This window comes from Benincasa hispida, chromosome 12 (genome assembly GCF_027475165.1).
Source record: "Benincasa hispida cultivar pf3 chromosome 12, pf3_genome.v1.1, whole genome shotgun sequence".
Taxonomy (NCBI): Eukaryota; Viridiplantae; Streptophyta; class Magnoliopsida; order Cucurbitales; family Cucurbitaceae; genus Benincasa; species Benincasa hispida.
This window is the reverse complement of record NC_143489.1, coordinates 38,713,792-38,785,880: the sequence shown is the minus strand read 5'-3', so window position 1 is coordinate 38,785,880 and position 72,089 is coordinate 38,713,792. Positions and strand designations below refer to the sequence as shown.

Genomic DNA, 72,089 nt, shown 5'->3' with positions numbered 1-72,089 from the left:
TTTATATTAAATGCCATAAAATAGAGAAAAAGAACTATGGTTTATAGTTGAACCAGTTTAATAATATCATATATAATCAAACTCCCTCTTGTCAATTTGAACACTTCAAACTGACTTAAAAACTTATTCTCTACTTGAATCCACAAGGGGGCCTTATGGACCTATAGCTTGAAGCTCCAATGGTACGTGAATAGCTTACTAAACTCTTTAGCCATGAGATCCACCATCCGTTAACTGTCGAGCACTCCACTAAAGATCGACAGTTTCACTCTTCTCACCACAGATATATTTTCGTGTCCATCGGATATAACCAGTCAATAGTACAATCATCCTTCACAGAGCTAGTAAGTACAATTGGGCCAATTTATCGTTTTGCCCTTGTAGTTACATCCAACTCCTTAAGTACCACTAATCCCTCTAATGAACAATACATCATAGTCCTACTATGAGTGAACACCTCTTGGGCCAAGAGAAGGTGTGTGGCGCCACATCGTTTAAGCCCTAGAATCAGCCCTTAAGGGAACAATCTATCTACTTATCCTTACTTCGAGGAAGGAGTGAATTCTATCTTATGTAGTTGAGTTCCCAGCTCCCCAATCAGACAAATCCCCAAAGTGGTAGGCTTGAGTCGACAATCTAGCCACTCGCACCCATGCAAATCAAAGAACCGCTCTCAAAGGCAAGAGTTCCCAACTCACACAGAATTAAGGTCATGTTACCTATAGTTATCCTAGTGAAGTGAAGTCTCTACCATGAACGGCGTTATATAACGAGACTAAACACTTCGTGGTCTGGTCTTATACAAACACCTTTGTATAGGACACCCTCGGTCGCATGTCTCCACATGAATAATCAGGATCACACCATTTGTAGCACATCACAACACTTGTAACAATCTACAAAGCGGGTCGCATCCGTAGTGTCATCAGGATAAGGTTTCCTTCCTATATCCATATACTACAAACCATTTTGGTTATCACTTAAGGCATGATCCACCTGTGTGTCTCCACATACATGCTTAAGTTACAAAGACAACTAGGGATCTTAGTTTATTGGTTTGTGGTAAAGAAAATAAAACATCTCATGTTTCATAGACAACAATGAAGAAAATATCTTATATTATTACATCACAAACGTTTGTTCAATACAAGTATTTACAAACTACAGGACTCAACGAGAGTTTAGGGCATCAACCCAATCAATCTCCTACTTGTCCTAAGGCGAGTGGGGTGTACAAAATAACTAGTATAAAACAATAAACTAGGGCATTAAGGCCCAGTATAAAAATCTCCCACTTGCCCTAGTCCAGCCGTGGGCGGTCCGTAGACCTATGCTCTGAAGGTGACTCTAAAAAATTGTAGCTGTGAGAGCCTTCTTAAATAAGTCAGCAACGTTTTGCTCCGAGCGATCTTCGTGACTATCACATCCCCTCAATGCACTATCTCACGGATGAGATGATACTTCCGCTTTATATATTTGTCGCGCTTGTGACTCTTGGACTCCTTGGAGTTCGCCACAACACCATTATTATCACAGAGGGTGATGGGCCTAGACATGTCTGGAACGACGTCCAGATCAGTTAGAAACTTCCTTAGTCAAACGGTCTCCTTAGTAGCTTTACAAGCCGCTACATACTCGGCCTCGATCGTGGAGTCGGCGATGCACCTCTACTTAGTGCTTTGCCACACTACAGCTCCTCTGTTAGGAGTGAACACTGAGCTTGAAGTGGATTTTCGAGAATCTTTATCAGTTTGAAAGCTCGAGTCTATGTATCCAGTAAGGATCAAATTCTTAGATCTATACACGAGCATGTAGTTCTTCATTCTCCGAAGATACTTGAGGATGTTCTTGACTGTGGTTCAGTGATCCTATCTTGGATTAGACTGATATCTATTGGTAATCCCCATAGAATAGCAAATTTCTGGTCTAGTACACAACATTGCATACATCAAACTGCCAACAACAGATGCATAGAGGACCCGTCTCATTTCCTCAACCTCTTGAAGTGTCTTAGGACACATTTCCTTAGACAATGTAACTTCATGTCTGAAAGGCAGTATGCTTCTTTTGGAGTTCTACATCGAGTACTTGAGCAACATCTTGTCAATGTACAATGCCTGAGATAGCGCTAGCACTTTGTTCTTCCGATCCCGAAAACTTTGTTCTTCCGATCCCGAAAGATCTAAATACCAAGAACAAACTGAGCCTCTTCCAAATCATTCATTTGGAATTGGGTCGCTAGACAGTTCTTAACTGATGTCAGTAGACCTACATCATTCCCAATGAGTAGGATATCGTTTAGATACAATAATAGGAAAACTACTGAATTTTTTATGATTTTATTGTAGACACAAGGCTTATCAACGTTTTGGTCAAAGCCGTATGATTTGATCGCAGTATCAAACCGAATGTTCTAAGATCGAGATGCCTGTTTCAATCTATAAATGGATTGATTCAGTTTGCAAACCTTTTGCTCTTGACCTTGGGCAATGTATCCCTTGGGCTGCACCATATAAATGGTCTCCTCAAGATTACCATTTAGAAAGACAGTCTTGACGTCTATTTGTCATATCTCGTAGTCATAATATGAGGTAATGGACAAGAGGATGCAGATAGACTTTAATATGGCAACAGGTAGTCGACTCCCTCCACCTAGGTATAACCCTTTGTCATAAGTCTAGCCTTGAAGATATGCACCTTGAAGGTTTGCACCTTCCCATCAATAGCCTGTTTCCTCTTGTAGATCCATTTGCAACCTATAAGTTTTACCCCATCAGGTTGATATATAAGATCCCATACTGAGTTGAAGTACATCGACTCCATCTCGAGATCCATGGCTTTGACCCATTCATCCCGGTAAACATCCTTAATTTCCTTCTGATAAGACATCAAATCCTCAACCTCGCCATCGGCTACCATAGCCAGGATTTCCATGAAACCCATATAACGAATAGGTGGGTTCGCAACCCTTCTACTACGTCGAGGTTCCCTCAACTCTTGATGTGGAACTGACGTACCAGATAAACTTCCATCGACAACTCTTGCTGATGGAGCAGGCCCTTGAATAACTCTTGTTGAAGTTTCAATAGTTTCGTTGGAAAGTTCACGTAACACGATCTTACTACGTGGACTGTGCTCCCTCATATGATCCTCCTCCAAGTAGGTAGTGTTCATCGACACAAACACTCTGTTTTCCATAGGATCATAAAAGTAACCCTTTTGTGTACCTTTGGGGTAGCCTATAAAGAGGCACAACCTCGAACATGGTTCTAATTTCTTTGGATTAGCCTCAAGCGCATGTGCTGGGCAACCCCATATGCGAAAGTGACGGAAACTAGCTTTATGCCCGTTCCACAACTCTAAAGCTGTTCTCGCAACACTCTTGGAAGGAACACAATTGAGGATATACATTGCAGTTCCCCAAAATGAGTCCAATAAGGAAGCGTAACTCATCATCTACCGAACCATGTCCAACAAGGTTTTATTTCTCCTCTTCGCTACACCATTCTACTGAGATGTACCTGACGTCAAGAGTTGGGAAACGATTCCATGTTTTATCATATAGTCCTGGAACTCTGAATCAAAAAACTCTCCAGCCCGATCCGATCGAAGTGTCTTAATCCATCTATCCAATGCGTTTTCAACTTCAGCCTTGAACTCTCTGAACTTTTCAAAGGGTTCAGACTTCCGTTGCATCAAATAAATATAGCCATACTGAAAGTAATCATCAGTAAAAGTGATGAAATACTAATAGCCTCCCCTGGCTCGCACACTCATCGAACCACAAAGGTCTGAATGCACTAACTTTAGAAACTCTTTGGCTTGATAACCTTTTTCAGTAAAAGGTCTTTTAGTCAATCTTGCCTAAGGCAAGATGCGCACAACGGTAAAGAATTTTCCTCTAACTCATTTAGAAGTCCATTTTTCATCAACCTCTCAATCCTATTGAGATTGATGTGTTGTAATCCAAGGTGCCAAATTTGCGCATCTACCAAAATTTTGACTTCTAGTTCCGGCGAATGAATAGTCATTGAGTCCTCTTCTGGCAGGATTATTAACTGTATCGTTTTTGGAGAATTTCAATAAATTCCAAAATCAAACCTTTTGTTGTTTATTTTGAGTTGCGACAGTTTTAAACATCTCTATGTTATGGAGGGAACTTGTTGCTAACGGCCTTAGCACATACAAGTTGTTTTCTAGTTTTGCTAAACAAATCTTAACACCATCTTTATGAATAAACACTTTATTCAAATCAAAATGAAGAGTGTATTTACATTGAATCAAACACTTTACAGAAATTAAGTTCCTCTTTAACTCGGGAACTACATAAACATCATTCAAAATGATAATCTTCTTCTATAAAGTCAACTGGAGTCCTTCCGCTACCACAGTTGAGACGACGTGCTCGGTGCCTACTCGCATCGTCATCTCTCCAGCCTCAAGCTGCCACCAAGATCTAATCCCCTAAAAAGAAGAATAAACATGATCAGTGGCCCCATAGTCAATAATCCAGACAAAATCATCATTCTCCACTAAACAAGTTTCCAAAACTAGTAAATCATATTTACCTTGTTTTGCCTTGGCCTTAACCTTCTTCTTCTCCTTAATCCAACGAGGATAATTCCGCTTCCAGTGCCTATCCTGGTTGCAATGGAAACACTTTCCCTTGTCAATCGGCACTTGTCACCTACCCCGCTAGGCGACAAGCTGTGGGTTAGTAGATGTCTTCCCCTTCCCCTTACCACCCTTCTTCTTCTTCCACTTGGAAGTGTGAAAAGTAGAAGGTGCAAACTTCGTTCTTGAGGTCGAACCTTTATGGAACTTTTTTTATGATGAGGCAACATTTGCCTTACCAACCTTCTTTTTCTTACTTTTTAGCAAGGATTGGAATGTCTGCAACTCGTTGAGGAGAGTTGTAAGGGTATAGTCCACTTTGTTCAGTATCGCATTAGTAACAAAGTGTAGGAAGCTATCTGGCAACGAGTACAAAATTATGCTAACCTGGCTGCCTTCATCAATGCATGACCCATTCATCTCCGCCACTTTGAAGCGGACCATCATGTTTAGCACTGTTCACGAACAAAGGTGCCTTCCTCTATTTTGGAGTTGAAGATGCATTTCAGAGCTTCGTGCTTGAGCTATCCAGACAGTTGTCCACACATTCCTTGCAGGGACTCCATGATCTCAAGTGCTGAGACCATAAACTCATGCTTCTTGGCCAAAATGTCATTAAGACTAGCTAAAATATAAGCTCGAGCCTTCTCGTCAGCCCGTATCCAACGCTCATAAGCCTCCCAAACATTTCGAGTGGCGTTTTGAGGTATAATAGGAGGACACTCCTCCGTAAGGACGAACTATAAATCATTGATGATTAAAATCGTTGTGATCGTGTGTTTCCAACTAGCGTAGTTCTCGCCAGTCAATTTATCGGCACTTAAAAGTGCTAATGTGACTGTAGCCATACTTATGTTGCTAAAAAATGAACAAACTTAATGAGTATATGCAATACCACTTTTAATGCCAATTTTAGTTTTAGCAAAATAGTTTTCGTGTACACTAAGTGAAAAGACATCTATTTCGCAATGATGCCCAACGAGACAGAACAAACGTCACCGGTGGGGTGATCAGATGCTTCTTCACTGGGATAAGACACTCTCAACCATTAGGCAGAAACAACTCTTGCAACTGACCCTAACAGTCACCATTTTTTAGTTTAGAACTGTTAACTTTTAACAATTTTGTGTAAGTGTGACCTCTCATTTTTTGCCCTTGAGTCTCGCCTTAATGTGCCCATCGTAGGGAAAAAGCATATTAGGGTAAGATACTAAAATGACCTTATCCTATACAGGAGATCAAATAAAGAATCGTGTAAAACTGCCATTCTATAGGGAGACACTTCTAGGGTGCCTCGAGGCGATGCATAGAAACATTATCTAACCTAATGAGAGAGGTCATGGGATATGCTATCGCACGTCCCGCTCCCACTTACTATGAACATTCTCTCCATTCACCTTGATATTGACCTACCCAAACACCATCCTTTAGGGGGACACTACCAGGGTGTCACGAGGCCGATGATAGATCTTACGGTGTGAACATAAAGGGAGAAACGTGAAGAGGTTTAAATGAAGTATCATATACCCCGAGTACCTCCCACCGAATGTTCTACCTAGGGGTTCATTAACTTAGACCATCCGACTATTGATTTTATCTAAGTCAATTTAATTTCCTAAAAAATAACTCTTGTCTTTGAAATTAAACAAGTTCAAATAGTCCCATCAAACACTTTAACGGATTGTCCTCAAATTTGCATGCATGCATCAAATTTATCTAATTCACCTTTCCAGGTAGGTTCCCAGGTAGGGGTGTTCCGTTTCTGTAAGCTTAATTGTTGGGGTTGATGCCCTAAAGTCTCGTGTCCTGTAGTTTGTAAACAGTTTGTACGAACGTTTGTGTTGTTAATATATGATATTTACTTCACATCTTGTTTTTTACTCAGTTACTTGTTTTATTTTCTTTACAACAAACCAATAAACATAAAATCCCTGATTATCTGTATGTGACTCAAGCATGTATGTGGTGACATACAAGTGGATCATGTCTTGAGTGATAACTAAAATGGTCTGTAGTATATGGATATAGGAGGGAAACCTTATTCTGATAACGCTACGGATGTCGCTCGCTTTATGAAATGGTCACAAGTGTTGTGACTTATCACAGATGGTCTGATCCTGATCATTTGTGTTGGGGACATTCGAGCGGGGGCGTCCTATACTAAGAGTTTGTATAAGACCTGACCACGAAGTGTTAACGTCTCGTTATATAACACCGTTCATGACAGAGACTTCACTTCACTAGGATGACCATAGGTAACATGACCTTAATCTTGAGTGAGTTGGGACTCCTGCCATTGAGGGCAGTCCTTTGATTTGTATGAGTGCGAGTGGCCAGGTCGCCGATTCAAACCTACCATTTTGGGATTCGTCTGGTTTGGGAGCTGGGAACTCAGCTACACAAGATGGAATTCACTCCTTCCTCGAGGTAGGGGTAAGTAGATAGATAGCTCCCTTAAGGGTTGATTCCAGGACTTGAACGATGTGGCGCCACATACCTTCTCTTGGCCCGAGAGGTGTTCACATATAGTTGGACTATGTTGTATTGTTCATTAGATGAATCGGTGGTACTTAAGGAGTGAGATATAACTACAGAAGCAAAACGGTAATTTGGCCCAACTATACTTACAAGCATCTGTAAAGGATCATCGTACTCATGATTGGTTATATCCGAAGGACACAAAAATATATCTGTGGTAAGAAGAGTTCAGTTGTTGGTCTTTAGTGGAATGCCTAACAGTTAACGGATGGTGGATCACGTGGCTAAAGAGTTTAGTCAGCTATTCACGAACTGTTGGAGCTTCGAGCCACAGGTCCATTAGGTCCCATGGATAGCTTGAATAAAGTCGAGAACCAATGTTTGGGTTAATTTGAAATGTTCAAATTGACAAGAGGAAATTCGATTATATATGATATAATTGGACTGGTTAATTATATATGATATGATTGCTAAATGTATGAGATACATTATTTTGGAGGAAATTAGATATAAATATATTTATATCAAGTAGAGGAGAAAATACTATAGTAGATATGTGATATCAAACTATAGGATAAAAATATAATATGATTATATTTATTATTAATTAATTGGTTAATTATATGATAATTAATCCAAAAATTCACGTTCGGATGTGGGTTAGTGGGATCCGTCGGTTATTGTAACCGATGAATTAAAATGAAAAATGTTTTCATTTTTGAATCGTTCATTCGGCGTCTAAAAGAAAGAGCAGACGCGCATTGGTGAAAAGCTGATCGATCGCTTAAGAATTTTGAGAGCCTATACGATAGTCCTCTCCGCCTAAACGGTCATCCTCCTCGCCCTAAACGATTACACACTATTTCCTACATGATCGCATAGTTTCTCTAAACAATCGTATAGTGTGCCGTTTTTGTTAAACGATCGTATACCATTTCCTAAACGATCGTTCAGTAAAACCTATACGATCGTGTAGCTTCTCCTAAACGATAAGCATTCTGTTATGCGATAGCGCTTTTTTCTCTCCCACTTTCTTATCGCGTACACGATCTGGTATTCCTCCTTCCTCTACAAAATTCACCAAAGATCACACTTTGGGTTCTCACTCCGAGAATACCCGAGGCTCTTTTCTGATGGTGTCGTCCCCACGACGTTTGTGTTCGTAGTTGTTCGTGCTGCTGCAATCGACGCTTCCATTGGGCGTTGGTAGATCATGTGGAGGTTTTTCGTTGCTTAGAGTGCCAAAGTTTGAAGAACGTATTCAACTGGTATGACACTCTTTCCTTTGTTTTTTTTTTTTGTTGTTGTCCAGAGCATGCCGATAATTACTATTTGTTTGCATAACTGTATGTTTGAATGTATTATATGTATTTCGATCATGGTGAGATCGGAGCGATCCGAACACGCTCATGGAACTCTTCGGTAAGAGATCCTTCAAAGTACCCCAGTCTAGACAGAACCCGCTTAAGACAAAAGGTCTCTTATAGATAGATTTGCTACATATTTAATCTTTTATTAGTCAATTTAATCCTATTAAATTGATTAAAAGATTAAACCTTAGGTTGCTAATCTCATAGAACCGTGATCTTAAGTCTATCTCCACCAAGTTTTAAAACTCTTTTAAAACCATGATTCAAGCTTAAGTACGCATTCATGTCTTTCTTATTGATTTTAGTTCTAATTTCCATTATAACACTTATAAAAGAAACAATCAAAACCCATTCACATTGCCATGCACAACTAGGTATTTTTAACTCTTATCAATTTAACCTATGTGTCATGATTCATGCATTGTCCATTCATTACTATATATAACTCTTATATTATATGATGCATGAGCATGCTCTTATGTAATTTAATTCATGAAAACTACTATATCATAACACTTACAATGTAGAGATGATGCATGACCAATGCATAATCTAAGGTGGGAGTTAAACTATATGGCATACCATATGACATAGAATCAAACATACATCTCATGTACATTCACCAAAGACTAATGGATCGGGATGATTTAGCATAAAAAACTGGAAATTAAAAATCTATCTATTATATAAATCCATCGAGCAAACTGGTTCATAGGCAAACCGGGTTTTAAACCGTCCGGGCGAAGCATCCCCGATCGTTTAACCGGCCGAGTAACCACGATCGCTTAGCTACGATCGAGTACCATTTACAATGCGATGAAGCATAAGGCACTCAATCGTTTAGCGCACTAACATTAAATGCACAAGTCTAAACAATCGCTTAGACAACGAGGTTTCTATGAAGCACGATCTTCTAGACGACCATATAACAAACGCTTAAGTAACTTTTACTACACGATTGTGTAGTTAGTGACTAAGCGATAAAGCTTACTTAGCCACACGATCATTTAGTGCGCGTGCGTCCACCTTGCTGTCGAGTATCCCATATTCAATGATCGCTTACCCCATCGTTTACACGATCTGACCAATGCTTGGTTTTCTTCTTCCTCGAAGTACAGTGCAACTCTTTACCTTGAAGCTTCATCACAAGCAACTCACACTAACTTAAACACTTTGAATTACAAACTCTGATACTCCATTAATACAGATCCACAAACATATTTAACACTTAAATAAAATGTAGACATGCCTTACCCACTAAGAATGCAAATGTTATTCTATACATCAATGGATTGGAATATCAGAACCTGGTTTTGATACTAATTGAAGGAACTCTTATAAAAAAGAACCTATGAGCGGAAGCAAGATTGTTCCAAATTCATTGTGACATAATTACAAGCATTCATAAACATACAAACTAGTTATGCATTTCAGAACAAATTATGACATGCTTTCAATAAATTAAATACAAAGGAACGAGAGACTTACCTTTAAAGAACTCTTCTTTTATCTTTCTCTCGCTCTCATTTGGATCAGCACCTCTCGCTGTCGCTGCAATCGTCTACCCAAATCTCTCGCTGTCGCTTAGCAAACAAACAGTCTCGAACAAGCAGCCTCTCGGACACCACCATTCAGCGACCTTGGTCTTCTCGGAGTGAGAATCCAAAAGGTGTGGGCTCGTTGGATTTGGTAGAGGGAAGGTAGAAACAACGATCGTATTTAATGACCAAGCAAGTGAGAGAGGTTTGTGTCTATCGTATAGACTTGTGCGATCGTTTAGGACACAACGCGTGTACACGATCGTTTAGGAAACACTTGAGGCTGTCGTGTAGGCTATCGTAAGCTAAACGATAGGTTGTGTACAACCAATGAAGCAATAATGCGATCCTTTTCCAAAATGAAAATATTTTTCATCTTATCCGTCAGTTATGAAAAATGAATACAATCTCCCACTTTCACGCACGGTTATGGAGAAAACCACCAATAATTATCTCATAATTGTTTAATTATAAATAAATATAATAACTATATATCATATTATATTTGTAACCTATAGTTTAAATATCACCATCATATGCAACATTTAAACCATAGTCCTTTTCTCCTTTACTTGATATAAATTATATTTACATCATTTTCCTAAAATTAATGTATCTCATACATTATGTCAACTATATCACATATAATTGAACCAGTTTAATCATATCATATATAATCAAACTCCCTATTGTCAATTTGAACACTTCAAACTGACCTAAAAATTGATTCTCTACTTGAATCCATTGAGCTACCAAGGGGACCTTATGGACCTGTAGCTTGAAGCACCAATGGTACGTGAATAGATGATTAAACTCTCTAGCTATAAAATCCACCATCTGTTAACCGTCGGGCACTCTACTAAAGACCACAGATACACTCTTCTCACCACAGATATATTTTTGTGTCCATCGGATATAACCAGTCAACAGTACGATAGCCCTTCACATATGCTTGTAAGTACAGTTGAGCCAATTTATTGTTTTGCCCCTGTAGTTATATCTAACTCCTTAAGTACCACCGATCCCTCTAATGAACAATACATCATAGTCCTACTATGAGTTGACACCTCTCGGCTAAGAGAAGGTGTGTGACGCCACATCATAATCCTTCACAGATGCTCGTAAGTACAGTTGGGCCAATTTATCGTTTTGCTCTTGTAGTTACATCCAACTCCTTAATTACCACTAATCCCTCTAATGAATAATACATCATAGTCCTAATATGAGTGAACACCTCTTGGGCCAAGAGAAGGTGTGTGGCGCCACATCGTTCAAGCCTCAGAATCAGCCCTTAAGGGAGCAATTTATCTACTTATCCCTGTTTCGGGAAAGAAGTGAATTCCATTTTGTGTAGCTGAGTTCTCAGCTCCCCAATCAGATAAATCCGTAAAGTGGTAAGTTTGAGTCGGTAATCTGGCCACTCACACCCATGCAAATCATAGGACCGCCCTCAAAGGTAGGAGTTCCCAACTCACTCAGGATTAAGGTCATGTTACCTATGGTTATCCTAGTGAAGTGAAGTCTCTATCATGAACGACGTTATATAACGAAACTAAACACTTTGTGGTCTGATCTTATACAAACTCCTTTATATAGGACACCTCCGCTCGCATGTCTTCACATGAATGATCAGGATCATACCATCTATAGCACGTCACAACACTTGTAACAATCTATAAAGCGGGCCGCATCCATAGTGTCACCAGAATAATGTTTCCTTCATATATCTATATACTACAAACCATTTTGGTTATCACTTAAGGCACAATCCACCTGTATGTCTCCACATACATGTTTAAGTTACAACGACAACCAGGGATCTCAGTTTATTGGTTTGTGGTAAAGCAAATAAAACATCTCATGTTTCATAGACAACAGTGAGGAAAATATCTGATATTATTATATCACAAGTGTTTTTTCAATACAGGTGTTTACAAATTACAAGACCCAGTGAGAGTTTAGGGCACAACCCTAACAATAATAAGTGCATACTCAAGACATTCTCCCTAAGGGGATACAAGTAGTAGTCTTATCCCACATCCTTTTGCATTTGTTGATACGTCAATAAACAACATCGATAGGGTCTCCGAAGCGGTTGTTTGGAGAAAATTCACTTTTACTTTGGTTTTGGTTTCGATTTGTCCTGAGGTGATATTGTTCTGTCCAATATCCTTTGTTGTTAATTTTGCTATAAATATGCTATGACTTGACCTTTCATTGATGTTCTTGGTTTATAATGGATATCATGTTCACTTAATTTGATTGCCTATTTCATAGGTCGTCTTGACGCCTCCAACTTTTGTAGCACCTGCCTCAAAGGGAAACTGGTCAAGATGGTAATTTTGTGTGCCTGGAAGTAAGGTCGTAATCTTCTTGCTGAGATGACTAATGCGAAGGCGAGTTTCTCTACTCGGGGATATCTGGTTTCAGCCTCCACCATCGCTCTACTTGTATAATAAACTAGTCGTTGAAGTCCTTTTTCTTCTATCACTAGAGCTGAAATTACCGCAGTATCTGAGGTTGCTAGGTAAAACAGTAAGTCATCTCTTGGAACTGGTTTTGCAAGAAGGGGAACTGACCTCGAGTATGCATTTAAGTCCTTGAAAGCTTTCTCAGATTCCTCAATCCATTCAAATTGAGTCACCTTCCTTAGAGTCTTGAAAAAGGGCAAACACCTATGTATAGCTCTACTCACAAATCTATTAAGTGACGTTGTTCTTCCTTTGAGACTTTGGAGTTGTTTGAGGTTTGTTGGGGACGACATTTCTACAATAGCTTGGATTTTATTTGGATTGGCCTCTATTCCTCTTTGATGAACCATAGAACCTAAAAACTTTTCTGATGTTACTCCAAAGGCCATTTTTTTATATTCAACTTCATCTTGTATTTCCTCAGTATTTGAAAAGATTCGTTCAGGTCAACCTCATGCTGGCCTACCTTGGTACTTTTTACTTGCATGTCATCCACATATACTTCCATACTCTTTTCTATGAAAGGAACAAATATATAGTTTACCATTCTCTGGTACGTGGCCCTTGCATTTTTAAGGCCAAATGACATGAACTTATAATGGTACAAACCTTTATTAGCGATAAAAGAAGTTTTCTCTTGATCGTCTTCGTGCATTTTAATTTGATTTTAACCCGAGTAAGCATCCATGAAACTGAGCATTTCGTAACCTACTTAGCATCTACCAATTGATCTATTATTGGAAGACGAAAACTATCTTTGGGACAAGCTTTATTTAGATTGGTGAAATTAATACACATTTGTGATTTATTTGCCTTCTTAACTAACATTACATTAGAAAGCCACCCTGGATAGACAGTTTCTTTAATGAAACCTGCCTTAAGGATATTTTTTTACTTGGCCGGCTATCACTTCATCCCGTTTTTGATCCAAAACTCTTCATCTTTGTCTTATTGGCTTAAAATCTATGTCAACATTCAATGTGTGCACTATTACACTAGGATCTATTCCTGGCATATCTTCATGTGATGAGGCAAACACATTCGCATTTTCTCTAAGGAAGGTAAGCAACCTTGCCTTCTGCTCCATCTCCAGCTTGGTTCCAATGTTGACTATTGTTTCCTTGGACATAAGAGGGACAAACTCTAAGGTCTCTATGGGTTGCCCCCTCTGGTTGACCTCGTATCCTTATGGGTTCACTTTGGTTTGGTTTCGCCTAAACTTCCCCCAGCTTTGACCTGGCTTGGGCTTTCCTTCTTGGCCTCGCCCTGGCCTAATGTTTTCACCTGGCCTTGGCCTAGCCTGAATTCTTCATTTTTACCTCGGCCTAGCCCAAGCTTTTAATCTTGACCTTGACTTGGCCTAAGATTTTCACTTCGGCCCTAGTCTAGCCTAAGCTTTTTACCTTGGCCTTGACCTGGCCTAAATTTTTCACTTTGGCCTTAGCCTTGGCCTAGCCCAAGTTTTTCGCCTTAGTCTCGGCTTGGCCTCGATTTCTTGCTTCAACCTTGGCCTGGCCTAAGCTTTTCACCTCAACCTCGGCCTAACCCTGATTTTTTACTCCGGTCTTGTCTTGGCCTCCACCTAGTCTAAGTTTTCCTTGGTCTCAGCTTCTAATGATGAAATGAACCATGCAGTATTTGCTATCTCTTTCTGCTTTTTTTGTTGCCTCGACTAATTCATATTTTGACGTTGTCTTTTACGTGGTTCCTGACTTTAAATGTTAGATTGTCTCATATTCCCTTCCTAAGAACTGCCCTTTTTACTGAAAGTGCAAGTCTCCTTGGTTGAACCACTTGGATCTTCCTCGAGTAGGTCTTGCCTCATCGAATTTCCCAGAATTCAAGCTGAGTCTCGCTCCATTTGTCTTACTTTTTGTGATTTCTTGAATTTTGACTCCACCTCCTCCCTAGGGAAATGAGGCTGACCCAAGCATGAAGTGCCTGAGAGGTTTCTTTGCGCTTCTAAGAGTCCCCTGATTTGAGCTAGGTTTTGATCCGAGGCATTCACCTGCTCATCTAAATTTGTGAATCTTGCCTCCGTGTCTTTCTCAAGAGACTGAGTCGAGGTGGGCGGTAGAAAAGGCTATTATTCTCTTATTGACTCATCTCTTTCTTTGCTTAAATGGCATGTTCTTGAGACCTTCTTGCAGGTGTCACTCTTCTTCCCACAGACGACATCAACTGTTGATGGTAAAATTAGGCCAAGGGAACTTGGCCGACTTTCACGTGCCTTCAACGGTGAATTTATATTTAGAAGAAGAAATTACTCGTAAGACAATAGGGAAAAAAAAAGTAACATACTGTGTTGCACAAATGTGAGGGCAAATAGATTTTAGGGAGGAGATGAGCTTACTTTTTGTGGGTAGCCTTAGAGGTCTTCGAGCTCTATTTCCTTTTCCTACTTTGAAATCAGATACACGAGGCCTGGGATCAAGCCACTGCAGATGTTCCTATAAAGAAGGCCGACCCGTATCAGTCTTATTTTGAGTGATTCTGTGGTCTCAGCCTCGGCTACCGAGGCTCAGGTGAGCCTTGTGCTTTTAAGGCCCACGTCCGAGGTCGATGGGCCGAGCGGGCTCTTTTGTGCCTAAATTATTTTCTTTTTGTTTATTGAAACTCTCTTGGGCCTGTTCCTCAGCCAATCTCAGGTTCGATTTTATCTTGGCTTGATTTTATCTTTTGACCTTTTGCTGGTCTAAAATTACCTATAACATTAGTCCCTTACTTCCGTGTTGAGGCTCAATGGTTTGTCTTGCTTGTAGGGCAAGCTCTTGAGTTTTGGGTTAAGCGTATGACCATTTTGAGTGGCTTATTTTGATTGATTCTCGGGTGATCTTTAGATCATATTTTTATAGTGGACCCTAGATTTTCAGAGGATCAGTTTACTAACCTTTCTTTACATTTCTTAGAGCCAACCTTTATAGGCTAACCTATGGGATTGCATGAGTGTACACAATGTACATTTTTTTAATAACAATAATAAGTATAATAATAGTAGCTTTACTGGGGAGGATTATAAGTCATACCAATTTTTAAGAGGTGGAGTGTGCTATGCTTGTGGCTACCTCATGATGTTGTACATTTGTCAATCTCGGTTTGGTTGGAAACAAAGAGAAAGGAATTGAGGGTTATGTGGCATTAATCGAACGATCCAAGGAGTTTATAGTGATGCATGCCAAGCTCACGCCTTGGCAGGATTTTTTTAAAGCTTATTGACGGTAGATTCTCAGGTGCTTTCATTCCACGGATGGGGGAGGACTTTTCCTCCCTGATCGGCCAAAGTATAAGTCCCGGACATACTAATTTGATAACACGATATGGGTATTCTCATGTTGAATTGAATGCCCGACTGTCAAGTTCTTGGTACTTTGCATTGCTTTTTTTAGCACAATATCTCATCCTTTGAAACTTCAATTCTTGACTATTGTGTTACAATAACGTGCAATTCTATTTTTGCAACGATTGTTGCAATCGATGTTGAGAGTTGTGCTCTTAGTGGTCTAGGTCCCAATGGTTTGGAAAAGATTTGAGCACACTTTGCACGAAAATCCTCAGCTGGGTAAAAAATTGGTTATTATAGTCCTAGGTTATTATAACTAGGTTATAATAATTTGTGTTTGAAGTGTAAATTATTTTAACTTGAGTATAATAGTATGTATTTGAGGTATAAACCATTTTAGTTTGAAAGAAAAATAATAAACACGGTAGCAAAGAATAAGAAAATGATGAATGTAAATAGTAAAAATTGTAGCAAATGGGGGTTTTGAAATAGTACTGACGATAACTAATTGAGGAATACAAAATAGTATGTACTATAGTAAGAGATAGTTATTATAGTCTTAAGATAGTCCTTGTCTTAAACACACCCTGAAAGTTTTCAAGTTTTGTAAATTAGGGTCCAATTTTGACCCATTTATATAGAAACCCCTAAAAGTAAGAACTGGGCTTGACATAGTTCTCAGCATGGACATAATTGGGCCTGAACATGGGCTCGGGAGTTGGGTCCACATTAAAGAGATGAGAGCCCAGCCCAGCCCAGCCCATTTAATCGATCATCATCAGAATCACAACGACAATTTTATTTCTTTCTTCTGTATCGACTCAGGAGGCGAGAGTAAAGGAAAGCTGGAAGCTTTATTCTGAATCTGCCTGAAGAAACCCTAAAAGACGGAACGAGAAGAAGAAGAGGAACACAAAGTGAGAGATAGCTTCAATTTGTCCGATCGGATCGAAATCAGTCCACCAACACCACTGTATGTCCTTCGAGTTTCCCCCCTCTTTACTATTTTCAATGTTGTTGAAGACTTCGTATGTTTTGTGTCTGGTTATGTGTCCTTCCTCCGATAGATATGCATGGAAATAACGTCGTTTTGTTCATATTTCTTGGATGTTTTTTTTTGTTGTGATTTTTTCTTCTTTTTCTGCTTCTTTTGCCGTTTACCACGTTGGTCTCTTGAAACCTTATGTTCAATGCGTTGGTGTGGTTTGGGATTGAGTATGTGGCAACTGAGTTGTATTGTTGCTGCATGAACTATGGTTTCTAATGTCAAGGTCCACTTTTTTGTTAAGGGAATCGGAAGATTGATGTTTCTGAATTCTGGGAAGGATTATATTTATGAGGATTCCAATTTAGATACGAGGCCAAGGTTTATTCATGGGACTTGTTAAGTGTTGGTTCGTCATGGCATAACTATGTCTGTTTGGTGCGTATATTACAGGAAAGGTTTACAAACATTGTGCTCCTCAATCTTTTGATCGAACATCCAGAGCTTTGCAGGGTGTATTCGTGACTCGTTTTTCCTGCGATAATGGATCCTGGGCGCTATGGTCTTCAACAAGGATGGGATAATAACAGCGTAATTGTGGTTTCCTCCTTAATAATCACCTCTATGGATGATAATTCCAGAAATTATTAGGGCTATGTGAATGTCCATTTCTTTTCCGGCATCTCATCTTTAAAGAAAAAAATGAGAGAAAGACATGGGGCATTGAGGATGTGGACTGGATTTGCCTAACCTCGTAAGATCATTGACTATTTGTGCTGACATAGCTTATTCTCTTGAATCCACAGGCTTTGGAGGGTTATGGTAATGTTCATGAGCCAAACTTCCGGTGAGTACCAACCCTTGAACATCATTGCAAAGAACATTTTAACATTTTTGCAAAAAATTGTATGTTATAATATCTTAATTGCATGATATATGTCAAATGCTTTGTTAAATGATATTATTTATTTATTTATTTTTAATACTGCTATTCCTAGGATCCTGATCATATTAGGTTGTTTGTCAAAGTTCAGCTCGTATCATGTTATATATGTTTCTTCCATCCCATTTCTCTATCACTTTTGCAGAGTTGGCGGAGCATATGATGAGCGAAGGTTTTTAGATGAACGATACACAAGAGATAACAGTTACCCAAGAGATGCTTTTCACCCTGATAATAGGGAAGACTATCCACCACCAGCACCTTCAGCCTCTGGCATTTGGTCTCAATCAAGGAGGAGAAGTTATGAAGATGAATACCCTATTGACAGGGGATCAAGACGATATGAAAAACCATATAATGAGTCATACCATGATCTGGATGCTTTTAATGAACATGAATTTGATACATATCAGGATTTTGATAGGTTTCGTGATGATTATCGTAGTCTCAGTAATGTCCGTGATCATGGAATTGACAGGCTAGATCGGTTTGGGAGTCGTGAGCGTGATGATTATGCATATGATGATTATGACTACAAGTCTAACGTGGTGCATCAAAAGAGAGATGATAGTTATGAGAGGGATTATGACTATGGCCGGTATCGTTATGATTCTGATTATGATAGAGGTAGTAGAAGAGAGGGTACTTGGAGAAGGCGGGGGTCACGTGATCGTGAGCGTGACAAGAGAGGTTCAAGTTGGGATAGGGATCCAAGTCCACACAGAAGGCATGATAGGTCTAAGTCTCGTGGGCGTGATGATCGTTCTAGATCAAGGTCTCCTCGAGGTCGAAGCCATGGACGAAATTATCGAGAAGATAGTTATGAAGAAAATCGACATGAAAGGTCCGAGAGGCGAAGGGATCGGGAAGATAAAAGAGAGCGCGAACATTATTCTGTGGTATTTTTTTCTTAGTCACAGTTTGTTTTTCTACCCATTATTTCTGAGAGAATAAAACTGAGTGATATTTAACATATTGATGCAGGCTCCATCTGCCACTGTAGTTGTGAAGGGTCTTTCTCAAAAGACAACCGAAGAAGATCTCTACCAAATCCTTGTAATATAAGCTGGATAGTTTATTTGAAGTGCTTGTGTCTCACGTTCTAGATATGAACTTTATAAGATTTTTATTATGTGCTTCCATCATAGGCTGAATGGGGACCCCTTCGTCACGTGCGTGTGATCAAAGAGCGCAATTCTGGCATTTCACGGGGTTTTGCATTTATTGATTTTCCTTCAGTGGTACCTATAATTTTTCAGACTCCGTGTTGGTTAATTATATTATATTTTCTAGGTGGACATGTATGATTGTTCTTATTGATGAAATAGGGTGCAGCACAAACAATGATGGACAAGATTGGTGATGATGGTCTAGTTGTAGATGGCAGGAAGCTTTTCTTTGAGTACAGGTTCATCCTTTTTTCCTCATAATTAAGATATACTGCTCAATTTGATAAGACTAGCATTTCTCTAATTGTGCATAGGTTTCTTTTATGTTTTTATTTTGTACTTCCCTAAAGTTTGACAATAGCTGGGATAATGAGAATGTCTTTCTTGAATTTTGTTTAGTCCTAATAACTTTTTTGTGGAATATATGCTAGGGCAGGTCCTTGATTTTTTTTTCTTCTGCAAGCTTATTTTGCTTTTTCATCTATGATGTATTGCAGTAGTAAGCCAACAGGGGGTGCAGGAGGATCTTTTGCTGCAGAAAATACTACGAGATCAGGTCATTTTAGCAAGAACGTGACAATGCCATCAGATTGGATGTGCACAATCTGCGGCTGTGTAAATTTTGCACGACGAACATCTTGTTTCCAGGTTTTGCCAACGTTTTCTTCTATAATTTTCTACTTTTGAAATTGGAGATTGTAGTTGTATTTGTAGAGATCCTCTATGTTTCTGGTGCATGGATTGTGGACTTTGCTGGAAAGGAACAATTGGATCTTTAGAGGGGTTGGAATTTATGGAGATGCGCTTTGAGAGTTGGTTAGATTTAAGTCTTTTTATGGGCGTCCGTTAATTGAGCTTTTTGTAATTACCGATTTGATTCCATCCTTTTTGATTGGGCTACTTTCTTGGTAATTTTTTGTGCTCCTTTCGGTGGGCTTGTTTGTTGTATGCCTTGTACATTCTTTCATATTTTTCAAAGTAAGCTCGGTTTCTGACCAAAGAAAAAAAACTGTAATCATTTTTAAAAAAGTGGATACAACACCTCAAGAGAATGTGTAATGCCTCTTTATTACAATTCTTTTGTTTCACTAATTGTTTTTCCTTGGAAAATTTGGTCTCTTAAACCATAGTGCTCCCAGTATACAAGGCTTTGACTGTGTTGCTCTGTATTTTGGCTTTGAGTTTGGACCATAGCTTGGTTTAAAGACAGTTTAGGATTTACATTGGCCAAGTTGTTGATTGTATATTCTTGAGCTCTATAAATTACATTTGCGAAGTGTAGGCTATTCTTTTCTGAAAGTAAATGTTAAGTTTTCTTGTTGTCAATATAGTCAAATAATGGTAATTTAGTTTTTGGTGGTTCATACCTTATATTTCTTGGTTTTCTGCTTTCTTGTGTTTCTGACACGTTTAATTTGTCCTTGTGACTGTGAATAATAAGAATCCTTTTCTTGTAGTTGGCTAAATGAAAGGTTTTATATAGGGCAGTTGTGCGATAGGTATTTATTTATGTGAAGTGGTTGGCTAAAATTAGAAGCTTTAAATTTGTAACTATGGGTAATTGCGCATCACATTCATTGGAGGACATGGTTAATATTTAAAAACCATCTTTGTTTTATGCAGTGTAATGAACCTCGAACGGATGATGCTCCTCCGGCAGATATTAACATGTCTAATCAATCATCTTTAGGAAAGAAAGGACAAGAGGCAGGTTAGTGTATATTCTGGCATAAAGTCGTCTCTTTTATTCCCATGTGATGACGTTAACTGAATTCATTTTAACCAGGTCCAACTCATGTTTTGGTTGTTCGCGGATTGGATGAAAATGCGGATGAGGAAATGCTTCGCTATGAGTTCTCTAAACATGCTCCAATTAAGGTGCATTAATTTAAAATTTTGATTTTTTTTAATATTATTATTATTTTTAATAAATAATCACCTAACTGGGGTTGTACAAATTTTCAACTCAAACAACTGAATTGGACCCGGAATTTCTCTTGATCCAATCCAATCAATAAACACACTTAACATCACTGTATATTATTGACTGTAATCATGCAATAAAATTGCATTTGGAATAATGTAATGAAACCTTTGAGAAGATGACCTTTCATTGTCTTTTCCATCCTTAATCATCCTAAACATCTCTTAATCTGATCCTACCTACGATCACCTAACTTTGCTGACATTATGTTTTTATTATCTAGAGTAATGCAATAAAATTTTATTAGGAACCGTGTTAACCCATGGAAAGTAGCATTTCATTGTCTCTTGAGCTTTCTATCCTTTATCACGTTTTTGTTGGAGAGTTCAATTCTTGTAGGATCTGACTTTTACAATCTCCCATGTTCTCATTCAAAGGGGCAGTTCCCTCTTGTATTTATTACAAGTAGTTATCCTTTATCTTGATGGTAGGAAGGGAACCATATACTGTGGTTTCCTGGATAGACAAAAGTCTTTTCTTGCAAGTCTATCTAGTGTTTGTGTATCTTTATTTGGTCTTGTCTTCTTCCTTCTTCTCCCTCTCTCACATGCCTTTTCCCTCTCTCTCTCTCTCTCTCTCTCTTGTTAAGCTTAGAGATTCCCTCAGAGATTTTCTCAAAAAGAGAGGATAAAAAACACTTCTCTTGACTCATGGGAAGGATTAACAGCTTGGGATTTTCTCAGAGTTTCACATTCATTCTTGGCTTGAACTCAAACTGGCATCTTATGTAGGTGTGGCGAAGATATAAGTATCTTTTGTGGTTATGCTCTTTTGCTTCAAAGGGGTTCATGTAGTAGATTTTGTCATCTCCTTTTGAATCTGAGCATATGAATGTATTCATTTTGGATCCTCTTTTTTGGAGAGAAGTTTTGTGTTTTGGCAAGTATGCTTTCCCGTTGGGTTGTGGTCTATTTGGTTGGAAAGCAGTAGAACATTCTTGGGTTACAACTTAGGAGTGTGAAGGTTGATGCATTTTATAGCTTGCTTTGGGCAAGTGGAAAAGTTTTCTGATATCCTCTCAGTAAGGGGAGCTCTTCTCCCTCTCTTTTGTATATTTATTACAGTTTATCAACATAATGTCTCTTTCAAAATTAAACTGTTATATTTACTAACGTTTTTTTGTTTGGCCCTTTTATGCAAGCTGCTTTATGTACTTCCATTTTTGTTAATGATGAGTTTGCTTTTCATAATTATAAGAACATTAATTCGATACTCTTTCGGGTTTCGAGCATGTGGTACTTTTTTTGAGAGTCCACACGTTCTGTTTTAGATGTGCTTCCTTATTCTTACTTGTGAGTGAATGGGCATCATTCGTAATTTTTTTGGAGAGGAAAAGTAGGGCTCTGTGCTTCTGCACTAAATTGGTTTGTTGCTAGGGTATTTCTCATTTTGGTCTGTTGGTAATAGTAGTCCCTTTGGCTTTGGGCCTCAGTAATTTGTGCAAGTTTTATGAGGTCTTGAGAACATATATACTTTCCATTCTAACTATTTTGTTTGGAAAAAATATTTGCAGGATCTTCGTTTGGTCCGAGACAAATTCACTCATGTTTCTAGAGGTTTTGCATTTGTTCATTTCCATTCGGTAAGTTTGCCTTTCCTCATTGGATATGTGGTGCGAATTTTCCTTTTTTGGTTTTCTATGAAATGGATGGCACCAGCTGATGATCCAACTTCTTTTGTATGCTTTTGTGACAAATACGCATCATTCTGGTCAAAGTTATATTTGCAATTGCATGTTTATTTATTTAAATGAAGAATCAATCATTCACACAAAAAGAACATATTGGGCCACAAAATGGCAAACCAACAGAAGGAGCCATACCTAAACCAGAACTAACTATGCAAGGTTTCCATTCGATCGATTTATTTCTGCAAATGGTGTTTTTGCTGTCTACTGTACTTGAAAACTGGGGAGTATTTATTAAGTACGAAATTATTAATGTCATAACCAACTAAGTAGTGCTTTACAGTGTGTTTTTATCACCTGTTTTCTGATTATATAGCCATAGGATAAGTGGAAGTGGGCCTCTGTACTTAGTTTAGTGGAGTCTCTCTCTCTCTCTCACACACACACCACGTGTATGTGTGTTATCATTATTTTTGCTTTCTTAACGTTAGAAAAAAACATTTTAGCATTCATAAGACAGACAGAAGAGCTGTATTTCCTGTAGGTGGAGGATGCTACCAAAGCTCTTGATGCCACAAATGGCACAACCCTCGAAAAGAATGGCCAAATCTTGCGAGTAGCATATGCTAAGAGCATTCTTGGTCCAGGATCAGGACCGTCTGGATCTTCGCAGTCGAGCAGCCTTGCAGCTGCTGCAATTGAAGCTGCAACATTTGCTCAGCAGGTACTTTGAATTTTATTTTCCTCGAATTCACTTGCACTTGCAGGAACAATGTACTGTAATTTTCTCTGCTTCTTTTATACCTTCTTTTAGGTGTAACTTCTGTTGAACTGAACCTTATCTATCTTTTTTCTGAAAACGAGGGATTAATAATTACACATGCATTTAAGTAGGTATACACCCAAAAAAAAAAAAGGTAGGTACACACCCATGCAGATATGCATAATTCAGAACTAAATATTGTTTATATTGGTCTTGATGCTATAAACAGATGGCACTGCTCTAAATTTGGATCTAAATATTTTTTATATTGTATTAATGGCTGTCGGGCTGATGGGGGGGGGGGGATGCTGAAGGTATATCTTTTCTTTCTTCTATTTTAGATGATGTCTGACATCTTTATTTCTAATTGATTTCTTCTGTAAGCATCCTACTCTATCCTAACAACTTTGTACTTCCTGCGGGTATTTTGTGCATAACTAGTCTCTTGTGTTTTCTAGTATGATGCTGTGGGATGGGCACCAAAGGAATACAACCCAGACGACAGACAATCCAATGGTGGCCAGGAACAAGGAGGTAAGGGGGTGGAAATTCAAAGTCATGGTTCTGCTCCACAATCCGGCTTTGTGTGGGATGAAGCATCAGGTTACTATTATGATGCTGCTTCTGGGTTCTACTACGATGGAAATACAGGTATCTCTGGGTGAATCTTTTCCATATGCCAAGGCAACCAGTTGGAGTCTTTTGTCTTAAATATTTTTGCTTTTATTTACTTGCTTACTAATTTTTGTCTTTAATCTTCTTGGCCTTTGGGTGAAACTTAAACATCCCCTTGGATCTATCGTTTTTATTGGTTGATGAAAGTCTTGTTGGGAAAAAAATCCTTGTTTCCCATAAAAAGAGACACTGGGATGGTAGGACTTCAATTTGTTAGGATCAAGTTCAGTCTAGAATGCTTGTGTGATGAGTGAATTTGGCCTGATGTTTTCAAGCTTTTGGGTTTGAAAAGAGAGGTTGTGGATTTTAAGTTTGACTCTGCCCCTAGTAGGAAATTTCTTGGAAACAAGGATCAAGTTCCAGTATTTTTTCCAAAGGTTCTTTTGGGGAAGAAAAATGAAAAGCAAATGATTAAATTGGCTTTAAGAATACATTATCACATAGAGTTCTCAACCAACATGATTATTAATATAGGCACACAAATGCCCAAATTGAACCATAAGATGTTTGAAACTTGCAACAAACTTAAGTTGGTACTGAGGTGTGCAAACTCAATAATAAAATATTTAAACTAAGCTTAAAGCATCTAACATGATCAGAAGAACCTGTCTGATAAAAGTAGTATTGTCTATCCCACAAGATTTCTTTATAAGCCACAAATTTTAAGAAAAATGTGAACTTTATCAACGGAGGGGTTTTTTTGCGCTCCATTTTTAATGATCTATAACATATTATTAATTCTGTTTCAAAACTTGTTTCTCTCATTTATTACACAGGTCTGTATTACGATGGTAACAGAGGACTTTGGTATACATATGACCATCAAAAGCAGCAATACATCCCCTGCACTGATCAGAATGAGAGCTCTGCTTCTGGAAAAGAGAGCGAGTTCCCCAAGACAGCAGAAGGGTCAAGTAATAAAAAAGTAGTGATTTCTGCACCAGCAGCTACCATTACATCAGTTGAGAAGGCTGCTTCCTTGCCAGATGCCGTTCAGGCTGCGGCAACAGCTGCAATAGCTGCAGAGAAGAGGGAGAAAGAAAGGGCCAAAGAGATAAAGCTTGCGTCAAAAAGTAGTATATTGGCTAATAAAAAGAAGATGAATACTGTTTTGACAATGTGGAAGCAACGAAGTCATGAAGGACAGGCAACCCGTGTGGCACTTGATGACAACCAAAGTTTAGCATCAACTGAAGACAAATCTTTCCCTGTTGGACAATCCATGAAGAGTAAGCTAAAAGCTGATGTCCAAACTTCCAGGGAAAGCACTTCATTCAACCTGGGAGCTGCTTCAACTGCTGCTCCTGAATCTCAGGTTAAGCCAAGACCTGTGAGTAACAGCTCCGGGGGGACACTGATGGGTGTTATCAGAGGTTCTGGGAGGGGTATTGTCAAATCAGATAGTTTCTATTCAACATCCTCCAGTGTGGTCTCTTCTTCAACTGTAATAGATGGTGCTCTCAATTCAACTCCATCGATGACTGCTGATACTCCAACTCCCTCTACTACAAGTTCGTTCAGAACAGATGCTTCTGCTTTGGGTTCTTACACACCTCCTGTAACTTCTGCAAGTGGGAAGAGAAGGTTTTCTGAAATGCCACAATCTTCTGCTTCTGCAAATAGGGAGCAGCCACAGACCACCTACAGAGATCGTGCAGCTGAAAGGAGGAGTTTATATGGCTCGTCAACATTCATTGGTGATGATCGGTCCAACCTCGAGTTTGGGGATTTGAGTAAGTCCTGTTTGACTTGTGTTTGTCTTGGATGCCATTCTGTCATTTTAGCTTCTATATTTTGTTTAGACATTCATCTTATGGTTAAAAATGATACAATATTTCCTTGAAACCAAAATTATATTTGGAATCATTGCACTTGATACTTTCAGATTCATTTTCTTCATGATTAGCGCTGGGATCTGTCAGATTGTTGTTTGATGACTGAGTTTGTTATCTGGGTTGATGAGCCGATGCTTTATTCAGAATTTTCATATTGACATGTGAGATCTCCTCTTTGTTTATCATATGTGAATTTTCAAGATCGAGATATTTCAGTCAAAAAGGGTTCTCTGGATGCAATGCCTTTTCCTCCTGGCGTTGGTGGAGGACGAGTAAGTGGGGATGCAAATCTCAACACTTTTGAAGTGATCACAGCAGATAAAGCAATTGATGAGAATAACGTGGGCAACAGGATGCTCCGTAACATGGGCTGGCATGAAGGCTCGGTAATTTTTCCTTCGTTCTTAAATCTTTTATTTTGTACGCCTTCGAGAAACCTAATAATTTTCCTTTTGTATTGAGGTTCCCGAATATAGATTATCAGTAGAATGGATAAGTTTGGATATTTTGGCATTTGTGCCTTCTTTTTGTCTTGCATGATGGTGTTAGAATTCATCCATATATATCTACAATGATAATATATTGTCCACGTTGAGTATAAGCTTCATTACTTTGCTTTTTAGTTTCACCCGAAAGGCATCATCTTTCCATCGTGCATCTTCTATTCTCTTCCAAAATGAAAATGATTGGTTCCAATTGTCATGGAATAGTTGCCAAATTCTACCTTTTTGGTATATGATTAAAAAAGGAAGTGTGAAATTGTACGTTACAAGTTGTTTAGTTCAATATGCGTGTTAACCATTACACATCAATTAATAATTATCCCTAGAGATCACATCTTTTCTTCAACTTTTCACTTTTGTGCTGACTGCTGATGGGGATTTAGATCCCTGCAGTCGGGTTTTCGGCTTATTCATTGTATCTTTATGTAGGCACTCGATGAAACTGGCAATTGAATGTTGGCACCATCACCATTCTGATGTTAGGATTGTTTTCTTTTTCCTTTTTTTTTTTTTTTTTCTTTTCCTGGTAATATTTTGCATCCAGGGTCTAGGTAAGGATGGAAGTGGAATGACGGAGCCAGTCCAGGCACAAGCCATGGATAGCAGGGCGGGACTTGGGAGTCAGCAGAAGAAGATGGATCCAAGCCTCGAAATACAAGCCGGTGATAGTTATAGAACGCTCATTCATAAGAAAGCTCTTGCTCGGTTTCGGGAGATGTCTTAAATTGGTTATGTGTAAGTCAAGTGGTAGGCAACTCAAACTCAAACAAATGTACAAAAACTTGTTTGAAATTGATCTCTTACCAATGTGTTAGGGTACAGAAACAAGTTTTTGTTTCTGCAGCATTTGTTGGATATGTATCAGCCCATTCATTTTGGAATTAGCTCTCATCTAATGCAAACTACTATTTATTTTCACGTCTTTTGCTGCTAATTTGAGTGAACATTATTGTTTAAGGAGCTCTACATACAAAATTCCCAAGGAATCATCCTTCTTATTTATTTATTTATTTTTTTCAAAGGTATTAGATTAAATACGTAGATAGGGAATCGAATCTTTGACCTCAAAGTTGATAGTACAAGCACTATGTAGAGTTGCTGTCTCGTTAACCATTATTGGCATTGAGTGGTATATTCATGTGTATTTGGATTAACTTTTGATTTTTGTTTTTTTCATACAAAATCAGCTTTTCTATAAATATCTTCTAAAAAATCAATAATTTAAATTGTGTATTATATATTATAGCTAATAACAGCTTATTAATAGAATCAATCTTTTTTCTTTAGAAAAGTGCATTCTAAAAATCTTTGATTAATTGAAAAGTCATTTTTGGATGATCCATTTGTCAAGAGTTAAACACTCTTCTTTCATTGAAGTATCTTGTTCATGGGTATTTATTAGTCACCACATTAAATTGTTACAATCATTTTAAGGTAATTACAAGGGATAGTACTTTAAAGGATAATGATTAAGTGTATAGCAACATTCGTAAAAATGTGTATGATAAACTAGTACTAGCGATATGATCTATCATTGATACATTTTTAACATCTTTATTTTCTTTCGCCACAAATTCAACAAAAATATTTTGCAAGTCTTCACTATTTCTTTTTCTCACGCTTAAAATCATTAATACAAATTCATTTTAAGATATGAATGTTGAGTTTATCACAAACAATTATGTGTGTTTCACTCTTTGTAAAACCAAAAATTTTGACTCACATTTTTTCTTACTTACATAATTGAATTGCATCTTCGTTTTGCATTTATTAAATGGATATCCTACACTGAAGCAAGATTATATTATTTAATCTATAGTAGCCAACCATTAATTCATCTAAAAAAAACCTTATCATAATTCAATTTGTCGAGACAATTTTTTTTTTTATCACAAGGTCAAACGTTCATATTCCCATCCCAACTTATTGTTTAACTACAAAATTGACAATCAATTAAACATATAATTAGCCATTGCATTTTATCTTGCGCAGCTATTTTTGAGTTTGGTAGAACCATATTCAATTATATTAGTGCTATGGTTAGTCGGAGTGTATTATTTCAAACTTGAGTATAGCCTATAATATAATATAAAGCAAAGTTAATTCTCGAGACAAAAAATTTGACTTACTCTGATTAAAGACCGAAGAGACCCAACTTGAAATGAGTAAGCCAAGTGTTCCATGGAAAACTCATCAACAACATGTTCAAGAGGAGAAAATTTCCAGTAGTCCCATAGTACCTATTCTATATGTTCATGTGATTAGACTCTATATCATTCTTAAAGAAAGCTGACGTTATAATTGATTAATAGGAGTAGTATTCATACTATCGTTGTAATATACACAGGCTTTGACCTATTGAGACTCACAAATTTTTAAATAACAATTTTTTTTAAAGAAAAATTTAATTATGGGAGTTATTTTCATGTTTTTTTTAAAGAGAAAGAAAAAAGTTGGAAAAAGAAATCTATAAATGGGGAACATTTTGTCCATCCAAGTACTTGATTTCTCCAACAAACAATGTGAAATGTCAAAAGTATCCTCTTCTAACGTCATTCCAAATTGGGGTCACTTAAATTTGTCAAAGTTTGAGGATATATGTATAAATAAATAAATAAATATATATATATATATATATATATATATGGTGTTTCTTTGTCTTTTAACCTTTTATTTTTTCTAAGAAAGAGATGAAAAGCGTGTTCTCATAATAATAATAATAAACAAATAATAGTAAAAAAAAAAAAAAAAAAAGAGTATTTTAAAGTTAAAATATTACTTTCTTGGGTTTTGTTCAATTTTAGTATCTATACATTTAAGTATCCAAATATTAGTTTCCTTACTTTTAATAAATCTTAAATCTAGTCATTCAAAATTAAATTTATCGAAATTGGATAAACAACAACAATAATTTTCATAAAAAAAAAATATATGAATATATTCTGAAAATCTATAGTGGAAATGCTAATAGTTAATAATTTTTTTTTGAAAGAATCATAGAAAAGAATAGAAAATTTAAGATTTATTGAAAGTATAAGAAATTAAACATTTGAAATAAATATGAATCAAAATGATATTTTAACCTATTTTTTATATAACAATTTTAAACTTTTTTAAAATTTAATTCTCTACTTATAAGTTTAGTCGTAGAACTTTAATATGCTCAAGTCCATTTGATATTTAAAATTTGAAAAATGTCTAATAGGTCGTTTTGTTTGTTCTTTTTACTATCACAAAGCATCTATTACATGTTTTTTTCCCCTTTAAATATATATAGTTATAAAATAATTTGTTGAATATGTAGCTAAGAATAATTTTCAAAATTTCTCTAAGCATAAGTTTGAAAGATTTTATTTTAGTAACTACCAAAAATTGGTAGAGAGGGCACATGTGAGCATTTGGTTGACTTGGATGAGAAGTTGTAAAAAGATATTTTGGAAGTGATTACTCAATTTCTAGGATGTTTGGAGTTCTTTTCCCACTAACCAATCAATATTTTGGAATTCAAATCTAAGCCCTGTCCTGTCCATGTGGATTCTTTCTTGGAACATAATCATTTTTCCATCTATATCTTTTTCTATTGACATTGACCAAAATTAAGTTTTGTTTTTTTTTTTCCCACCTTATAGGACTTTGTGAAATGATATTTTCCAATGAAATTATTGTGAAAATTCCCATGGTTGTATTTGTCTAATAGGTATATATGCCCATGTGATTGAGTTTCAAGGAAAGTTTACTATATGTGTTTTTGTCCTTGAATATTAAGTTTATAAACTTTTCTTTTTAGTCCATACAAATTTCGCTCAGATATTTTTTTTTTTGAAAATATATGGGAACACAAGTATTCTCAATTTTATGTAAAATATATAACTTGATAAAATTGAATGGAATGACATAATATATAAAGAAATTATATTTTAAAAGTCACTCGTAATAATAAGCTAGTATATTAAAAAATCTTTAAAGTTAGTTTCGATTTAAACTTTGGACTTCTATGTTGTTAACTCTATTAGTTTAGGTTTTAGTTTGATAATCATTTTATCTTTGAAATTTGTGCTTTTCATGGTAATCAATGATCTTTTATCTTTCTTAAATAATATTTAATTGTTAGCTAAATTTCTAAATTTTTTTAAACTACCATTTTTTAGTTTTAAAATTTGACAAATATTGAAAATATGCTTAGGAAGTAGATACCAAAACAAAGGGAGAATAGTGTTTAAAAGCTGATTTTTCTATTAAAAAAATCAAATGGGTATGTAGATATAGGTGAGTTGATTTAATATTAATTAATTAGGGTTGAATAAAAAAATGTGTATCTTGCAATGAATTGAGAGAGAGAGGATATTCATGTGTTATTCTTCATTTGTGTTTGACTTAAAAAAAAAATTTGTATTACTATCAGTATCTTAATTAGCACAAAATAATAATAATAATAATGATAATGATAATACTATTATAAATATGTTAAATTAGGTGTAATGTAGATGCCTATTGTTAGTATTCATTGATCTGTGTCACTTATCAATTTCTCCATGTGTTGTCTATGTGTCTCAAGATTACACACTACTATTAGTGTCCATATAATCTACCTTCTATTTGCCAAATTGATGGATTTTGAAAGACACATATTGGTGATCAATCCAAACAGCTGGGAGAAAGTGGAGAAATCAATTCTTTGTTATTTATTTATTTTATATATTTATATTATATTATATTATATTTTCTTCATATCCATGTTCTCATTGTGCGTCATTGTGCTCCCCAAATTTACAATACGTTATCAGCACGAATTCCTATCATTTCCCTCACTAAAGGTAGATCCTAAAGTTATATCGATTTTTTTCTCTTTGTTATAATTAATAAAGTTAACGTTATTTTGTATATTTAATATCTATTAAATTTCTAATATAAATACAATATTTTATGTTGGCGTTACCATGACACATCTCACAAAATTAGAATTTTTCGCCCTTAATATTAACTGCAGTAATTACGTATCATGGGTACTTGATGCCGAAATCCACTTGGATGCTATGAATCTTGGAGAGAAAATTACCGATGCTGATATGAGAAGATATTTTCTACATTTCATGTCTCGTATATGCTTCTACAACAGCAATATCGAGAGAAAGATTTTAAACAATATTCTGAACTAATTTCATATCTTCTCATGGTTGAACAAAATAATGAGTTATTGATGAAAAATCATGAATCTCGACCAATCAAGACGACACCATTCTCTGAAGTGAATGCTGTGAATTTTAATAATAATCATGATCGAGGATGTGGTCGTGATCGTGGAAGGGGAAGAAATAATTATTATTTTCGTGGTAGTCGTTCTAATTATTCAAATTCCAAAAGAACCACACAAAATAATGATTATAAAGGAAAATCTCCACAAGATAAGAGTTCAAAAGTGTTGAAAATAAATGTTTCCGATGCAGAATGAATGGGCATTGGTCAAGTACTTGTTGTATGTCAAAACACTTAGTTGATCTCTATCAAGCATCCCTAAAGGAAAAAGAGAAAAATATGGAACCAAGTTTTGCATACTAGAATAATGAGATATTTTACCCATCCAATGTAACATATTTGGATGTGACACATTCTTTTCTGAAGAGAAAATTGACACAATTGATGGCATAACAAATGTTTTTTTTTAAAAATTTATTTTGAGAATATTTAGTACTAATGTTGTCCTTTTTTATTTTCATGTTTTTTTTCCTAGGTTAATATTAAATTTTGTATTTCCAAGTGGTGTTTTTTTTTTTTTGTGTAATTATTTTATTTTAATAAAGAAAGTTGGATCATTTTCATATGTTGGGTGATTAAAAAATAAATAAAAAAATCGATGTCTGCCAGATAGTGCAACACACATACAATACTTACAAGTAAAAAATATTTTTCCAAATTGACAATGTTGGAAGCAAAAGTCAATACGATATTAGGTTCTGCAAACCTAATTGAAGGATTTGGAAAAGCAAAAATTATTTTGCCTAGAGGAACAAAATTTACAATTGACAATGTATTGTTCCTAGTCACTCAAAGAGATATTTACTTCGTTTTAAAAATATACGTTGCAATGGTTATCATACTGAAACTGATAGAAAGAATAATATGGAGTATCTTTATATCATATCTACTGTCTCATATGAGAAACATATATTGGAAGAATTGTCTGTTTTATCTTCTAGATTATATTATACTCATATATGAGTAATTGAAACATATGCAACAATGAACATGAAGTTCATGAATCCAGGTATATTTACAATTTGGCACGACAGATTAGCTCATCTAGGGTCTATAATGATGAGAAGAACTATTAAGAATTCAAATGGACACCCTTTTGAAGAGTTAGAAGATTCTTCAATCTAATGAATTATCATGTGATGCTTGCTCTCAAGGAAAATTGATAGCTAGATCATCATCAGCTAAAGTGGGGATTGAATCACCTACATTTTTAGAACGAATTCATGTTGATATATGTGGACCTATTAACCCACTAAGTGAACCATTTAGATATTTTATGGTATTAATAGACGCATCCAACAGATGGTCATACACGTGCTTATTATCAAGTCGAAATCTTGCATTTGCAAGATTACTTGCTCAAATTGCTCAAATAATTAAGTTAATAGCACAATTTCCTGATTATATAATTAAGACCCTTCGTCTTGATAATGTTGGTAAATTTACATCTTGTGTGTCAATTGGGATAAGTGTTGAATTTTCTGTAGCTCATGTTCTACACAAAATGGTTTAGCAAAATCATTCATAAAACGTTTGTAGTTAATTGCTAGACCATTGCTTATGAGAGCTAGACTTCTATGGAGACATGGCATTTTGTATGCAGCATCATTTGTACGCATTAGATAGTAGCTTATCATAAGTACTCACCATTATAATTAGCTTATGGTCATGAGTCAATTATTTCTCTTCTGAGAATTTTTGTATGTGTAATATATGTTCCAATTGCTCCATCACGCACTAAGATGGGTCCTCAAATGAGGTTAGGAATATATATTGGATATGATTCCCCATCAATTATTAAATATCTTGAACCCTTGACAGCTGATGTTTTTATTACACGATTTGCTGATTGTTATTTTAATGAAACAAAATTTTCAACATTAGGGGGAAGAATTAAAGAGTTGGAAAAAGAAATTTCATGGAATGGATTGTTATTATCTCATTTAGACCCCCGTACAAGTCGGTGTGAATTTAAAGTTCAGAAGATAATTCATTTGTAAAATATAGGAAATCAGTTACCATATGCATTTATAGATGCAAAAAAAAGTAACTAAGTCACATATACCAGCTGCAAATGTTCCATAAAAAATTGATATCTCAACCCAACGAGTTGTCACTAATGAGTTTAGAATACGCTAGAAGCATGGTAGACCAGTGGGTCTTGCAATTCACGAGGCTAGTTGAGAATGTGTATGACTAAGATCAATAACTTAGCACATTTGTGGAACATTTTTGTTTGCTTCTAGTAAAAGTCTTCAAACATTATACGAAAACAACACAACATGCATATCCCAAATTAGAGAAGGATATATTAAAGAAGATAGAATAAAATATATTTTACGGAAGTTTTTTTACAATCATGATCTTGAAGAAAATGACGACATCACTGTACAACAAATTGTTCGAAAGATAACCTGATAGACTTATTTATAAAGACATTACCTACTACAACTTTTAGAAAAATATGCACAACATTGGAATGCGGAAACTCAGAGATCTCAAGTGATGTTTCCATGAGGAGTAAATATATTTTTTAAGAGTATCAGATTATATAAAGTATGTACTCTTTTTCCTTTATTAGGATTTTTTCCAGTGGGTTTTTTCCTTGTAAGGTTTTAACGAGACATATTTCATATACAATATTGGGCATCTAAGGGGGAGTATATAAATATGTTAAACTAGGTGTAATGTAGATGTCCATTATTAGTGTCCATGTCAGTTATCCATTTTTTGATGTGTTGTCCATGTGTCTCAAGATTACACACTATTAATATCCATGTAATCCATCTTCTACTTGCCAAATTGCCTATAAATAGTGACATTTGGTGTATTTTGAAAGACACATAATGGTGATCAATCCAAAAAGATGGAAGAAAGTGGAGAAATCTATTTTTTGTTATTTTATATATTTATATTATATTCATTTTAATATTTATTTATTTTATTATATATTATTTTATATTATATTTTTTCCATATCCGTACTTTCATTATGCATTGTTGTGTTCCTCAAATTCACACCAAATGCTTTATTGATACTTAATAGTAAGAAAATCACTAGGATCTTCCCTTGTTTGATTTTAATATTACAAATTTATTTTGTACCTAATTTTAAATGTAAAAAATTATTAACAAATTTTTCTTATACGTGAATGCCTCAAGAATTTATTTACTCAAGAGCCACCATTTGAGGGGAAAAAAAAATTATCGAGGATTGACATTCAATTAATAAATGACTGAAAAATTAATTATATTTAGAAAGTATTTTACATTTAATCTAGTTGACTGATGAGTAATATTTGATAAACTTAGGGTCAAATTGTGAAAAATGCAATTTTATCATCAACAACTTAGATAGATATCCTCATTTATATAGATATACTCATTTTTCTTCCATTTATCTAATATTTACACAAATTTTCTTAGCAATCAAGCATAAATCAATACTTCAAGTTAAAAGATAAAACTTACAAAATTTCAAAATCAAAATCCTCTCAAAGACTCTACAAAACTATGAATAATCAAATACATACAAAGGATTGAGAAAGGAGTATCATCTTCAATCATTTTGAATCTTCTTAACTAAACACAATAAATAGAGTAATTTGAATCACAAAAAACATCAAACAAAGTTTTCATCACTACAAATTCGCTAATGCATATGTTTTTTTTCTTTTTCCTCCTACTATTGTCCTAAATATTATGATCCAAATCTCAATATGTCTCTTATTCTCTACGATTCCCACTTTATGTGTACCTAAACTCAAATAATGTATTAACACACACTTAACTATTAATGTACAATCTTGTTAAAATATTTAAGTCCCAAGGTCTCCAAATGGTTCAATTATTCCATATCCTTGTACCTTACTTGAAGGGATTTTTTCTTTTAGATAAACAAAGGTCAAACATTTTTTTAATTGAGATAAACAAGAAGAGAATCAAGAAAAGAGGGAAATGAAGAAGGAGAGTAAGAGGGTATTGTAGAAGAGACGGGAAAAAAAGTTGTAAATAAAGATTTGTTAGGTCATAGATTGAAGTAGGAGGGAGAGAAAACGAAAGAGGGAAAGAGGTAGACTGTGATGATGAAGTGTTGATAAATGGTAAAAACATTTATTATCATTATTTTTTAAAAAGACTAAGGATGCTAATGCAACTTTTGATAAAGTACACATGTACTTTTGCACCGTGGTATTAATGATTTATGTTTAAGGGTATTTTTGAAACTTTTAAAAGCTTATTGGATATTTTTGAAACAAAATACTATCGGTTTTCATCCAAAACTAGCAGCATAAGAGTATTTATTATAATTTTTTTTCTTAAAAAAAGTTTAAGACTATTTTTAAAACTTATGAAAATTAAAGGGTATTTATGATACAAAATACAAAGTTTAACGATATTATTATTATTATGTCTTTTATATATATACTTTTAGTTAGGAAAAATCATACAAACTTATAAATAAAAATACTTTGAAAAGACGTATCCAAGTGATTGAAATTAACTCAAATCTAAGTGAGGAAGTGTTTTTTTTTTTTTTTTTTTTTTTTGAAGGTTTCTAAGACATAGGTATGAAAGATTCCTATAATTATGGTGAGAGGCAGGTGGGGCCATTTGATTGACTTAGATCATAGATGGGAAGTTGCACTAGAAATAAAAGGGGAAGTTAGAGGAAAGTGATAATGAAGGATTTTGAAAGTGTAATTAGTTATGAAACTTTGTAAACATTTCTAGGAATATATGTTTGGAATAGTCCCTTTACCCACCATCCAATCTAAGCCATGCCCTCTTCATGTACACTCTTCAAGCAAATTCTAGAAACATAATTTCCATAATATATTTATATACATTGACAAATAATTGAACTTTGTTTCTGTCAAGACTTTGTAAAATCGGATTTTCCATTCAAAATCTTGTGTAAAGTTATATGTTGCTTGAAATAATATTGTTGTCTAAGGTAAGACCATGTGAGTTTCTATTTAAGATAAAAATGTTTTTTTTTTTTTTTTTTTTTTTTTTTTGGTTTGAACATGAAATAGATTATAAATTTGGTGGAGTTAAGTTATTTTTTTGGTTAAAATACTATTTCGTTCCTGTATTTCGAGGTTTGACCATTTTAGTCACGTGTACATTTTAATAAATATTATAACTAGTCTCTTGGGGGTCGCTTGTTTTTTGGAAATAAAGATAACCAGAATCTTTAGATGTTGGAAATTATAGATGTCCGAAACTATATATGTCCGACATCATTAGATAACCTTGTTTGTTTTGTGGGAATATTTTTTTTTAAGATAACTAAGAATATTTTGAAACTATGTTTGTTAAGTTGGATTTCTACTAAAAAAAAAATCTTAAATTTAGATAATGTTCCAAATATACCCTTACGACTATTCATTAATTTATAATAATTTAATATAATTTGAATTTATAAAACATATTTGTTTTCATTAATATGAATTTCTTTTTAATATAGTTTTATTATTTTATTTGTTATTTTTCTCAATACAATAATATATATTAATTTAAAATTTTTTATAAAATAAATATTAACTAAAATTTGAATATGTGTTTCTAAACAATAATAAATACTAAAATATAACAAAAAAGAGTGAAATGCATAGTTCACATATTTTATTTTAATTATAAATTAAAAATAAAGAAGAGTGATATATATATGAAAAAAAGGTTAAAAAAGTAAAAAGAGGATGTCCTGAACATGGGAATCCTAAAAACCCATATTTCAGGAGGACATCCAAAACTTTCGAGATGCTCTCCGCAAGGGCATCCTAGGATGTTTGAGAATCTCAAGATGCTCAGTAAAATACGTAATCTAGATGTTCATTCCATAGGAATCTTGGATTCCCACGAAACAAACGACCCTTAAAGTTAATTTTTTCTTGACATTATCTAAATAATCATACAATTTTTTATGGAAAAATTAACGTGTGAATATATTTTAAAATTTATGTGAACCTTGACACAATGATTTGAACCTAACATCTATACTAGAGAGGGATATATATATATATATATATACTTAACTATTTAAGCTACATTTTGATATTGACATAGATAATTTGATTCATTATTTTTTTTTAACAATATGTTAGAGAGGAAAATTGAATCTTTGATCCCAAAATTGTTAATACATACTTGATGCGAATTGAGTTATGTTTTTTTATTGACATTTTAATTCAGTATTAAAATATATTTAATTTGAACTAGTTTGGAAATGCAAATGGGTAGATTTACATAGACCATATTAATTAAATATGGGAAATAAAGTACTTAATTAAATAAAATTAATAGGTTTAATATAGTGTGTGAGAGAAGATAATGCTAACTAACATTTACATATTTTCAGATCATAACTACCACAATTTTATATTTTGAAATGAATAACAACCAAAAGTTGATAATGATTTGTTGTTGGAATATGATTCTCACGTTTCATACTATCATTTTATGATTTGACTTTTATAAATTAAAAAAAGATTATTTTGTTTTTTTATGAGTGCATGCAAAGTATAAAATTATCCGTCATGGAATCCAATTTCTTCCAATTTCTTTTGTTAAATTATAAATTTAGCCTATAACTTTTAAAATTTGTAATTGTTTGATCAAATGAATTGATGCACTTTTAAATTTTATATTTAATAGGTCTATAAATATTCCATTTTAGCTAATTATAAGTCTTTGTAAATATTAAAATTTATAATAATTTATTTATATATTAGATATATAAATTTAAATTTTGTTCAATGAAATAACTTTCCATTTTACATTTAGTAGATATATAAATTTTAAAAAGTTTGAAATCTTATGGACTAAATTTGTAATTTTAAATCGAAGGGCTAAATAAACACAAATCTAAAAATTTATAAATTAAATGTAATTTTTTATTTTTAAGTCAATGTTTACGTGGAAACGTGTAAAATTATTCTAATTTAGAGAGCCTATATATCTCTTATCCTTGGTCCATCTTTCTAATATTCTTTTATAGTAACCCAACTAAACATCCCAACTAATACAAACTTCAAATTAAGATATATATATATAATTTTTTTTTTTGGTACAATGAGAGATAAGGGGAAGATTCGAACCATAAACCTCATGATTTCTAATACACTTGAGTGTCAATTGAGCGATGCTTGGTGTGACATCCAAATTAAGGTATTCTTTGTTATGAAAATGGGTGAGAATATGAATATTCAAACAATTTGTTATTATATGTCAACAAACTCAGTTATTGTCAAACTAAGTTTAGCTCAACAGTAATTGACATATAAAAGTCGAAGATTTGATCCCCCATCCCCATATACAGTTCGTGTACTAAAAAAACTTAATTACCAAAGCATGTTTAGTTTAGTAGTATTGACATGTACTTCTCCATTCGAGTTGGAGGTTCAATATTGATCCATCTTCATAATTGTTTGCTAAAAAACATCAATAAGTTCAATTGGTTAAGACATAAGAGAAAATTCTTTTTTTTTTTTTTTTTTTTTCATTCGAAAACTAGGACAAACATCATTATCATTTAAATTTTGAATTATTTGCAAATAAAAAAAAATCAAACTATTTACCTTTTTGTGGAAATATTTTTTTGACAATATATAAGAGGTAAGAATCACTTCAAAATTGATAATATAAGTGTTTGCTCATTTGGGATGGTGTAGAAGACATGTTAAAAGAATAATATTCTCATAAAAAAAGATAAGGTTCTCATATAAATAACTATATCAAATCTGCCGTTTTTAATCAAACTTAAAATAATAATGTAGAACTTAGGGGTCCATTTGATAATGTTCCCGTTTCCTATTTCCGATTTTTGTTTCTCATTTTTTAAGAAACCGATCTATTTGATAACCATTCCTATTTCTTATTCCTAAAATTTGAGAAACTTTCTTAAAAATGGGTCAAAATTGAAGAATTACAAAAATAGTTTCTCCTGTTTCGTTTCTATTTTACTTAAAATTGTCTCTAAAATGTATCAAAATGTAGATTTCACTAGTTTTTTAAATAGCTTGGCTAAAATATACTTTAATTTCTTGGTTTTGGGATCAAATCTCACGTGACACTTTTTTATTTTATTTTCCTTTCTTTCTTTTTATTTCATTCTTCTCTCTCTATATATTTTTTTTTATTTCTTTTGATAATTATTTCTTCTTTTATTCGTATTTATTTTCTTTATTATTTTTTTAATGTCTATATGTTAAATGATTTTGAATTTTGAGTTTTCAAATATTTAGATTTATATATTAATTTGATTTTCAAATTTCAAAATTTCAATATAGTTGTTTTTAAATATGGAAAAACGAACCAAAATATTTAAAAATTTAGCAAATTTAATTTTGAATTCTCAAATATTTAGATTTATCTATTATTTTGATTTTCAAATTTCAAATTTTCAATAGGGTTGTTTTCATATATAAGAAAATGAACCAAAATATGTATACATATAGCAAAATTTCACCGTCTATTTGCGATAGACCGCGATGGACTAGTATTTATGTCTATGTATGTAATGATAAACACAATAGTAATCTATTGCAGATAACTGTGACATTTTGCTATTATTTGTAAATATTTTCAATAGTTTTGTCATTTAAAATAATTTTCTTTTTCAATGTGTATATATAAATATTTTTTGAATTTTGAATTTTGAATTTTGTAATTTATATATATTTTTAAATTGATTTTTTTTAAAAAATTTTTCTTACACATGAAACCAATTAAAATTTTACAATATGTAAATTTTATTTACTTATGTAGGTTCATTTTAATATTTTTACAACCACGACATTTACGCAATAATATAATTGAGTTAGATATGAGTTTACATCATTTAAAATTTAAAAGAAATGACTTGAGTGAGAAATAATATTGCAAACCAAAATTTAACATGTGAATGATAGAAACAATTATATCATTTTTATTAATTTTACATCGAGACTTATGTATATTTGATAGTTATTTTTTTAAATTTTAATGGCTATATATTCTTTATTTTATATAATTTAATTATATTTAAACTATAAAATATAGAAAAAAATGTAAAGGAAAAAAATATAAGATACGAGAAACAAGAATAGTCATCAAACAAGTTTGTTATTGTTTCTTTTTTTAAAGAAACATGAAACAAGAATAGTTATAAAATATATTCTTGTTTCTTTTTCTAAAAAAAGAAGAAACAAGAAACAAGAAACAAGGAACGAGAAATAGAAAAAAAAGAAATAGGAACGTTATCAAACGGGTCCTAGATTATTCAATTTCATAACCTAGCAATTGGCAATGTGTGGCAAGTCACTAATTTATTTAAATTTGGTAAATATGTAATTGAGTTGACCCATGCATTTGATTATTATTTATAGTGAATTTTTCACCGATAGAAAAAATGTCAAACTGTTTACAGAAATAGCAAAAAAAGAAAAAAATACTGATAGATATTGATAAACTTCTATCAGTGTCTACGATGATAGACTTCTAGCAGTTTCTATCACTGATATATACTGATAGATTTTTATTAGTCTCTATCAAAGAAAATTAAAATTTGTGTAAATAGTTTTCTTTATTTTTCTATTTTTGAAAATTTTCTTAATTTATATTTATTTATTTTGATCGTTACTTCAAATTACATTTTATTTTAGTCCATGTACTTTCATTAATCTAAATTCAATACATGTACTTTCGGTATCAAATTTAGTGTTAATGGAGAGGATCGAAACATTATTGAGACTAATCAATTTGTTCTTAAAATTCAAAGTTGGTATCTAGTCCAATTTTTTCTTTTGAAAAAGACTTTAATCCTTCAAATTTGAAAAATGGTTCACAGTGGTCACTCAATACATGACCCTTGAAATATAATGTGGCAATGACTAAATGACTGTCATCGATGTTTAATGAATTGACTTAAAATGTCACTTTTTAATACAATGGATTTTCTACTTTCTCCCTCTCATCTCTTTTTTCTTCAAGTCACTACCACATTATTAAAAATATGTCTAGTTATTTAGTCACTACCACATCATTTTTTTTTGTTTTATTATAAAAAATGTCCCTGAACTTTACACTTTGGGTAAAAAATATATTTGAAGTTTCAAAAGTTTTAAAATACTTTAAACTTCCAAAAAAAGTTAACAAAATACCATTGCTATTAGTTTTGGATGGAAACCATTAAAGTTTTGTCTAAAAAATACTCCTGAACTTTCAAAATGTTTAAAAATAACCTTAACTTAATAAAAGTTCAAAAATACCTCCAACATTGATATTTGAATAAAAACCGTTAATTCCTCATGAAAAAAATGACTTAAAAAAATTCTTCTAGTGATCAATTTGTTTGAAGTTTTCTTAAGTTCAAAAAGAACTAATTTTAAAATAAATTATATAGGTATCATCATTTTAGTCATATGTGTACTTTCATATTTCTCTCCAATTCTTAGCTTACACTAATTTTCTAAATAATCAAAATAGAAACCAAAATTTTAAGTTAAAACATAAAATACCAAAAAATTTCACAGAACTCTAAAATACAAATCTCCACTTGAAACATATCAAAACGATAAATAGTCAAATTTAAAAAGTATCTGCCTAAATCTTATTGGTTCTTAGGAAATTAATATTTATTTTAATTCTTAGATAGATTATTGAACAAAAGAAGCTGTCCGGGCAGTTTAGATGCAATTCAGGCTTAAATGAAGCAATTAGAAAGCAATGGGAGGCAAAATGGTGAAATCGAGTAAGGGGAGGCACGACGTTGCTTAAACGCTACGACATTTGTGCCCCGCGCCATTCATAGACACAATCTGTTAGGCAAGCGTTGCAATGCTGTCCTGCGGCGCCACAACACTCTCCATCTGATATACGCACATGAAGAGACACTCCTTCTAATTTTCTCTCCAAGGTGCTTCATGTGGGGGCCTTCAGCGTCGCAACTTTTGGTATGTTTTGGTTGTTGAGAAAATTGGTGTAAACTAAGAATTGGAAAATTAAGAGAAATACGAGAGTACGTATATGAAAAAAAATGAGAATACCTATATCATTATTTTAAAACTATTTCTTTTGAAACATAGGAAAATTTCAAACAAATTGATCGGTAAGAGCATTTTTTAATTTTTTTAATTTTTAAAATCATTTTTGTCACGAGGAATTAACGATTTTTGTTCAAATACTAACGGTTGAGGTATTTTTGAAATGTTTTGAAAGTTCAGAGGTATTTTTAAAACAAAACTTTAACGGTTTCCATTCAAAACTAACGACAAGGGTATTTTTTAAACTCTTTTTGAAAGTTTAAATGTATTTTGAAACTTCAGAGACATTTTTGATATAAAATGTAAAGTTCAGAGTTATTTTTTATAATTTAATTTTTTTTTAACTGTCAAAGTAACTCAATGACCATTTTAAATTATTTTCAAAACTTAAAAGATTAAAATGTTTCGTTCAAAATTTCATGAAGCAAATAGACACTAAATAAATTTTAAAATATTATTTAGATCCAACTCTCATAAAGGATATTTTTTGAACAGTCTAAAACATAGGTATGAAAGATTATTATAGTTTCTACCAAATTTTGGTAAGAGGCACATGGGCCATTCAATATAAATGCATTAAAAAAACACTTTATGGTCATCAAACTTTCATGAAAAGTGGATATAGAATAATCATTTAGTTCTTGTATTTGATAATTTATAATAATTTAGTCAAATATTACTCAGATTTAATAAAATTTCTTATACATGTAAATCGATAAATTAATCGAGAATCATTTTTTTAAGTTAACATATAATTTTGATGAAAATTCTCATGATAGGACAAAATTGGATATAATTTTCAAAGTATAGGGATTAAATTATTTAAAAATGTAGATACTACATTATTACAAATTTGAAAATATAAAGACTAAATCGTTACTAATTAAAGTATAAAGACGACATTATATTACGTCTAAGAAAGTTTAATTAGGAGATAAAAAGTGTTTTTAACCAATAAAAAGGAAAGTTAGAAGAAAGTGATAGAAGGTTTTCAAAAGTAGTTACTCAAGAAACTTTGTAAACATTTCTAAGAATATGTTTGGAATTTCTTTTGTTTCTGTTAAGACTTTGTAAATTAAAATGGAATTTTCCATTCAAAATCGTGTGGAAATTTGGTGTATAAAATGATATGTTGGTTTTGAAATGTTGTCTAGGGCAAGACCATATGAGTTTCCGTAAGATAAAAATGTGTTCTTTTGTCTTTGAATTTTGTTATATTATAAGGATGTGTAGAGGATGGTTGAGTTAGGTTCTAAGTTGATTTCTACGCTTAAAAAAAATGTTTTTTTTTTAATTATCTTTAAGAAAATGTTCGAAAGAGAGAACTTACAATAAATGGTCTATGAAATTTGGTTGCTCTTTGAACTTCTACATTGTTAGCGTTGTTAATTTTACATTTTTTTTCAGAGTTCAAGATGTGGGAGTAAGGATTCAAATTTCTAACGTTTTGATCAAGGATACATTTCTTAACTAGTTAGATTATGTTTAAGTTAGTGTCAATTTCATGCTTACAGTATCAATGACAGAAACTAATCAATTAAATATTAAAAGAACAATTTTAATAGTATATATAGATTAATACAAAATGGTGATGATTTGAGCTTATGCCCTATAGTACAAAGACATACGTAAATATACCCATGGTATTAATTTTTCGTTGATATGTTAGCAGTTTTTTGATATTTCTATATTTTTATTGATTCGACATTGACATGATCGGGGTGAATTAACATTTCTATTATATCGTCAAAAATCTATGAAACATAGAAAGATTAAGCAACAAAATGTTACTATGTAAATATAAAATAGATAATAAATATGTTGAGTTGTTTACAAAACATAAATTGTGTATTTACTAATTTAAATGATATATTTTGCTTTACCGGGATTTTTTTAGTAACAATAGTCAAATGGAAAATTCGAACTTTTGATCTTTTGACTTATAGTTTATATTTTATGTTGGTTGTGTTATATAATTACGATAGCCCTTTGATTTACAAATTGAAAATAAATTACATAATTAAATGTAATTAATGGATTTGATGCATCGAGAAAAGATCGATACAAACAATGAACTTTTTGTTAAAGTATTGATGTAATTAAATTTGTAGACTCGAATACAAATTTTACATATCGCGGATCATAAATGCCACGACTATAAGTTGATTAAGAAATTACAACAGAAAGGAATGTTGTAGACAATAATTGTTATTAGAAATATGACTACCAAGCGTCATTGATGTGATTTGACTTTTATTTTCTTATTTTTTGAAAATCAAAACAAAATTTGGTGTTGAACTTAATTATTATATAAATAAGTCTTACTTAATAGTTATTTAGTTTTTTATTTTCTATTTTTAAAAATTAAATATATAAACACTACTTCCATCTTTTGGTTTATGTGTTTTGTTGTTTACATTTTATATATATTATCAAATTAAAATTAAAATTTGATGCTTACATAGGAAATATAAAAACTAGAGTAAAAAGTTGTGAAAAAAACAAATACACTTTTCAAAAGCTAATAAAAAACAAAAAACGAAGGTCTCATTTGATAATCATTTTGTTTTTTGTTTTTGGTTTTTAAAAACTAAGCCTATTTTCTTCACATTTCTTACCTTAATTTACATTTTTTAAGTACAATGATTGAATTCTTAACCAAATTCTAAAAATAAAAAACAACTTTTTAAAAGTTATTTTTTTTAGTTTTTCAAATTTTGGCTTGGTTTTCTAAACTATTGGTAAAAAGTAGATAATAAATGAAGAAATTTGGAGATGAAAATAATGTTTATAAACTTAATTTTCGAAAACAAAAACTAAAAATAAAAAATAAAAAAGATTACCAAACGGAATCGAAGGTTTCTAATTTTTAAAATTAAGTATACAAACACCCATTATACCTCAAAGTTTCTTGGTTTGTTGTCTACAAACACCCATTATACCTCAAAGTTTTTTGGTTTGTTGTCTACTTTTTATGAATATTTTTAAAAACTAAACCAAAATTTGAAAACTAAAAAAAAGTAGTTTTTAGATTTTTTTTTTAAAAAGGGTTAATAATTTAACTCTTTTACTTAATAAAGATGAAAGCCACGATTAAAAAAATATAATTTTTTTAAAATTTAAAAATTAAAAATCAAATAATTATTAAATGGGTTAAACTAATAGTTATTTTTAAAAATAGACCACATTTATTTATTTATTTATTTATTTTTAATTTTATGAAAATAGTAAATAGGCGAACTAATTCGGGCTTACTTAAAAAAATGACTTATATGGATCCGGCCAAAATGTTGTTGGAATTAATGAAATTTGTCTGTTTGATGACAATTTATGAATTACGGTCGAAATTCAGTTTCAAACCACTTTTCTCGTTACCATTTATGGCATCCGAAATTACACTTTTTTTAAAAAAAAAAAAAAATTATTTTGAATATATTTTTTTATTTAGATTATTTAGTTTTTTATTATTAAAGAAAAAAACATTACTTTAGATAATTCTTTTAAGAAATCTCGTAAAAAAAGTTTTGTAATTTAGACTAAGAGAATTATATCAATCAAAGGGTATGCACCAATGGGAAAAAAGCGTTTACCACCTTCGATAACTATTTAGTTGTTTACAAAAAATAATCATTATTAGACTTAAATTAATATCTAACATCACACTTGACTGGAAATTAAAAGAACAATTTACCTTTATTTTTACATCAAAATTTATGTGTGCGAAAATAAAAATACTTTGCTGTTCACAGGCTCGGTTGCATTAATCTTTATGCAGTCTATCTGTTGTTCAATTAAAAATTGCCATGTTATAAGAATTTTTTGTTTTAAAAATAAATTATTATTATTTTGCTATTTTATAAATAAGGGACTATATGAGAATAGGTGTGCTCATGGTAATTCCAATTTTCGAAGCCTATTTTCTTTATGATCTAAAGGCTATGTTTCTACTTCTTCATATAAACTCAATAATGTTGCCTAATTTTCTGTTAGGTAATTTAACAAACAAACGAATAGAAAATCTAAATCAAGATGTTCTTTGTTACCAACTTAGGATGAGAAAACATGACCATTTATGTCTTTGTAAACATAGCTTAGTTGATTGATATATATATTTTTTGATAGAAAAATCATTTGATGATTATTCGATGTATAAATATTGCAGTTTTAACTATATATCTTAATTAAGAAAGACTTCTTTTTTCTTTCTTCTTTTTATTTATTTATTTTTTTTAACTTTCAACCCCACATACAAAAAGAGCATGAAAGTTGTAGAGGGATTCAAACTATTGGCGTTTTATATTAAATTATAATGCATTAGCTAATTCAACCAAGGGTCAATATATGACATTCATCTTGTTTGATTGAGCATAACTTAACTGACATATGATCGTAGTGACCATCTCTAATATATAATTCTTTGATGCGTTTAAAATAAACTTTAATCTTTAAGTTGGTTGATTTTCTTGGATGACCGGCCTTTGGGCTTGTTGATCTTTTTGAAAAATCGACCTTTGGGCTTGATGATCTTCGGAGGATCAATTTTTAGGTTTGTTGATCTTCTTGATTATCGGCCTTTGAGCTTGTTAATCTTCTTGGGGCCTTTGGACTTATTGATCATCTTGGATTATTGGCCTTTAGGCTTGTTAATCTTCTTGGATGATTGACCTTTTGGCTTGTTGATGTTCTTGGATGATCGGCCTTTGGGTTTGTGGATATTCTTTGAGGATTAGTGTTTGCACGAGGCTTCTGGAGAATCTCGTTTCATGGAGTTAAACTTGAATTGGTGTTGATGTTGATACGATGTGGTTTGATCTCTAGTACTTGATCCTCTGATTCTCTCTCGGTTGAATGTGTACGTTTGATGTATAGAAGTGGAGTGTGTAGATGTTCTTGAGCTTGGAGTCTTAAAAAAATGCATGTATCTTCAAAGGACTTCAGTTAGCTTAAGGAGTTTGAGCGTCTTCTGATTGTTGGAAGAATTCTCTCTAAGTCATATGGAGTGTAGAATTCCTGATTCCTACAAATGAGGAGAGCTCCTTTATTTATAGAGTTCTCTTGTGTGCCTTGTGTGCTTCGGTTTGGTTGGTCCATGGGTCTGGCCTTTGAGCCCTAATTAGTTGAACTTTAACCCAAATAATAATATCAATGGGGTCAAATTAATCTTATATGATTCAACGGTCATGATGAAACCACATGGCATATCGGAATTTGTTTTCAACTTAAATTTGGGACCATCAATTTGGGACACATGTCAACTCCTAATTGGTCCCAAATTTGATGATTTGGAATTTCGTTTGAATAATGTGGCAATTTGTGATTGGTCCAAAATTTCTCATTCAATACTCGCCTTTGCCTAGAATCATATTCCAAATATTGTTTTTTTTTTTTTTTATCACTTTTCAAAGATAAATACGTAGTATCAATATAATATATGTTTTTCTAAATTTGGAGATTTTTTAATAAAAGATAGTGACAACTGCATATATAACCATCTAGGACATAGTAGTAATAAATTTGGTACAATCTAAACTCATGTCTATTACTAATAGACTTATCAATGACTTAGAGTTATTCGTAATAGACATGTGTGAAAAAAAAAAACTTCTCACTACTATCGCATAAATAAGCAAAAAGGAGATTTTTTTTTTTAAAATAAAGCAGAGAACACAAGAATTCATGTGGAAAAACGACAAACTAGAGAAGAAACTACATACCAGAAAAGTTTCACTATGTGAAAAATTATTACAATCACATAGAAATCTCTCTTAGATCCCAATTACAAGATCACTCTCCCAAAGGATTATACCACTCACAATTGGGCTAGTATACCAAGCTTAAAGTGCTTCAAATTGGGATAAATAGAAACCAAAGAAATCGAACTTCTTTTATTTTACTTGGATTGAAGCTCATCACTTCCTTGGACCTTTTATATGTGTGACAACTACTCTTTTAATATTTTGCCAAAAACATAACAAAACCTAAATCAGTGATTGAAGTTTATCACTAAATAGACCTTAGTTTAAGTTGATCCGTGATAGACATAAAAATAGTCTACCAAACATGTTTAAATGGTTGCTAATAAAATTACCAACTAATTTTTTATAGACTATGAATGCCATAGGTCTATAAAAATTTGCCACATGTCAAATTGAGGATTTAAGATTGTCAACACAAATATGGTCGCAACATGAGATGTACTCGATTATTTATTATGACATCCAATTTTATCGCTAATTATAATTATCCTAAAAGATAAGGTTCACTCATATAACTCACCAATATCAAAACATAGTTAACGTAACCAAAGTTATGTATAATAATAGTACTAATAGTATCCATATTCAAAACCCTAGCATTCTATTTGTGCAAGTTACTAATTTTATATTAATTTGGTAAAGATGTAATTGAGGACGTAAACATTTAATTTTTTTTTTCATACTTTTTTTTTTGCTATGAAAGAGACGTAGATAAAAATTTAAAAAAAAAAAAAACGTCTTAGTAGGAAGTTCATTATGGGGTTATTGGTATCTTTTTTGGGATGTTTCTTGAAGATTTCACAGAAAATCTCTTGTATATACTTTATCTATTAAAATACAAAACTAAAAATAGTCTTCCACGACTTCTTTGTTTAATTTAACTAGAATTTTATCTCAAATTAAAAGTGAGACAAAATCCAAATTTAGAGTAATTTTTTTTTTTTTTTATCTCAAATCCAATTTTGGGATATATTTCAAATTTTATACCAAATGAATCCAAAGTGGAGTGATTTGAGTAGGTCTAGTTTAATTCCTTCACTCAAGTTCTTAAAAAGAAGTGAATCATCCGTCCAGTTGAATTTCTTGGCTCAAAGTTCTTGCAACCTAATTTACTCCATCACTCCACATAACAATATATGTGTGAGTGAAAATTCTTCCTTCATATCCATCGCTCCATTCTTTTCGAGTTCGTAATATAATTTAAAACAGTTCAATTTGATGAAAATAAACTTTAGAGTCCATATTGATACGAGCTAACAAATTGAGGGTTCAAATTTGATTTTTTTTCTTCATAATTTTACCCTCTTAATAAATTCATATATATAGTCAATAAATAAATTTATATATGTCGGACCACTATTTCCAGGAAAATTATATATACATATATATCGAAAAAAAAAACATTTTCTGGAAAAAATGAGATAATTTCATATGAAATTTTGTGTTATTGTCTTCCTCTTTTACATGATTGGGGTCCAATGAATGAATTTGATTTGAAAGAAAATGTGAAATGTATTTATTAGTTAGAAAAACAATATTCACATTTGAAAAAAAAAAATCATAAAAAATTTATGTGATATTTGTGCACACAGTACTACTTTTTCTTTTTTTCTTTTCACATAAAAAACGTGTTTAAATTAGAATTAAATTCTGAAATAGGGTCATTCTAAAATAAAATTCCAAAAATGTGTAACCATTCAAAACTATTTTATAGAAATAGGGTGAAATTTTTGTTTTATCGAATTTCGGCGGTTTAAAAGACACAATATATATATATATATATATATATATACCTTTTGTTTTTTCCTCTTTTCTTCCCTTTTGTTAATATTATTATTCTTTTTTGTTATCTTTCCTTTTCTTTCTTTTCCATTTTTTTTTTGTTTTTGAGAGGGTGAATACGTTTAAGAAATTTAAATGAAAAATTAATACCTTGTTTGATAATATTTTTTTTAAAAAATTAAGTCTATAGACACTACTTTCATCTTTAGATTTTTTCCTTTGTTATCTATTTTTTACCAATGGTAAAAAAATCAAGCCAAATTTTGAAAAATAAAAAAATATTTTTTTTTTAGAATTTGACTAAGAACTATTGTACTTAAAAAAGTTGCAAATTATTATAAGAGATGGAGATGATATAGGCCTAATTTTCAACAACAAAAAATAAAAGAGGAAATGGTTACCAAACGGAGTTTAAGATGTTGCATTCTTAGGTTTAGAAAATTAATTTAGCTTTAAAAATACTAGAAAAGCAACGGGCGTCGGGCAACCTTGAATTATTTTTTCTTTGCTAGCAAAATCTTTTTCAATGGAGGATAAATCAAATAAATAATTAAATAAATAGAACAATCTGATACTCGAAATTCGAAATACAACCTAATAGAAGTTCGTATATTTAATTGTATCACACACATATATAAAAGATTTCAAAATTTTAAAAAAATATATAAATTACTTAAAAACCGGTAGAAAAAGTTGCCTACATGTTTTTAAAGAAAATTAGAATAATTCATCCATGCTTGTTATTTGGAAATAGAAAAAAATAAATTTGAAAACAGGTGGTTAGAATTTTATTTAGCTTTAAGATTAAACTGAAAAAAACGCAATACAGAAATATTTAAGTATTTTAGACTTAAATATTATTTACACCCTCCAGAGTTAGAAAATAATTATAGTGAAAATAACTCCAAAATTAATTTTAAAAATATTAAATTACAATATTTATTTGAACTAAAACGATCGAAAAATTATTTGACATACATACCATAAAATAAATAAAGTAATTATATAAAATAAATAATAAATATATATTACATGATACAATTAAAATAAATTAGCCATATTTTTCCAAAAAAAAAAAAAACAGTAAGTAGCCATAAATTCTAAATCTTCCATTAGAAATCCAAAATATTTAGTGATGAATAATGATATTAGAGTAATTTCTGTCCTCTTATTATTATTATTTTTTAATTTTAAGTCTCTGAAAAGTATTCACCATCTTAAATGAAAATAGAACAAAACGAAAAAAAATGAAAAAAGGGGAGAAAACAAAAATTTAAAAATAAAAAAGAGAAAAAAAAACTTTAAAAAATAAATAAAGGAAAGAGAAAAACAGAAGCGAAGAAAAGGTGAAGAAAGAAACTAGAAAAAGATAATTGGAAAAAAAAGAGAGATGTTTCGACTTAGTCAAAATTACCAAAGAAAAATGTTATTCTGTCTTCTCAACAGCCACATATTGAATAAAACAAAATTTGTGACATATTTTTAATAATTAGATTGTGTAGTTGCCATATTTTTTAAATATCTTTTTAAAAATCTCTATAAGCATTTAGTCCGTTTACATTACATATCAACTTCCCATCATCTTCCTTTGAATTTTCTTTGAATTCTTCATCCATTTTCCTTCTCCTTATTCTTTCTTCCTATAAAATCTCCTTCCCATCTCTCCTTTCAACACCATAACTTCTCTTCTCTCTTTCTCTCTCTCTAACTCATAAAACTTTGAGCCTTTCTATTTTTCTTTTGTTTCTTGTTCCTGTTATTTTATAAAACAAAACAAATATGGATATGCTTTTGAAATGTGATGCAAATTATACCTCTCTCACACCCATCACCTTTCTCACACGAGCTTCTACGTTTTACGCTGATCGAACTTCTATTATCTATGAGGGAACTCGCTTCACATGGCATCAAACTTATGAGCGTTGTTGTCGCCTCGCCTCCTCCCTCCGCCATCTCAACATCTCCAAGAACGATGTTGTAAGACCCCACTCTCTTCTTCTTCTTCTTCTTCTTCGAACTTTTATTGTTAAAACAACCATCATGCAAAAGTTTGAGTTTATAGATTATGTTAAATTTAATCGTATCATTATCTTAAAACTCCTCTCAAAATTTGTAGAATATTCCCACAAATGAAAATCAATATTAATTAGAAATTAAATGATATTTTAGGAGTTTTAGAAAAATACCTTTTGGGCAGGAAAATCAATTTAAGAGTTTAACTTTATAAGTTGCATCAAATTTATATATGTATTCTCGCATTTATAAAAACATTTTAGGTTAACTATGCGTTTTACTCTTCATTCATGAAGGTGTCAGTGCTAGCGCCTAATGTTCCAGCATTATACGAGATGCATTTTGCAGTACCAATGGCAGGTGCCATCTTGAACACAATAAACACTCGCCTCGATGTGAATAACATCGCTGTCATCCTCCGCCACTCGGAGGCAAAGATCCTCTTTGTTGATTATCAATACATTCAAGAAGCCAAAGATGCTCTTCGTTTATTAATGGCAAAATCTTTTCCAATGCCACTCGTCGTTATCATTGATGACATTGACTCTCCTACCGGCATTCGGTTTGGAAACTTTGAATATGAGAAACTCATCCATGATGGGGATGTCAATTTCACTCCATTAGAGGTCGATGACGAATGGGACTCCATAGCATTGAATTACACCTCTGGCACGACGTCAGCGCCGAAAGGTGTGGTGTATAGCCACCGTGGCGCGTTCCTTAGCACGCTTAGCTTGGTAATGGGTTGGGAAATGGGAAATGCACCTGTTTATTTGTGGACTCTGCCGATGTTCCACTGTAACGGTTGGACCTTCACATGGGGGATTGCGGCTCGTGGTGGGACCAATATTTGTATGCGCAATACGACGGCGATTGATATCTTTCGGAACATTAATTTGCATCACGTAACTCACATGTGTTGTGCTCCGATTGTGTTTAGAATTATCCTCGATGCTAATAGCCACGATCGATGCAGAGTTGCCTGGCCCATCAACGTGCTAACCGGTGGAGCACCACCACCAGCGCCGTTGTTAGAAAAGATGGAGGCTCTTGGTTTTCATATAACACATGCTTATGGGCTGACGGAGGCCACTGGACCGGCGTTGGTTTGCGAGTGGCAAGAAAAGTGGAACACTTTGCCAGCCGATAAACAAGCCAAGCTTAAAGCTAGACAAGGTATTCTTTCTCAACATACTTATTTTGAAGATTAAATTTATAATTTAACATTAAACATATAAACTTAAGATTTTGTGGAGAGGTAGGTGCCCTTCTTTAAAATTAATGGTAAGATTATAAAATCTAATTCTAAATCTTTTTAAGGAAAACTTGGTAATATAAATAACCAATTTCTGCAGTATACCTAAATGTTCCACTAAAACTGACATATTTGTTACCATTACCAAAATCAGGAATCAGCATTTTGACATTAGCCGATGTGGACGTCAAAAATTTGGACACAATGGAAAGTGTGCCCCACGACGGCCACACCACCGGCGAGATTGTCCTACGTGGCAGCGGCCTCATGAAGGGCTACTTCAAGGATCCGGTAGCGACCGCGGCAGCCTTCAAAAACGGTTGGTTCCTCACCGGCGACATTGGTGTGATTTACCCCGATGGCTACTTAGAGATCAAGGATCGGTCCAAGGACGTCATCATCTCCGGCGGTGAGAACATTAGCAGCGTCGAGGTCGAGACAGTGCTCTACAGCCACCCACAGGTGGCGGAGGCAGCAGTTGTTGCGATGCCGCATCCCCGCTGGGGAGAGAGCCCCTGCGCCTTTGTCGCCGTCCACGGCGATGCTGGCAGAGTGAGCGAGGCAGAGATCATTGCGTTTTGCCGGAAAAATCTTCCGCACTATATGGTGCCGAAGAAGGTGGTGTTCGTGGGGGAGCTTCCGAAAGCGAACGGGAAGATTCAGAAGTTCAAATTGAGGGAGCAGGCGAAATATTTGGAGGTGTCTGAGAAAAGAGTGGTTGGCACCGGCTGGAACAAATCCAGCCGGCAAGACGGCAACCGACGATCGGATTATGGTGAGCATGTTTTGGCGATGTCTCGGCTTTGAGAGGGACTACAATTTATTGCATTATAAAAAATGTAATTTGTACAAATTATAATACGTGTAGTTATTTCCTTCTCATTTTCAAGTCTTTTCTATTAAATAAGGTAAGATGTTGAGATATTTATCCAGGATGAGTGGTCCATAAAATTTGTGTATGAAATTTAATGTTTAAAAGAGATTATTTTGGGGGCACTTGCACACTTAACAAAAGAAGAATCAAATATTGCATTTATGTTTATGTGTTTTTCTTTTTGGCAAAGGTAGCAAAAAAAAAAAAAAAAAAAAAAAAAAATTGCATTATAATGCAATTTGTACAAATTATCATATATGTATTTCGATCTCATTTTGAAATTGTTTATTTTTAAGATGTGTTGAGATATTTATTAAGGAAACTGTGTATGAAATTAATGTTTTAAAAGAAGATTACTTTCGAGTATCACCTCTTTTATTATTATTTTAATTTTACAATATAGTAGACGGATTCGAACTATAACCCTCTTAGTTGCTGAAACATTCATATTCGAACTATGCTCGCTTTGGTTTTAGAAATATTTTTTTTACCCTTATGTCCTATATATATCGGTAAGCAATTCATATGTCCATCATGTTAGGGTCTGTATGAACCAACTAGAGAAAAAAAAATGTTTTTAAAAAGTCATTTTTATTTAACACTACAACAATTTTGGTTTTAGATGTCAGTTCTGAACTGCTATCGTATATATATGATGGTGGATTACAAACTGCAATTGTATCACATGTCACCTTAGGATATATATGATGGCGAATTATGTATCTTTGATGGCAGTTTTGAACCGCCATCAAATTTTCCACTCTCGTATATATACAATGGCTGTTGTTTAGGATGGCGATTGTGAACTGACATCCTATCATAGACATTTGATGACAATTTTGTATGATGTCAGTTAGAAAATGACATCATACCCATGTCAGCATACATATTACGATGATGGTTAGGTAGGATGTCAGTTTGTCACTGATATAATATAGGTCATGGATGATAGTTGGAAACTGACATTGATTCTAATTAAAGTTGTTTTGTTTGGATGACGTTTAATAACTGTTATTATTGTCTACTACGATGTTAGTTTAACACTTACATCATATCTGATATAACCTGCAATAAATTATTAGCAAAATATGGAACCCATATCCTGCATAAACGATTTTTATAATACTAATACTTCTCATTCTTTGTTTCGATTCATTTCTCCACACAAATATTCAACAAAATAAAGATGAACTTCTAGAGAACACAATCTGTCATATCATTTTAATATTGATGATCAATTCACAACTGAATTTCAATATAGTGCTACACAGCATATTTCAAACCTATATAATATGTATAAAATCTACCAAAATTTCAAAAAACATCTCCAATAGCTTGGCAACCAAGCAATGCTACACATTATGTTTCAAAACTATACAATGCCTATATGATCTACCAAAATTTAAGAAAACTCTCCAACAACTTTACAAGCAAACAAAGTCATCCAAAATGCATAAGAGATACCAAAAGTTCAGAGCGAAAGTCAAAGAAATATATATTGTGAAATGATGCGATCCGATTAAGTGTAGTTTGACACATGCTCCTCTCACTCAACTCGAACCTCATCGAATTCTTCTTGGGTAAAAGGGTTCTTAGTATTAAATTACATCAAAGTAAATGAATAACAAATAATTTCATTATTACTAAGTTTGCAATAGGTAAAAAGTTAGAATAGTGACATACAAGGAAATTGATAGGAGTATTTGGATGATATAAAACCTCTCTCATGAACTTTATCACATAATACCCACATTACACACGACCTTTTTGGCGAGGACAATGAAACATAGAAATAAATTAAGATTTTTTTTGTACATATAACGATAGCTAATTTTATTTCAACATGTTTTTTTTTCTACTGGGATAAAATTCTAATTTTTCGATTTGAAAAGTGTACAGAGAATGTGAGAGTAGGCCTAATGCTCAGGGTAAAAGTTTATCAAACATTTACCTTAACATTTCAACTGTAAGTAGCCTTATAAGCCCAACGTGTGTCAGTTAAAAATTGATTTCCTATCATGACGGACGTGCTTTGGAAAATCTAATGCATTGAAACATGTATACATAAGTAAAAGACAGAAGGTTCCCTCAAGTATAATGATATGGCTGAGAGATTATAAGCAAAGAAAGAGTATTTCAACGTAACATTGAACTTATAGTCATGGCTAAAAGGGATATATGGCATGTTCAATTAGGACAACCTTCTATATACACAAGAACAAAGATATATTAATTCATAAGTAAGGATAATTTCTAGCTTAAAACTAACCCTCTTCAGAGTAGAAACTCTATCTTCCAAAGTATTGGAGGGCTATGTTATTGTCACGTTCTTTCATTTCAATGGGAATAGCTTGTTATGAGTGTCACAACGTGATCGCGACATGGAGGACTGATGTCATCTTTTTATGGGTCTCTTTAAAGAAAGAGTTTGGAGTCCCCATCGATCATATTAGATGCGTGATTGGTCACCTAATTTAAAAAAATACTAGTATAAGTAAATTCAGATTTGAGTTCGGAAGTCATTTATGTGTAGGTAAAGTGTTAGCACTCTATAATATCCGTGAAAACGACTACCAAATTTTATATTTTATTATTCAATTAAAAAAATAAGGTCCATAAAATGTTATTTTGCTTTGTTTTTAAATGTCTCATGTGTAAACCCCGAATTCTAAATTTCCTAGACAAGTATGTTTAGCCAAAGGAATGATATATTAAATATCTAATAAGTGAAAATCCATGTTATTTATAGGAGTTGTGGAGAAAGGAAAAGAAAAACATATTAAATAGGGAAGCTCACTTATTGGTTTGGGCTGGAGGCACTAAATATGGGGTGACGTGGCGGTTAATCCTTGAACTCGGGAGGCGGCAGGAAGATTAAAAGGAAAAGAAATTTCGAAAGCTTGGTTTTGGCAATCTACATAAGCAAATTTAGTGAAATCGGTGCCATTTGAAAGCTGGGAGAATCTAGTTTTCAAGGTTGTCTTGCCGAAGAAAGATTGTAGGAGAAGAAGAACAAAAAGCGAGGAATTTGTAGAAGAGGCAAAATCTCGGATTAATCAGGGCTCGAGGTAAAGATTGGAAGCTCCAGGCCAAACCATAAGAAATATTCAGCTAAAAGTTTGAAGTAAGAAACTCAATTTTAAACAAGTTTGTAGAAGAAAGTTTCTTGAAAAGAGTTCAGGATTTTTAGTTATGATTTTTTGAAGTTAACAGAGAGTCTATGCAGAAGCAGACAGCTGCTTGGGAAGAACAAGCAAACAGCTCCCGTGGAGAGCGAGAGTGAGATGAGGAGGATGAGGATCTCGCTCAGGATGATAATCTCACTGATTTTGTGATGAGGATTTCGCTCAAGAAGGAAATCTCGCGAGAAATTAAGCTGAATCTCGTTGGTATGATGAGTATCGCTAGGTTGAAGTTTGTTAAAGAAATGCTTGATCTCGCTCATGAGGATCTCGCTCATGAGGATGAATTCACTCATGTTGATCATCTCGCTAGTAATACTGTCTTTGTTGATGAAAGTTCCATTAGTAAATGAACTATTTGAGGTATTCTGCTAAGAATTCTAAGGAATTTAACCGGGAATTATATCCTTTAAGGCCAAGAAGAGCTAGGAGAGGCGTATAACCCGTTAAGAACCCAACGAGCTGTGAGTGACTATGTGATGATTTAATGTTTTAATGATTTAGAAACTATGAATTCTTTGAAGTTATTTCCCATGCTAAGTGTTTAAATGAAGTGCCAAGCAACGTATGTTTGAAGCTATTTCTCATGCTAAATAAAGCGTGTTTTCCATAGACATTGACATGATTTAAATATGTTATCTTGTCCAAATACTTTAAGCATGTTTTAGTAACTCCATTTTTATGAAAAACTAATATGATGGATGAACTAGTATGATGATTTGAGCATTAAGCCTTAGTTTTCAGCTAAATGCTTATAACTAGTTATACGATGGATACTAAAGGACAATGAGAAAGTATCCTAAGGATACTGAAGAACAATGAGAAAGTATCCAAGTTAAGTACCTAAGGTATGACGGTACTTAGTTATGAGCACGTGCACGTAAGTAATATGACGTCGAGGGATTGAGCAAGGTTATTCTCATGCTAAATTTTATGTGATTCCAAGCAACTTATTTTTATGATTGAAAGCATGATCAACGCATGATGTTACTAATGTATGAGTTTTCCAAGTATGTATTCCATGTCTAACGCATGCTAATGGTTTTTTCAAGCTAGTTCAACACGATTTAAGCCTACTTATTTTACAAAGTATGAAGCATGCGTTAGGGTTAAAACTAAGGTTGAGTGAAGCTTGATGTACTATGTTTAAATACCTAAGATTGCCAAAGTACATGCGTTGGTATTCCTAAACACAATGAAAAGGAATACTGAAGGTAAGAAAGGTATCTGAATAAACGTACCTAAGGTGTTGATGGTACATAGAAACCTCCACGTGCACGTAGGTAGTTCTGAAGGAGAGGAAGTTGCTTGAGATGCCCATTGGTATATTTAGAGAAATCGACGTCGGGATCTCTTCTAGCCATGGTTCAATATGAAGAGATCAAAGTAGAGGTCTCATTTGGCCATGACTTGGCACTGGGAATTAGAGCGATGAATGTTCATTCTCAGCTAAGATTCAGGTTTCAGATACAATGGTTTTAAAGGTTTTATGTACACATTTGCTTGGTATATTTTAGTTCCAGTATTATGTTTTCGAGCTTTCAGTTTAAGCATGATATTTATGTTTTATTAAGTCACTCATTGGGCTTCTAGCTCATGTTTTCAAATGTTTTTCTTTCAGGTGGTGGTCAGTTCCCAAAAGACTTTTCTACTGCTGCTTAGCCACTAAAAAAAACAGGTTGAAGGAAGCATAATTGAAAACCTGTATTAGTTAGTACACATGTGTCTATCTAGTGACTAGTATTCTTGATGGGGCTCACTAAGTTGTAATATCCATGTATAAACAATGCTGCGAAACCCTGTAATGTAAATGTGTTAAGGTCTGAGTTAATATATATGTATTCAGGGTTTGAGCAAAATTTAATAGGTAAGATAGGCAGTAAGTGCCAATAAAAGGGTTGGTAACTGCTGCAGTCACCATTCCATTCAGGTTAGGAGGGTATCTAGTGTGGGGTGTGACAAGTTGGTATCAGAGCAAAAGATTTTGGGAAGAGAGGTGAAATGTTTTTATATATAAGTCTGAGTCCTAAGTCCTTAGCATGTGTACTACCTAAGTAAAAGGAAGATGTCAAGTAAAAGTGGAAAGCAGAGTAGGCAGACAGACAACGGAAACCCTGACCCTACCTTTAGTAGTTCCGATGCCTGAGGGAATCCAGATTTTATTGAATGTAAAGGTAAAGACCCGATAAATTAGGAAACGACTTCAGATAGGGAGTCGAGGATTCCGCAGATAGGAACAGATCCTCAGTTAGAGGACAGAATATTTAACAGGATCACCAAGGGGTTGACAGAAAGTGTCAAATCAACTCTGGCGGACTCGGAAAGGAAGTACGGTATTGAGAATGACCTAATAGGTATTGATAAAGGACAGAGAGCTATAAGTCAGCATAGTGTAGGAAGGAAGAAGCCAAGACTTGTGGTTAGTATGGGTGATAGATCAAGGTTTGGCATCCTACCGAGCTGGTAGCTAGTACGGGTAAGAAACCCTTACATACGAATTGTGGTAAGCATCTTCGATGGACATGTTACAGAAGGAAAAACGTATGTCTTCAGTGCAGATAGGCAGGACATTTCAAGAAGGAATGCCCAGCTAGGTCGAGAAGTTCAGCTAGAACACGGAATGACTTTATAGACGATAGATAAACCTAGTGGCTCAACAGCCGAAGAAGGGATTCAAGAGAAGAAAAACGAGAAAGGAAGTAGGATGACCTCAGCGCCAGGGTAGGTTTTACGAAGTGTCCTACCAGGAGGTAGAGGAGTCACCTAATGTTGTGAATGGTAAAGTAACTTTATGTACTAGTATATTTATGAAATAGTTGCTTATGGTGCTATACCTTTATTATTATCTAGCATGTTGCACTGCTTGTAGGAAATAATGTAGAGAGCATGTCCCTAAGTAGTTATTATTATGCTATGGAGAGGTTATAATAGTATAAGAGTTTTACAGGCTCTGGGGTAGTTGTTGATAATTATAGTTATGAAGTGATTCTGTTAGGTTTCCTGGAATTGATGTCACTCTGGAGTAAGGATTTCCCGAATAAATATTACAATCGTATGAATTATTTTAAGTATAGATAATATTCGAGAGATTTGGTAGGCAACAGACAGTATTTGTAGGAAGCAAAGGAATGTTTCAGAAAGCTTAATAACAGCAGTGAAGGCTAGAAAACTGCTAAGTAAAAGATGTGAAGCCTATTTAGCCCATGTGACGGTGTCGTAGGATGAGAAACTGAACCTGAGGGTGTATCAGTTGTACAAGAGTTCTTGGATGTTTTCCCTGAAAAGTTATCAGATTCATAACCTGACAGGGAAGTTGAGTTTACTATCGATTTAATTCCAGGTACAACATCTATTTTTCAGTTACCATTAAGGATGGTGCCAGAAGGACTTAAGAAGTTGAAAGTTCAGTTACATGAATTAATAAATAAGGGTTAAATCAGATCCAACGTGTCACCTTGGGAAGCGCCGGTCTTCTATTAAGAAGAAAGACGGTACTCTCAGTTATGTATAGATTATAGGCAGTTGGACAAGGAGACGATCAGGAACAAGTACCCATTGCCTGGTATAGGTGATCTTTTTGATCAGTTAAAGGGAGCCACGATTTTCTCTAAAATAGATTTGGGATTAGGTTACCACCAGTTGAAGGTAGAGGCGGATGTTCCAAAAACTGCATTCAGGACGAGGTGTGGGCATTACGAGTTCCTAGTAATGCCATTTGGACAACGAATGCCCTGCAGTATTTATGGACTTGATGAATATGATATTTCATCCGTACTCGAATCAATTCATGATAATCTTCGTTGATGGCATATTGGTGTATTAAAGCAGTAGGGAAGATCACGGGAACCATTTGAGGATAGTTTTGCAGATGTTGTGAGAGAAGCAGTTGTATGCCATGTTCAGCAAATGTAATTTTTGGTCAGACCAGGTTGTATTTCTTGGTCATATGGTTCCAACAGCAGAAATGAGTGATCTAAATGCTTTAAATGTTTTAAGTAAATTGCTAAAGCTTATGAATGTTTAGCAATGCATGTTTACTGAAAGCTATTTATGACAACTATTCTCAAATAGTTACCAAGCAACGCACCTCACACTAATGTTATATTTATGCTATGCTTTTCAATGATCATGAGAATGCGTTAGTATAGAATATTTTTTGGCAGCTAAGTCATTGAGAGATAAGAATATGCAAGTTGAGTATGAGTGTCACATCCCACACCAGATTACCCTCTTAACTTGGACGGAATGGTGACTGCAGCAGTTACCAACCCTTTTACTTGCACATACTGCCTATCATACCTGCTAAATAATACTCAAACCCTGAATACATACATATTAACTTAGAACCTAACACATTTACATTACAGGGATTCGCAACATTGTTTATACATGGATATTACAACCTAGTGAGCCCCATCAAGAGTACTGGTCACTAGACAGACGTACTAACTAATACAGGTCTTCAATTACGCTTCCTTCAACCTATTTCTTTGAGTGGCAGAGCAGCAACAGAATAGTCCTTTGAGAATTGACCGCTACCTAAAAAAGAAAAACATTCGAAAACGTGAGCTAGAAGCCCAGTGAGTGACTTAATAAAAATATAAATCTCATGCTTAAAACCGAAAGCTTGAAAACATAATACTGAAACTAGAGTATACCAAGCAAACTTGTACATAAAACCTTTAAAACCACCATTAACATCATTATTCCTCAGTTGAAAACGAGCATGCATCGCTCTAGCTCCCAACGTCTCTTATTGGCTAAGAGACCCATACCTCGGCCTCTCATTCAGACCTGTCTACGTGCTTATAGAGTTTTCTATGTACCGTCAACATCTTAGGTACATTTATTTAGATTCCTTCCTTACCTTTGGTATCCAGCTCACTCAAGCTATCAAGTTCTCAAAAAACATTTAAAGAATAGTTCTGAAGTATAGCATAGAAAACTCTTTAGGATACCTTCTACCTTCAGTATCCCTTTCAGTATATTTAGGAATACTAATGCATGTACTGTGATAATCTTAGGTATTTAAAGCATAATACATCAAGCTTCATACGACCTTAGCTTTAACCCTAACGCATGCTTCATACTTTGCAAAATAAGTTGGCTTAAATCATGTTGAACTAACTTGTAAAACTATTAGCATGCGTTAGATATGGAAAACATACTTGGAAAACTCATACATTAGTAACATCATGCGTTGATAAACATTCATAAGCATTAGCAATTCCAAACTATCCTTCTAGCCTAGAAGAAGTCATGACTACCTTCATCCTTAGTTGAGAGTGAACTATTAGATCTAACCCTCAATGCCAACCTTAGTCGGGGAGAACCCTTTTGCTCAGTCCCTCGACGTTGTATTACCTACGTGCATGTGGTTATAACTGAGTACCGTCATACCTTAGGTACTTGACTAGGATACCTTCTCATTTCCTTCGGTACCCTTAGGACACCTTTTCATTATCCTTCAGTATCCTTAGAATACCTTCTCATTGTCCTTCAGTATCCATCATATAACTAGTCATAAACATTTAGTTGAAAGGATACCTTCTCATTGTCCTTCAGTATCCCTCATATAACTAGTCATAAACCTTTAATTGAACACTAAGACTTAGTGCTCAAATCATCATACTAGTTCATCCATCATACTGGTTCATCATAAAATGGAGTTACTTAAACATACTGATAGTATTTGGACAAGATAACATATCTAAATCATGTCAATTCCATGAAAAACATGCTTTACTTAGCATGAGAAACAGTTTCACAAATTTGTTGCTTGGCACATCATTTAAACACTTAGCATGAGAAATAACTTCAAAGAAATCACAGTTTCTAAATCATTAAAACAGTGAGTCATCATATAGTCACTCACAGCTCGTTGGCCTCTTAACGGATTATATGCCTCTTCTAACTCCTCTTGGCCTGAAAGAACATAATTCCCGATTAAACTACTTAGAATTATTAGTAAAATAGCTCAATTAATTCATTTATTAAAGGAACTTTCATCAACGAAGACAGCTTTATCGAGATCTCCATGAGCGAGGTTAGCGATATCTTCTAGAGCGATATCAGTGAGATCCTCTAGAGCGATACTAGCGAGATCCTCTAGAGCGTATCAGAAGATCCTCTAGAGTGATACCAGCGAGATCCTTTAGAGCGAGATCAGTGTTACGAGCGATACTCACCTTACCAGCGACCAACGATACTCAACCCAATTTCTAGCGAGATTCAGCCCAATTCCTAGCGAGATTCCCTTCTAGAGCGAGATCCTCATCACAAAATTAGCGATATTTCCTTCATTAGCGAGATCCTCATCACAAAATCTCGCTATAATCTCCACGGTGAGCTGTTTGCTTGTTCTTCCCAAGCACCTGCCTGCTTATGCTTAGATTCTCTGTTACAACTTTAAAAATTCATAAATCAAAATCTAGACCTCTTTTGAAGAAACTTCCTTCTACAAACATGTTTATAATTGAGTAAGTTTTTTACCTTAAAATTTCAACAAAAAATTTCTTATAGTTTGGCTTAGAGCTTCCAATCTTTACCTCAGGCCCTGATTAACCCGAGATTCTGTCTCTTCTATAATTTTCTTCACTTTCTGTTCTTCTTTTCCTGCAATCCTTCTTCGGCAAGGCAACCTTGAAAACTAGATTCTCCCAGCTTTCAAATGACAGTGATTTCACTAAATTTGCTCATGTAGATTGCCGAAGACAAACTTTCGAAGTTCCTTTTCCCTTTTAATCTTCCTGCTGCCTCCCGAATTCAAAGATTAACCGCCACGTGCCAAACTAATAAGTGGGCTTCCTTATTTTGTGTTTTTCTTTTTCTTCTCTACAACTTCTTTAAATAACATGGATTTTCACTTATATGATATTTAATATATCATTCCTTTAGCTAAACATTCTTGTTTAGGAAACTTTGAATTCGGGGTTTTTACTTAGCTACACAAGAGCTTATTTCTTCTTGCTTCCAGCCTCTAACCCTCTTAAAACATGGCTTCATTTAACTCATTAGGAGACGTCTCATTACTTACTCTTAGTTAAAGTAATTAGGGTTTGGGTTTTACAATGAGTGGCTCAGTACTAAAGTACACGGAGAAGGTACTGAAGCTCAGTCTTAGAAATTGAATAGCTCGATACTGAAGGACATGGAGAAGTATCCGAGTAGCTCGATACTGAAGTATACGGAGAAGGTATCTAAACAGTAGTACCTAAGGTACGACGGTACTTAAACTAGAATCACATGATGGAAGAAAAGTTGTTATTGGTAGTGTCGAGATCACTCCACACTAACTGTGGATTGATGTTGAGGAATTGAGTAAAGGTTCTCTCTCAACTAAGGATGCAAATTATGTTTTAGGAAGAATAAAAGGGTTCCTTCCCGGTTAAGTAGTAATGCAGTAAAGCATGATAAGGAGTGAGTAGAGCGGCCACTCTAGACTAATAGACTAAGGCATAGTCTAGCAAGATAAGAAAAGTACTATGTGATGTTTGATTTGTCAACAAGTGAAATCTGAAGGGCAGAGGTAGACAAGATTACTCAATCCACTACTGGTACTTGAGTGGAAGTCGAGAGTCATGCAGGTAAACATAGAGTTTTCACTAGAAATAGAATGTATAGCAGGTTTGCTCAGAGGTTAGTGGCAAACGTGAAGTCTATTCTAGTGAATTCCGAGGAAAGGGTGTAATCTAGAGGAAGTCTTAGCCAGATTAATCCTAAGAGGAGGGAAAAGATGAGCAACAGTGAGCTCAAAATGTACTATGGGTACGTTGAGTATAAAAAATAAGGAACAAAATGGTCAACAGAAGACAAAAAGGAAAATGTCCAAATCTGCTGATGTTCCAGGCAATAGCTCGAAGTTTGAATTGTGACTGAGCTAGGGACTAGTATAGTTAAGGAAACCTTATGTATACAGTATGGTAAGCCATAGTTGGGAAATGTTATAGTAGAAAGAATATTTTCTCCCAAGTATGAATAGAAAGGACATTTTAAGAAGAGTGCCCTCGGTTAGGTCGAGAAGTCTAGTTGACCTAAATATTGATTTCACAGCTAGCAATTAATAGGGGTGTACATAGTCCGGGTTGGGTTGGAAGATTTTTGTGGACCAACCCAAAAATTCGGGTTGGCTAATAATGAGCCCTATTAGTTCTTTTTTGGAGGGTCAACCCAACCCAACCCAATTCAAAATTTCCGGGTTGGGTCACCGCGGTTTTTTTTTTAAAATTTAAATTTGACTATTTTTTTAACTTTTATTTATATATATATATATATATATATATTCGGGTCGGATCGGGTTGACCCGACCCTGAAATGGGGTAACCCGAGACCCAACCCGAATTTAATATTTTTTTAACATTTTTAATCCAACCAAACCCAACATAAAATCTAACCCAACCCAACCCATGCGGTTTGGTTGGGTACTCCGGGTTGATCGGGTTACCGGATTTTTTGAACACCCCTAACAATTAATTCAAAGATGTGACAACTGGAAAAGAATGTTCCAGTGATATTGTTGGGAAATGGAAAAGGACCACCCTAGTAATAAATGAGTACTATGACTCAGTGGAGAATGGAAGAGTCAACAAAGGATGTGACAAATATAGTGAACTATGATGACCAAGTTGTTCATACGTACTAGTATTATTTACCATGAACAAAGTTAATATCAGAGTAGCGCAGCGAAAGAGTAGTAAAAAAAAAAAAGAGAAAAAAAAAGAAAGAAAAGAAGAAGGTTGTAAAGTTTACGAGCAAAGGATGTTATGAAACTCTAGTTATAAATAAGTCCGAGCAAATTTCGAGGACGAAATTTCTTTTAAGGGGGAGGTGAATGTAAACCTTGAATTCTAAATTTCCTAGACAAGTATGTTTAGCCAAAGGAATGATATATTAAATATCTAATAAGTGAAAATCCATGTTATTTATAAGAGTTGTGGAGAAAGGAAAAGAAAAACATATTAATAGGGAAGCTTACTTATTGGTTTGGGCTGGAGGCACTAAATATGGGGTGACGTGGCGGTTAATCCTTGAACTCGGGAGGCAGCAGGAAGATTAAAAAGAAGAGAAAATTCGAAAGCTTTGTTTTGACAATCTACATGAGCAAATTTAGTAAAATCAGTGCAATTTGAAAGCTTGGAGAATCTAGTTTTCGAGGTTGTCTTGCTAGAGAAAGATTGCAAGAGAAGAAGAACAAAAAGTAAGGAATTTTTAGAAGAGGCAGAATCTCGGATTAATTAGAGCCCAAGGTGAAGATTGGAAACTCCAGTTCAAAACATAAGGAATATTCGGCTGAAAGTTTGAAGTAAGAAAGTTAACTCAATTTTAAATAAGTTTGTAGAAGGAAATTTCTTGAAAAGAGTTCAGGATTTTGAGTTATGATTTTTTGAAGTTAACAGAGAGTCTGTGCAGAAGTAGACAGCTGCTTGGGAAGAACAAACAAATAGCTCACCGTGGAGAGCGAGAGCGAGATGAGGAGGATGAGGATCTTGCTCAGGATGATAATCTCACTGATTTTGTGATGAGGATCTCGCTCAAGAAGGAAATCTCGCTAGAAATTGAGTTGAATCTCATTGGTATGGTGAGTATTGCTAGGTTGAAGTTTGTTAAAGAAATGCTTGATCTCGCTCATGAGGATCTCGCTCATGAGGATGAATTCACTCATGTTGATCATCTCGCTAGTAATACTGTTTTTGTGGATGAAAGTTCCATTAGTAAATGAACTATTTGAGGTATTCTGCTAAGAATTCTAAGGAATTTAACCGGGAATTATGTCCTTTCAGGCCAAGAAGAGCTAGGAGAGGCGTATAACTCGTTAAGAGCCCCGACGAGCTGTGAGTGACTATGTGATGATTTAATGTTTTAATGATTTAGAAACTATGATTTCTTTGAAGTTATTTCCCATACTAAGTGTTTAAATGAAGTGCCAAGCAACGTATGTTTGAAGCTATTTCTCATGCTAAGTAAAGCATGTTTTCCATGGAAATTGATATGATTTAAATATGTTATCTTGTCCAAATACTTTCAGCATATTTTAGTATCTCCATTTTTATGAAGAACTAGTATGATGGATGAACTAGTATGATGATTTGAGCACTAAGCCTTAGTTTTCAGCTAAATGCTTATAACTAGTTATACGAGGGATACTGAAGGACAATGAGAAGGTATCCTAAGGATGCTGAAGGACAATGAGAAAGTATCCTAGTTAAGTATCTAAAGTATGACGGTACTCAGTTATGAGCACGTGCAAGTAAGTAATACGACGTCGAGGGATTGAGCAAGGTTATTCTCATGCTAAATTTTATGTGATTCCAAGCAACTTATTTTTATGATTGAAAGCATGATCAACGCATGATGTTACTAATGTATGAGTTTTCCAAGTATGTATTCCATGTCTAACGCATGCTAATGGTTTTTACAAGCTAGTTCAACACGATTTAAGCCTACTTATTTTACAAAGTATGAAGCATGCGTTAGGGTTAAAACTAAGGTTGAGTGAAGCTTGATGTACTATGTTTAAATACCTAAGATTGCCAAAGTACATACGTTTGTATTCCTAAACACAATGAAAAGGAATACTGAAGGTAAGAAAGATATCTGAATAAATGTACTTAAGGTGTTGACGATACATAGAAACCTCCATGTGAACGTAGGTAGTTCTGATGGAGAGGCTGAAGTATAGTCTCCTATGCCATAAACTAGCAAAGAGAGGCCGAAACATGGGTCTCGTGGCTAATAACAGAAGTTGGGAGCTAGAGCGATGTATGCTCGTTCTCAACTAAGGAATAATGATGTTGAATGGTGGTTAAGAGTTGTTATCAATGTTAATGTTTAGAGGAAGTTGCTTGAGATGCTCATCGGTATATTTAAAGAAATTGACGTAGGGATCTCTCCTAGCCATAGTTCAATATGAAGAGATCAAAGTAGAGGTCTCATTTGGCCATGGCTTGGCACTGATTATTAGAGCGACAAATGTTCATTCTCAGCTAAGATTCAGGTTTCAAAAATAATGGTTTTAAAGGTTTTATGTACACGTTTGCTTGGTATATTTTAGTTTCAATATTATGTTTTCGAGCTTTCAGTTTAAGCATGATATTTATGTTTTATTAAGTCACTCACTGGGCTTCTAGCTCATGTTTTCAAATGTTTTTCTTTTAGGTAGTGGTCAGTTCCCAAAAGACTTTTCTGCTGGTGCTCTGCCACTCAAAGAAACAGGTTGAAGGAAGCGTAATTGAAAATTTGTATTAGTTAGTACACATGTGTCTACCTAGTGACTAGTATTGATGGGGCTCACTAAGTTGTAATATCCATGTATAAACAATGCTGCGAAACCCTGTAATGTAAATATGTTAAGTTCTTAGTTAATATGTATGTATTCAGGATTTGAGCAAAATTTAACAGATAAGATAGGCAGTAAGTTCTAGCAAAAGGGTTGGTAACTGCTATAGTCACCATTCCATCCTAGTTAGGAGGGTAATCTGGTGCGGGGTGTGACATCATGTTTATTGGCTCACATTTTAGAAATAAAACATGAGCTAATAATAATGAGTGACATCAGAGCCATTAAGTAAATTGAAAATTTATTTCGGATTCCCAAAATAATTTCCTACATCTCAAGAATATTATAACATCAAACTTTGATGTTTCTAATCTCCATCGTCGGGGTTTGGTGAGAAATTTCATATATTTAGGGATTAATAAATTCCAAAAAGAGAACACTACTCAGTTTCATTTTAAATTAAAAATTGGTATTGGTTGTTGAAATTATAATTATTATTTTTGTGAAAATAATTTCAAATTTTGCATTTTAAATTATCAAGAAGTTTTATGTATTTATGACACTTTAACAATGAACCCGTACAGGAACACTACAGTTCTCAAATTTATTCTTTTGAAAAATATTTTATTTGCAAAGAATTTTCATGTGTTGATGATTTTTTTAATAAAAAAATCGAAAGATAAAATTACTAATTCTTAACTTCAAATTTGGTTTGACATTTCATATATTTGTTGAATTTTAATAAAAACCCATAAAGTAACACTAGTCTGCCTTCAACCAAATATTAATTTACTAGCATCCTTACTGAAGCCCGACCTCTAGCTGCAGTCGATGCAACCTCGTGACCATGTCGCTCGCCATCAGCCTACAACTGATCGCGAGCCATCCGTGTACTAAAGCCGAGTGCCATCTGGATCGGATGTCGAGCGACCGCCACGAACTGTTAGCCACCGTCTGCTTTAGCACCACAGTCGGATGTTCAAGACATGACAGATCTGGTAGTCACGCCACTCCTCCGTCCAGCTGAGCCGCTCATCCAGATCCTCTCCAATCGCACGTCTGCCACCCTAGTCGCACCGCTGCCCGTCGCCGTCGTCCTGCCGCGTCGGGTCTACTTTGGTCTTTGTTGGAATCTTGGATTAAGGGTAAGTGCAAATTGTTTTGATTGAATTTCTTGAGGATTTTGAACAGTCACTAGAGTTTGGCCTTGATTTATTGGTACTCGACGTATTTTGGATGTTAGGGTGAAATTTTAGATTATTGAAGTTTTCATCCAGTCGATTAAAGGTGTAGTCAGTGAATCTTGGTGAAGGATAAGGCTCTAAACTCATGTGGGTTGTTAAACATGTTGTATGTTTATGAATTACTTGATTTAAGTTTGACTGAACCGTGGACTGCGACCTAAAATAATTTACCATGATGTTTGGGTGTTAGGTTTGGATCTTGAGGTTTTCTGGTATCTTTTTTTTGGGTGATTTAAGTTTGATCCTTTGGGTTTTCGGTAAGTTGTTGAGAAGCTTTTGGTTTAGGATTGGTGGTTTTTAAACTGTGCTTAGAGATTGAAATTTCGTAATTGCTTGTTTGTTACTTTGTTTTGATTTAAGGTTTCGTTGGGCAAGGAAGAGGTTGAGCTTGCTAGTTTCTAGAGCTTGCAATTAAAGGTAAGTAATCTTACTACTGGAACTGTCCACGGGCTAGACACTTGATGTATGCTAGCTTGATAGAGGAATATTATGCCAGAACGATAGCATGATAGACGGATAGTATAGTATAACCGATGTATGTTCTTGTATAAGAATTTGAAAGATTTATTTGTGCACGTAGATACTTGAATTCTAGCATAAGATGATACTTGATTCCATGAGGTTGTATTTGATATGAGGATATTGAGGCATATATGTATGTTGTAGAGCCATGATGTTGAGGTGTATATGTTATAGAACCATGTTGTGATACTTGTGATGTTGAGATTGTGATAGTGTCCTTACTGATTAGTTAGATACCCACTAGATGTTGTGTTTCCTTCGGGATTCACCAGAGGTTGTGTTTCCTTCTGGATTCACCAGGGGTTGTGTTTCCTTCAGGATTCACCAGCGGTAGTGTTTCCTTCGGGATTCACCAGAGGTTGTGTTTCCTTCGGGATTCATCAGAGGGTTGTGTTTCCTTCGGGATTTACCAGATGTTATAGGTCCTACGGGACTTACTAGAGGTAGTGGGCATACTTAACTATAGTAGGTCAAAAATCAGTTTTTCATGTATGTGTGTGTCCCATGAGAACTAGAGAAGTTTATATGTTCCACCAGAGGTAGGCATCTAGAAGACATAGATGCCTAGCCTGACCCCAGTAGTGAGGTTACTTACTAAGTATTTTATACTCATCATTTCTTATGTTGTTGTTTCAGGTAAAGGTAGAGATGCACTGACGATTGACTAGCGAAATTCGTGATCGAGCCACTGGGACCAGTTTTATACTTCTGCTCATGATATTTAGATTTCTTTTCATGTTTTTTCAACTTTAGTTTTGATGTTTGAAACTTACTATTAAGATTTATTTTCAGAACTATTTATTATCATTTATGATTTATGGGTACCCTATCGTCTGTTTATAATATTTGAATTTAATGAAGGTCTTTTGAATTTACCTTATTTATTTTGCATTTATTTCACTATAAAAAGGTGTCGTTTTAAGTTCCATGCATGCATGTGTTTAGTAACGGTCTAACTTGAGTACTAGGGGGTCGGGTCGTTACAGGGTATCAGAGCCCATGTTTTGGGTTCTGAAGACTGACTTACTACGTAAGTCTAGGTAGTCCCTGTGGCCCAGTAACGGATTCCTCGTCAGTGCCAGGTGTGTTCTATAATGAAATTTTTCAGTACATATATGAGATTAGTGATGTAATGTTTCAGTACCATGTTTTCTGAGAAAGACCCAGAGGTAAAGAGCTAATTTATGAGTTCATGACAGAACATGGCACCTAAACTTAGAGCAAGAAAGACTATTAGAGGAGGCGTTTAGGACCCCCAAGTGCAACATCCACGAGTTCAAGATCCTCCTCTTCAAGAGGTGCAGGAAGAGAGAGCAGAGAGTAGCCAGATTGTCCCGACAGTTCCGAATCCACCTATGACCCAAGTCAATGAAAAGGCAATAGAAGCAAGAATTAGTGAAGCTGTTGCATCCTCCCTAATGGAAAAACTGCAGGAGCTGATCCGTAACACAATGATAGGACAAATTTCCTAGAACTAGGCTCAGGAGGAATAGGTGCCACCTGAGCAGTTGTAGCAGACCCGGCCGCAGAATAGAGACATGCAGGGCCTGCCTTTTGAGGCTAAGCATTTGAGGGATTTCAGGAAGTTTGACCCTTGCTCCTTTGATGGATCGTTAGGGGACCCCACTAAAGCAGAAATGTTGTTGTCATCTATTGAGACGATTTTTTCATT

The 72,089-nt window shown here is 34.0% G+C and overlaps 2 protein-coding genes across 4 annotated transcripts; both read left to right on the top strand.

Annotated features, from left to right (window-relative positions):
• Positions 1-16,542: 16,542 nt before the first annotated feature.
• Positions 16,543-27,153, top strand: SUA (suppressor of abi3-5). Of its 3 annotated transcripts, none has more exons than XM_090308480.1 (16): positions 16,543-16,724; positions 17,190-17,327; positions 17,543-17,583; positions 17,825-18,578; positions 18,664-18,735; positions 18,828-18,920; positions 19,008-19,087; positions 19,346-19,496; positions 20,472-20,559; positions 20,635-20,726; positions 22,346-22,414; positions 23,004-23,183; positions 23,681-23,873; positions 24,674-25,630; positions 25,934-26,118; positions 26,780-27,153. In XM_090308480.1, the coding sequence occupies exons 2-16, from the start codon at positions 17,280-17,282 to the stop codon at positions 26,957-26,959; spliced, it is 3,183 nt and encodes a 1,060-aa protein (XP_090164606.1). In that variant the 5' UTR covers positions 16,543-16,724; positions 17,190-17,279; the 3' UTR covers positions 26,960-27,153. The 3 variants fall into 3 exon arrangements, 2 of the variants coding, with proteins under 2 accessions (XP_090164606.1, XP_090164607.1); XR_016525336.1 differs by having other exon boundaries at positions 16,546-16,724; positions 25,783-26,118; XM_090308481.1 differs by having other exon boundaries at positions 16,552-16,724; positions 17,041-17,327.
• Positions 27,154-51,618: 24,465 nt separating this feature from the next.
• Positions 51,619-54,356, top strand: LOC120092557 (trans-cinnamate:CoA ligase, peroxisomal-like). Its single transcript, XM_039050678.2, has 3 exons — positions 51,619-52,029; positions 52,362-53,241; positions 53,475-54,356. The coding sequence occupies exons 1-3, from the start codon at positions 51,832-51,834 to the stop codon at positions 54,125-54,127; spliced, it is 1,731 nt and encodes a 576-aa protein (XP_038906606.1). The 5' UTR covers positions 51,619-51,831; the 3' UTR covers positions 54,128-54,356.
• Positions 54,357-72,089: the final 17,733 nt, after the last annotated feature.

What these genes read in the sequence shown, in the direction of transcription:
- SUA (XM_090308480.1), top strand. Translation starts at nt 17,280, where the DNA reads ATGGATCCTGGGCGCTATGGTCTTCAACAAGGATGGGATAATAACAGC. An exon ending in CTGCAACATTTGCTCAGCAG is followed by an intron (nt 23,184 to 23,680) that starts GTACTTTGAATT and finishes TGTGTTTTCTAG; the next exon opens with TATGATGCTGTGGGATGGGC. An exon ending in CTACTACGATGGAAATACAG is followed by an intron (nt 23,874 to 24,673) that starts GTATCTCTGGGT and finishes TTTATTACACAG; the next exon opens with GTCTGTATTACGATGGTAAC.
- LOC120092557 (XM_039050678.2), top strand. Translation starts at nt 51,832, where the DNA reads ATGGATATGCTTTTGAAATGTGATGCAAATTATACCTCTCTCACACCC. An exon ending in ACATCTCCAAGAACGATGTT is followed by an intron (nt 52,030 to 52,361) that starts GTAAGACCCCAC and finishes TCATTCATGAAG; the next exon opens with GTGTCAGTGCTAGCGCCTAA. An exon ending in CAAGCTTAAAGCTAGACAAG is followed by an intron (nt 53,242 to 53,474) that starts GTATTCTTTCTC and finishes TACCAAAATCAG; the next exon opens with GAATCAGCATTTTGACATTA.